General features: G+C 41.2%; 1 long non-coding RNA gene across 1 annotated transcript; it reads left to right on the plus strand.

The window, feature by feature from the left end:
• Positions 1 to 5,940: 5,940 nt before the first annotated feature.
• Positions 5,941 to 9,958, plus strand: LOC143442127 (uncharacterized). Its single transcript, XR_013110118.1, has 3 exons — positions 5,941 to 6,415; positions 7,027 to 7,075; positions 9,739 to 9,958. It is a non-coding gene; the product is annotated as an uncharacterized LOC143442127 (long non-coding RNA).
• The last annotated feature ends 62,131 nt before the right edge of the window (positions 9,959 to 72,089 follow it).

A 72,089-nucleotide genomic window follows, 5' to 3' on the forward strand; every position in this document is an offset into this window, starting at 1 on the left:
AGTCAAGCATTCCAAGCATCAGACTGGCCACTGGTTCTCCTCACTTAATTTAATAAACTGTTTCACAATTTCATCTTCACTTGGGTCTGGTTGTTTTTGTTTCAGTGAATTTGCATATTTGTGACATGCAAATGAGAAACTATCCAAGGAGGAGTGCTGAATGCAAAAGAAATTGTCCTAACCAGACTACTTTTTAGCAATGACTCATGAGGTCAGACAAATGAGGAGGAAAACCAGGATCAAACAAAGAAAGGAAGGAAGAAATACAGAGCTGAGCATGGTGGTGCACATTTATAAGCCTAGGTCCAATTTAAGGATGCTGAAATTAACAGTTCAAAAACAGTGGGAACAATTATAGTTAACTCAGTCATTCTGGATTTCTGACGGGGTTGAAAACTTATAGCTATTTACCGTAAGAGAAAAGATTTGAGTGGATGGTAGTCAGCTGACATTCATCCTAAAGCCAGGTTCAGAACTAAATGTTTTAGTTAGGATAGATGACAGAGGTTCTGGTTAGTCAACAAAATGATGGACTGGGTATTAGGACTATCTTGTACCTCACTGGTACAAATTGGCATAATTATGCTCTAATTGTATTTTGAGAGAAAAGTTTCATTTTAACAGGAAGGGTGATGTGTAGGAGGAGCTAAGGTAGGAGGAGTACTGAGAGCAAGAAAAGGAGTAAGAAGAGGAGGAGAAGAAGGAGAGGAGAAGCTAGGTGATGAAAGAGAGAAAGAGGGGGGAGACAGGGAGGCAGATATTCATGTATCTCCACCAGTCAAAGATAGTTGTTATATCTAGGTCGGTCAGTGGGTTACACCTCTGATTGAACAATTCCAAACTTATAATGCTTATGATTAACATTATTTTAAAAAAAAAAATGTATAAATGCAAAAAGGAAAAGGGGGCATGTGATAGCGGTTTTCTAAGGGGGGTGGGGGGAATGGGGAAAGGGGATGGCATCTGAAGTGTAAATAAAATATCTAATTAAAAAAAAAACAGTGGGAAATTAATTCTGAGTGAGTAGCTGTTGGACAGCTTTCTAATATAGGAGCAAAAACAAGAAAGTCTAAAAACACTGAAAACTCAGTCCATGGCTTCATAGAGTGAGTGAACACTGGAGAGGGAGCAGGAACAACAACCAATCCATGACCGAGCCAGTAAACATCAAGGCCAGCACCGTGCATCTGCAATGGGAGTGCACGCAGGTTTAGCAGATTACGAGGAGATGGTCAGATAGGTGAAAACACTCTTTACTTTCCACCTGCGTATGTGGACCAGGAAAAGTGAAGAGCATTATTAGGCAAAAGGTACTAGGCAAGGCCACTGAGTACATATTCAGTTTCCTCATGTTCACGACGACAGTTTGGGAGCAAGACAACTTCTCCATGTTCCTATTAACACACTCTTCCTTCTCCTAGACAAAGGGTTAAATGGTATAGCCTGCAACTGCACAATCTGAGACAGTCCTGCCAGACCCTCTGATGTGGATACTATAAATCATATTTGTAAACAAAGCGTGAGTTTAAGAAGAAAGCAACTCGTCAGCTGTCAGTCTGGGACCTCTGGGAGCATCAGGCACCAGATGTGTTTGGCACTAGGGTACCTGACAGCTGGCAAGGCTCAGCAGCCAGAGAACCAGGATGATGCTTGAGTTTTGCCCTGTGAGAGCAAGAGTAGGTGGCTTTCTCCTCCCTCCCTGGGGAGGACTAACCATTCACCTTCAGTCCAGGGGGCTGGGGTTCAGGAGCCAGGTATAAGAGCCTACCCTTGTCCCCAACACCCCATCTCTCAGCCTCACAATGGTGCTACCTAAGAATGTCTTCAACACCCTTTGCTAGCCCAGTCAGTGGTCAGACTTGGAGGAGGATCAGACAGGAGGGTGGAACTGTGAGATAAAAATGTCTTGGTTGTACCTGTTTGTGGCTTAGCTTTGTATTTAAATAGCAAACAAAAAAGGAAATAAACTTGAAACCTATTTATCATCTTAAAAATAAAGCAAAAAATAAAATATTTATTGCCAGGCCAAAAAAAAAAAAAGAAAAGAAAGAAAGAAGGAAGGAAGGAAAGAAAGAAAGAACAAAAGAAAGAAAGAAAGCAACTCTATTAGTCTTAGTCTGTGTTATTCTTACTCTAATACAGAGCTAGGCACATACATACCTCTGATGCTAGCTAGCACTTACAAGGTGGAAGTGGAAGTTTCAGGAATTCAAAGGCAGCCTGAAATTACATGAGACTGTGTCTCAAAGGAAAAAGGAAGGGGCAGAAAAGATAAACCAAGAGCAAGAGAGAGACAGAGTGAATCCTAACACCAATGGGAAGAACTGATGATCTGGGCATATGGAGAATGCAGCGCGCTGTTGGCAGATAGTAACCGCTCCGCGCCTCGCCTCTCCGTTAGATTGTAAGAAGATTGAGAGCCACTTCATAGTGTTAATCCGCCATGGAATCTATGAACCTGCCAGTCATCTTTACTGGCCAATCTTAGCAGTTGGTTTTACTTCCAAATATTGAATCCTTCCTCTCCTCCTTTAAAAAAAAAAAAAAAAAACCTGTCTATTGTTTGAACACATGATTCCCAGCTCCTAGACCACAAAACTCTCAGTGTAGATTTTGAAAACTACAAATATTACCATTACTCCATTTAAGGGGAGGGGGGATTATGTGAGTGTGCGTGCGTGCATGCATGCGTGCATATGTGTGTGTGTGTGTGTGTGTGTGTGTGTGTGTGTATGCACGTGCACACACGCTCATGTGCTGTGGGTGCTGGGACCCAAACTTAAGTCCTCTAAATGAACGGTACCGACTCTTAACCTCTCAGCCATCTCTCCATCACTCCATCGAATGATCAAGATTTCTTTTGATCAAGATTGCAGAATAGTGTAGCTCAGTTTCTAAGGCTTTCAAATTTTTATGATGGCCACCAGCTTTTCTTTGCTGATTAAGTTTCAGAAAAACAAAACTCATAGAATTTTCTCATACAGATAACCAGGAAAGATTTAATCAGTGAGGTAGCATGAAAACCAAAGCAGTACCAAATGTATTTCCTCCCCCAAAGAGTAACACTGGTCTAGAGACTCAGTAATAAGACAGTTCAAGAAAATATGGCAACATGATCTCAGGCTTGGATATTTCTCTGTGTGGACAAAAATAAATAAATAAATAAATAAATAAATAAATAAATAATAAAGTTTATCCTCAAGAAAGTTAATCAACTTTTTAAGGTTATAAAAAAAAAAGCATGGGACTAACTCTATGAGGGTTAGGCTTTGTAACTGGAAAATCATTATCTGTGTATGCCCCTGACAGGGTGTGCTGCTTTACCTGGCCTGGTTACCCAAGATACCAGGGGCACTACTGACCAGAAGCACCAAATCTGCCAAAAGAACAATCCCTAGCAGCTCTGCCTTCTGGAGGTGTTGCTCCTGCCAATACAACACAGCTTGTTAGCTCAATATGCCACCTGCAGACAGGCTCGGCTTGATGGTGATAATAGGTAGCACGGGGCCATCCAACTCCAATCCTATTTAGATCAACCATGATGCACTTGAAAAGGGATCATGTGAGAGATGTGGACATCTCTACCAATACTACTTTTCAATGTTAGCTTACAAACCACGTTCTTGCAGTCTTTGCAGGAAAGAACTGGTTCAGTTCCTTATGACTCCTATTTTAAAGACCTATACTGATGTCAGTTGAGTTTTCCAAGTGCGCCAATATGAGGTGGCCCTTTGCCTGTTTGCCTTTATAACTCATGTAAGTATTCCAGAAGACCTACTCTTTGAAAACTGGACTCAGCCCATCATCCTGTGTAATAGCATGGTGACCAGCTGCTGGCTTGGGTACATTGCCAGTTGTAAAACGGGAACGACACTTTCACAGAAGCAAAGTAGAGTGTAGCTGTCCTGGGTGGCAGCTTGAAGTCAATCGTCAGCTCTTCTAGTTTAAGGGGCAAATATGCACGGAGGTTCAGAGAACTCACAGAGGCACTTTCTCTTCCTGCCCTTGCTAACTGGTGGATTGCTTCTGGTGGATTCTGGTCCATAGGCAGATGGTCCTTAGAACTGAAGGACTGTTAAAGTTCATTTCGTCTGTCCATTGGCTCTACGACTGACTTCTTAAATAACTCAGATTTTTAAAAAACGATCCTTTAAATTTTTTACATAACAATAAAACTAGTATATATTCATTGAAAATATTTTGAGACATATAGAAAGCCATAAACAAAAAACTTTAAATCACCTACAATAGCCCAGGTATGACTATTATGCTTTTTTTTTATTATTATTATTTCTGGAAATAGTATCTTACTCTTCAGCCTAGGCTGGCATTAAACTTGTGGCAACTCTCCTGTCTCAGCCTTCAAGTGCTTAGACCAGAGGTATGAGCCACCAGGCACCATTGTTACTTTTTGTGTTTCTATATAATATTCATGTAGCTGTCATCATCATTGTCAAAGTTCACCTTTTAATATCCTAGTTTCTCACATGGGAAAAGCTATTCCTGTGTAAGCTTTCTTATCCTAACAGGCTTCACTTCCCTCTCCCAAAATACATGTTTGCCCATAATCCTGCAAGGAAACAGAGATTTTGACAAAGAGTGAATAGAAACGTTGGAAAGAGAAAAACAATGAATCACATAACAGACACTTCAGTTTGTTGAACCAAACTGTTTGCTACTGATAAAAATAAGGAATAATCATTTACTGAAATAAAACCCTATTCAAATTCTATTATTTCCTTTAGACAAATGTCTAGAGACAGGGAATTACTCAGTAACAGTATGTAGATGCTCTGGCTTTTACTAAAATATTATTTCCTAGACAAAAAAAAAGTATAAAAAAATGTATCCTTGCTACACTGAATATTCTTATATTTTTAGATTGCCAATTCAAAAATGCCTAAGTATTTTGAAACATTGTATTTTTAAAGGCATCTAGACAATGAAACATGATTGCCATTGTCCCTTGAGAAATGGCTGTATGAATGATTGTAACTGGAGTACAAAGAAACTAAAATATTTAAACACTCACTGTCTGATGAAAATTTAAGAACAAAAGGTAAAGGGATACAGGGCCTGAAGGTGATTTAGTCATCATCTGGTCACTCAGTACGCCTTCAAACAGAAGATTTAGTGGAATCTTCCGTAACTAAGTGTATTTTCTCCCTCATGTGTCAGAAATATATTCCAATTTTTTTCAAACCGAGTATTAAACTTCATAGTCACCTCTGTATACATATGCATAGACGTTCTCTCCACTACATTACAAAGCAGGAATGTGATGACGTCATTAGCCCTAGTTGCAAACTTCAGTAATAAACTGAGCACAGAAACTTACTGCATTTCCCAAGGCTAAAAGGTTGCTGGTGTGGATGACATGGAGTCCTGACGAAGTCTTACAGTGGGATGACTTGGTGGTGAAAAGCCAGGTACCTCGTTCCTTACATCCCTGACGCCATATGGCAAAACCCAGACTATTGAAACTGCTTATGCTCCACCCCCTATGCCTTCAGCTGACCTTGGTAATTATGGCTTTCCATAATGGCCTCCAATCTACTTTTTCTCTTCTCAAGCTGAACAGATACTACAAACCATTCGTGGAATTTTAAAGTACTGGAAATAACCAGCTGGCATCTGAGGCAGGGCATACTTTCCGACATTGTCAAACAAAATTAGTCACAGTTTCCAGTGTAGTGACTATGGAAGGCCTGAGCACCAGCAAAAGGGTGTTTCCAAGTGCTGTTGTAGGAAAGGCTCGGATGATCACCGCTTCTTCCCCTTCTTGCTTCAATTCCTGTCTGTTTCTACAAGAAGGCTTCCTAACAACATACACAACCAGATCTTGCCTTGCTGTGGGGTGGGGGTGGGAAGGGGCACTGGGCAATAGTGGCATATGCCTTTAATTCAAGAACTGGGGATGCAGTGGTAACGTCATACACTCTGGCTGAGTATCATAGGTACTGCTAGAGCCCAAGAGCCGCAGAGTTTTCCTCTGTCGTCCACGTCCCAACCCCCACTTCACCTCTAAGAAAAGAATCTCAGTGTCCCTCCAACTTTGAGACTAACACTCCGCTTTATTTTGAGATCACAAAGATCAAGCTGCTGAGAACAGATTGGCATCGGGACTCTGTAGAGTTCATTTGGAAGAGTCTTCCACAGGAACTCGATGCCAATACAACATCAGTTTGCTTGGTATGGGTCTCTGACTCATCCCTCTGTGCTGGAGATACCCTGGGAAGGGATCCAGTTTGGATGTGCATCCTCGTTTCTTTTCCTGTGGTGATGAGATACCCTGACAGACACAACCTAAGGAAGGATCTTAGCTCTCATTTCAGGACACATCATGACAGTGACATCAAAGCAACAGGAGCTTGAAGCAGCAGCGAGTCACATCTCCATCACATTTGGAAAACAGGTAAGAATACCCTGCTTGCCTGAGATTGCTTTCTCTGCGCTGTACTACTCTGAGTCTGGGACCAAGGAGATGGTTCCCCCCACCCTCCAATTAAGATGGGTCTTCTCACATTATTAACATAATCCCCTACCAGCAGACCCAGAAGCTCATCTCCCAAGATGACTCTAGGTTCTGTCAGGTGGACAATTGGCACTATGTGCCACCGCATGTAAAGACTGTCACAAATGGCATGCTTTATCAACTCCTTGTCATCCCAGGCCACCCTTGAGTTCTCATGAAGCCAGAGCTCCATTCTTCTTGTATTAGCAAAAATCAGGAATGGAAACAAACAACGTGGGGAGGCGTACTTAACTCTGAAAAGTCAACTCCGGGTACTTGCCTGTCTCAAATCTCTCAGGCCTTAGAGTAGTGCTCTTCTTCAACATGGGGAAAAGATGGCTATCGACTAAGTCAGAACAGTAAGCTACTAAGTATTAGTAAGAAATGAAAGGAGGCAATGGGCTCTGATAGGATCGAGTGTGGCGAGTAGGTACTCCTGTTTCATTCTGTTGCTGTGACGAAACACTCTGACCAAAAGCAATTGCGGCAGAAAAGAATGTATTTATCTTAAGTTTCCAGATTACAATCCATCGTAGAGAGAAGTTGGAGCAGGAAATCAAGGTAGGAACCCAGAGGGGCAACCGTGGGGGAATGCTGCTTGCTGATTGGCTCTTTGGCTCATGCTTATCTAGCTTTTGTATGCAGCCCAGGACACCCTACCCATAGGCTGGGCCCTCCTACACCAATTAAAACAATCAAAACAATCCCTCAGAGACATGCCCACAGAAAACCTGATAAAGACAAATATTCCATTAGGACTCCTTCTTAGATGATTCCAGACTGCATCAAGTTGACAATTAATACTAACTAGGACAAAAAGAAAGGGTAGGCATGCTGATTATTAAAGAAAGAAGTCTGGCTTAAGGGGGGAAAAGTATTTTTGAGTTGATTTGGGGAGTAAGCAACAGTATGCTACAGTCCACGTAATACATAGCCATGAGCTGTGTGGAGATGAATTCATGAACACCATGCATTTCTATTGGGCTCCTTCCCCCTGTCCTGATTGTGTTCAGACAATGAAGTCATGGGCAAGAACGAGGTAGAGGAGGGATTGTTTAGCACTCCAGGTTAGTTGTCATCTCGTCTTAAAGTGAACCTAGGCTTGTTCTGAGGACCTATCCTGTTACTTCAGTCTACATAAGTAAATCTAACTTGACATTCTAGGCTTATCACCTTTCTGGGGTGTGAGCGTCTCCTTTATTCCTTGCTGTGACTGTCATCCAAATGTAATGTGACAGAGAGAGTAGTAGGGATTCACCAAGACACTAAGAAAATGTTTTATAGGGCTTATCTCTTGGAGCTGAAAAGACCAGGCCAATGGGCTATAATGGCATAGACCGTAAATTAGTGTTTAGGTGTTTTCAAAGGCCAGTAAATTCAACGGCAAGCATCAAGTCAAGTCAGGAAAGCTACACAAGGGTTGCTGGATAGGGTTGTTGTATACTCTATGGTGTGGGAGTCGAAACCATGTTTCACTGGTTGATTTCAAAACAGATATAGCGTCTCCCATCCAGTGTTGCTTTCAAGTTGGACCACAACCAGATTAAAGTATGTTTCTATTTAGATTGAAACTAAGACTCCCCACATTTAGTCAAAACTGGCAGGAGGAATTTTAAGGTGGAACAATGCATTTGTGTGAGTAGTCCTTGAGTAAAGGGGGCCAAGAAGTCCTAAGCTTAGAGCATCACTCAGACCTGTCCAAGGAGGGCTTGCAGGTTATTGAACTGCCATGCTGGGCACTGTAAGACTAGATGTCAGTAAGGTACAAAGGAAAACTTATCAGCTTTCTCCAGCAGGGGCAGAGCACAGTGAGGATTAAGAGAAACCACCACCACCACCAACAACAACAAAAAAGCAACATCTCTACTGGAGAAACACGTGGTGTAGTCAGAGCAGAGAGGCACAGAGAATAGTTAACATGTCATCTCCCTGTAACGTTCAGCTTGTGTCCAGAAAAAGATCTACAAATGGTGCCAAGACTGAAAGAAAGAAAAAAAAAAAAAAAAAAAAAAAAAAAAAGGCAGGTTGAACAGGACAACCCACCAACCCACAGGAGTCAGGATTAGACTTGTTCTGGCCAAGGAAGAAGGGTTAACAGAAACAAGGGTAATACCAACCTAAGCCTGGAATTTGAGAGAGAGCTAAGGACGCCTTCAGCAGCAGCAGGCTATGAGCTAACTACACTGTCCAGTGGCTCTGTCTTTTGGAAAGGCCAGAGAGCAAGGCTGAACAGCTATTGTGTGGGAGGTGTAAGTGGTAACTTAGACACACCACTGGAGATTCAGGACCAGGACAGCAGAGCCTCTCCTGAATCCCACAGTTAAAAAAAAACAGGACTGCCCATGAAAGTTTCATGTGGCAGCGGAGAACTCGGGTTAAGATACCATACAGCTAAGCCAGAGGCCAAATGGATTTATTACTTTTAAAAGACTCAGCTGTTTCTGAGTGCTTGCTTAGTGCACGTGAATCCACAGAGTCCTGCCTCAACACCACACCAACTGGACCTGGTGTCATATAACTATAATCCTAGTAATCTGGAGGCAGAAACAGGTAGATCCAAAGTCCAAGGTTATCTTTGGCTACACAGTGAGTTTGAGGCCAGCCTGAGCTACATGAGACCTTGTCTGAAAACAATATTTTTTTTCCTCTTTTATTTTTTTGTACCAGACATGATGACAATTGCCTGTAACCTCAGCAGTAAGGAGGGTGACAGTAGAGTTTGAGGCTAGCCTGGGCTACATAGAGACCTGTCTCAAACAAACAAACAAAACAAAGCTCACAGTATCTACCACTCATAAGCTTATAGTGGATCCTCCCCTTACTCTGCCTTTCTTTATGAGAACACGTTCTCTTCTCACTCTAATACCTAATGACCACTGCAACCTGAGTTGGATATCTGGCTGGCAGCCTGCTTTAATTTAGCTGACTTGATGGTTTCTGCCAAAAAGAAATTGTTAAATTCTGCTCTCCAGGTGGCAAGGCTGTTTTATAACAAATTGCTGGCTAATTAGGGCGTAAACGTTGCTTTCTTTATTTCTCCTTGACCTTGACCTTCCCCCCTCAGGGCTTCCCTGGTCCAGCCACCACCTTTCCCTTGTTTTACAGTTTGCTCTTAGCCTTGCTTCTTACTTCCAGGGCTCTTAGCCTCTTTTCTAGCTTCCTGCAGCTGCTGGGTCTTATGTCTCTTGCTTGACTTTTACTTTTCTGTTTCTCTAATTCTAAAGCCGTGACTTGAGCTGGAGAGATGGCTCAGTAGGTAAAGGCAATTGCTGCCCAGTCTCACAATCTGTGCTCAACCCCAGAACCCACATTAAGATGGAAGGAGAGAGATGACTTCACAGAACTGTCTTCTACCGCCACAGGCAAACTGTGGTGTGTGTCTGCCTCTTTCTGACCTTTCCACACAATAATGAAATAAAAATGTAATAAAATGCCAACTTATTATCTTATTGTCTATATTTCTCTTTCTTTTAGCTATATATAAATATACAATCTCATAAGTTAGTTCTAATCCTGTTCTTTATGTGATATAAAATTCTATCTGGAGCTGAGCCTGAGTGTGGTGGTATATACCTTTAATTCCAGAATTTTGCCCAGGAGGCAAAGACAGGCAGATCTATGAGTTCAAGGCCAGCCTGGTCAATAAAGAAAGTTCTAGGACAGCCTGGGCTACACAGAGAAACCCTGTCTTGAAAAACAAAAGCAAACAAACAAAAAACTTCTATGTGAAATCTAGACATCGACGTGCTCCACTAGACGACTTACTAAGGACCTACTAAAATGGTTTTATGTATTGTTACTAATATTCATTTTTTATTTATGTCTTTCATTGTTTGAGTTACTTGATTGTTTTTGAGACCAGGTCTCACTCTGTAGCCCAAGCTGGCCTAGAACAAACTATGTATAACTGAGGCTGGCCTTAAATTGTCAGCAATCCTCCTGCCTCAGTCTTGCAAGTCCTGGCATTCTAGGTATGAACAACTATGCCTAGCATAGTTTCCAAGTTTTGAATGGGTTGTGAGTTTGTATACTATCCAAAACCTACTAGATAGTAGAAAACAAGGTTAGCATGCACTTAAATATCTCTAGAAATCTCCAATGTGCAAAATACTTTTTAAAAAAAAAAAAGATTTATTTATTTATTTTATGTCTGTGTGCTCTGTCTGCATATACTGTGTGCCAGAAGGGGGCATCATATCCCATTATGGATGGTTGTGAGTCACTGTGTGGTTGCTAGAAATTGAACTTAGGACCTCTGGAAGAGTAGACAGTGCTCTTAACTGTTGAGCCATCTCTCCAGCCCCTGCAAATTACTTTTTAAGTCAATATTCTCACAATTTACATTATCATGTAAAAATAATACATCCAATATAAGCAAAGCAAATCACCTCAATTTTGTGTTTCTTTGCAAATTTTCATGTAGGAGACCTACACACATTATAAGCAAAGCAAATTTCAAGACTTCTATTCACTACTCAAGGCAATTGTGATTTGTTCCTGAGACGTGTCTGAGTCCCCCATCTTTCCAACACTCAGGATTGTTGGGTCCGTCATCACAAGTATGTTTTCTTGGCTTTCCTGTGATTGTAGGTACCATACTAAGACTCTGCCCTCTGTGGGGGGTGTCATTACTTTTCATGGTTCCAAGCTCATAAAGCCAATGACTTCTAATTATGTCTGTCATGACCTTTTCCTTATGTATCACACTTAAAACGCCTGTTGTTCCTTTGGGGAAGCCTAAAACATAAGAATCAAATTGATTGTCTTCTCCTCTGTGCCTGTTCCTGCTTTATCATTAGTTTTGCCTGTTACTAGTGCCACCAGCCACCAGCCACCAGCCACCAGTCCACTGAGGCTGACACCTAGGGGCCCTCTTTGACTCTTGTCTTCCCTACTCTTCCTCTCACTCTTGCTCAATGATATAATTTGAAATTTTTACCTTGGCCCTTTCTGCTCTGTTGGGAGCCGACTTTAGTAGAAAGCGGCTAGATCAACTTTGCAGCCATCTGGAACCATATACCCTGATGAAAGACTTGGTTGTCAAAAGCCTATAACAGCTGAAGCACACTCTGATAAATATATTGTTTATCCCACATAGCTTGTTTTGCTGTTTAGTGACCTCAGCTGTATGGTGCACGTGGTAAAATGTTTTCACCTGTGTTCTCCTGCTTGTGTATATAAATACCTCAGAATTCCCTTCAAGAAGGGAGACTTGAGAAAATAGAAGAGACTGAATCACACCCTGTCTTGTCTCCATTCTTCGTGTCTCTTGCCCCAAGAGCCACACTCTCTCTTGACCAGAGCACTTAGCCCCAAAGCGTTGAGGCAAAGTGTTGAGGCAGAGTGTGGGCCTCAACACTGCTCCTAGTTCATTCCCACTGCATGTCTCTCAACACTGAGAGTCTCTAGGAAAATCTGCCTGAAAACTTTCCTGTTCTCTGAAGTCTCTCAAGAGAAATCTGGTCATGTCACTCCATTTCTTTTGAAGTCCCTTCTTCAGTCACATAACATAAAGTCCAAGCACACGGACATGAAGTACAGCAAGCCTACTCCTGTCCCCAGCCTCACTTCTCACCAATCCTGTTCTTGTCCCACCTATAATCTAACAATAAAGCATTTACCCAGGGCACACTATGGCAAAAGAAGCCTATTCTAAGCGTTTGACATTTGTTGACTTAGTTCTCACAGGAATCCTCTTGGGGTCATATAATATTCTCCATTTTTGTAGATGAGGAAACTGAGGCACAGAAGCTTGGTTACTTGTTTAAAGTTCCAAACGTCACCCATGATACTGAGTCCAAGTTCTACCTGGTACACCCTTCTCTGCTCAGTGTGTCTCTTCTCTCTTCCTGGAACACAGATCATACTCAGCCCTCTGCCCCTTGGCTTCTCTCATGAGATGCTTCGCTTCTCTCTCACCATCGCATCACTGTAGCTTGAGCTGTCCCCTAGCCTCTTCCCTTCTCGAAGTCCTCTGCTGCCGCAGCAATGAGCTCTGTGACCTTCCATTGCTGTAGTCACCATTCGATTCATCACCTACTGATGTGTTTGCCATCCTCCAGAAACGTCCTGAAGTCCCAAATAGATCTCTCTCCTTTTGATGGTTTATATTTGGCCAGACAAAAAAATACCGAGCCCTTGAGATGAATTCTGAAAAACGTGACCATGGATGTACAAACGATAACAGACACCTTGCTAGTAACCACAAACCTTTCCCTTTCCTAAGAATAGAATCATAGTAACTAAGCTTCAAGGCTTCACAATCAGTGCGGCGGCCCCTGAAGTTAACATGAAAAGCCTGCAGGAGGCATAGGTGTGTGTGGTGTTCCTGAGACATCTCAATGAAAGTAGAAAGAGCTGAGCATGCAACTACACACAGTTAAAACAGAGTGCCTTTAACAAATTAGGTATTAATCATTCAAAATAAGCTGTATCAAAATACTACATCAAAACACTTTTACTTCAAGTATATTTTTAGTTTATTGTATAGTTCTTTATAAAGTCTTAAGGTATAACATATACACCTGAACACTAGCCCAGAAAGCAGTACTCCTCCCACATGTGACAGCTGAAGGGAGACCTTTGATTTGGTAGCACCTGTATGACAAGGTCTTCAGAAACAATCAAAGGAACATTGAGGAGTGATGTTTAGTGGTGTGGGCTCACCCAGGAGAGCTCAGTGCACACCTGTGTGCTAGAGAAATGACTTGTCCTCTCAAAGTGACCTCTGTGGTGTCCCCCTGCCCTGACTGGAGCATTTCGGAAACTGTGCATTTCTGGAAACTCACTTTCATCTTCTTTGTCACTGCCAAGCTTTGATTGCCCTTTACGAGGATCACTAAGCAATAAAATTACTGTTGGGTTTAGGGATCGGATGCCAAGAGTACCCAGCCCATGACTGCCGCTGCCCACTTACATCATTGAAACTGAGGTGCTTGACTTTTCTGGACCTCAGTTTTCTCACATAAAATAAAGTAACTGAATCTCAAGATTCCAGACTACATCCACCTCAGAAGGTGCATGCTCTCAAAGAGAACCAGAATGAATCAAATATTACAACCACTTTTGTGTACATACTTTTGCACAACACACACACACCCATACACACACAAAACACAAAACAATGTATTCACATGTACATTGGTTTTTGTAATAAGACAAGTATCTTTTTTTTTTATTATTACACACAGGGGATGGGTGATATGTGTTCCCCTAGAATTGGAGAAGTGCTACAGTTGTTTCAACTTCAGCGACAAATTTTTTATGTGCAAGGGGCTCTACATATGTATGAGAAATTTAACTCATTCAAGGAAAAAAAATCTTAAAATCAGAGTTAAAATCCACTTCTCAAAAAGCCAGGTAAGCGGTACTGTGTATAATAGTTCAGATTTTCCCTAAGGGAAAATCTTTACTTTGGGTCAAGACACCACAGATTGAGTTTACAATGAGGTAGATAAACTGGCAGGTGGGAAGGAGAGGCATTTCTGTCAAGTTTGAAACAAGAAGGTGGCTTTAGGCACTGTAGCAGCACTGCCCACTCCTCTTCCTTAAACTGGCTGAGCCCCAACTGGCACCACCTGCTGTTTCGACTGTGCTCCCAGAACAATCAGCAGCTGCATATGGGAAATGAGATTAAAGCACAGACAAAAGCCCATCTCCATGACAAATCACAAAGAATATTCCTTGGGGACCAAAGGGACCATGAGGGCTAGGAGAAAGGGCCCTTTTCCACTGTTAGACTCCAGGCAGAATGTACTTAGACTATGACAAATTTTTTAAAAGTACAGAAGCAAACTTTCCCTATAAGGGATATATATCTCAGCAACTCAAGCAATTAAACTAGACCCTCCCACTGAAATCTTCAAAAGTGACTTTCAATGAGAGGTAAATCTTTGTATCTGTGGCTAAGGAAAACAGTCCTTTTGTTTTTATGGGAAGAGTGAACACAAGTCTGATGCTTTAATTTATTCCCAAACAAAAAGGCAATACTGTAAAGTCAGCTGAATGGCGACGTTTCCATGACATTTAAGCCACCAGATGACATAAAACATTAGTGCATTTTCACACTGTCATCTAAACAAATCAAAATATGTTGAGTGACAATGATCATGGACACACCTTGTGGTGGAGCATCCTGTAGCCCCCACACTTGGAGCCAGGGATAGCCTTGGCTACAGAGTCGATCTGAAGCAGCCTGGGTTAAATAAACAGAGCAGAAACTTCCATACAGTCTAATACAATTACCATGGTATCAACTATGCATGGTATCAACTTCTATATTCATACTAAATTCAGTTTTGTTATTAAAAATATACTGGAGCATGCTAGAATGAGACAAAATGCCATCCTCCATAATTGAGCTCAAGTTCTACATTCACTGCTAATTTTCAAGTGTTTTTGAAATTAAGTATAAAAAAGAAAAAGAACCAGCCGCAACTTCAAGCCATTGAGAAGAACCTGTTGTTAATGTCATGGATCCATCCTGTTTACTCCTTTATTTGGTCTCTGAACTAAGAGTATGGCTACACAGCAAGTCTTCTATGACTTGTACAAGAAGCAATTATATTTAAGACAGAAAACATCTGTTCTAAAACATCCTTAAAGAAGTACAACTTTGGCGGACAAAAGGAAGAGGGCGAACTCCATGAACATCACATGTTCTCTGAGAAAGCAATGGGCAACTCTGTCTTTCCAAGAATCTCGCTTTAATAATGACTGTTATCAATGTTTTTTATGGATCTCGTTGGCCGCAGGTGTGAGAGGTTTACTAAGTTATAACCAACTGCTTTCATTCCGAACACAGTACAAAACCGATGGTCTCTCTGTCACTATTTGGTACCATCCAAGCACAGCATTAGATAAGGAGATAAGAGCCAGAACTTTGGGTCAGGAACCACACTGGCATTTTCTTCTGTCGTCTAAATTGGTTTTAGTGCAGTGATTCCTCGAGGTCATTTTAGGGTCAACAGATATAAGAGTAAGCTAGAGTAAATAATCAGATTTGGAAACAGAAAAGGCAAACTATTCATCCAATTATTAAATGCCATAGCCACACAGACTTGTAATTATTATTGGACAGAAAACAAATGAACATTTACCGGACAACTGCTGTCGAACAGTTGTGTGGGCTCACTCTCACACTCAACAAATACTAAGTGTGTATTGAAAGAGTTAGCCATGAGTGCTTCAGTATTGATCATCCTCATGATAAAAATGTTTCTATCAAAACTCTCACCACTGCCTAGCATATGCAAAACCTTCAGCTTAGTCAACAGCGTGATGCACACACATACGCATGCTAACACATACAGTTCTAAAAGGGTTATGTCAAATTGTGTATCCTCAGGTTATTGAACTATTCGTTATTGTTCATTTCTTCAATGTATGAAGTATAAAGTATCTACCTAGACATGGGTCTTCTATGTGTTACGAAAAATAGCTTCCAAAAGTATACTGTAAGGGAACAGTAAGTAGTGATACAGCAAACTACAAAGCTGGACAGTCAGAAAAGACAAAGGTCATATGAAGGGCTGAGAACACAGCTCACCTGGTAAAATAATTGTCCAGCACATCGGAAGCCCTAGGTTCAATCCCCACCACCACAAAAACCTAAAGTGGTAGTACACAGCTGTAGCCTCAGCACTGGAGAGGTGGAGGCGGAAGGATTGCCTAGACTATGTAGTGAGTCAGACCATCCAGGGTTATGGTGCTACCTTGTCTCATAAGACAGAAACAATCAAAATTATCTTAAACCTATGACTTAAAAAAAAACTATAAAGGGGAAAAACTTCTCTGTTGTGTGTGTGATGGCCCATGGTCTAGTACTTCTTAATCTGATCGAGATATTCTGAGAAAGCACACACAACCTGACACTGTGGTCAGGGAATGCACTCAGAAGTCAATCGTGGAAAGCATTTAAGATCACAAAGGCCTCCCATCCACTCAAAAAAGTTTAGAATCCTGGCTCCTCCATAGCCCAGCACACAAATGACTGAATACCCCATGTGATAAGCCGGTCAGTCCCACTGATTTCTTAACTGGAAAGAGATTCCTGGTGTGTAATGAGATTACAGAGCACATGATAGATTGCTGACCTTTTGAATTAGGACAAGCAACATGGACTCAGTAACAAATTCACCCTTATACCAGCCAGGCTGTGTTGAGATTGCCAGGCACTTTTCAGAGATAGTTGAAGTGCAGATGGAAATATCAAATTATAAGGCTTCATTCTCCAGAGTTTCACTTCAGAAAGTGGGGACTCAGATCTAATTTCCATATTCCCAAAAACTTCATGGTTGCAGTCAATGATTACATAAAAAGTATTTTCCCATTTGGATTTATGCTTTGGATGGTATTTGGAAAGGGGTGTTTGGTTTTGGTTTGGTTTGGTTTGGATTTTCAATAACTTTTTAAATTCACTGGCCAATCAGAAAAGGCATATCTTACTTACTTTCCTGTTGCTGTGATAAAACATCATGATCAAAGTGAATTATAAAAGGAAGGGTTTATTTAGGCTTATGTTTCCAGGTGGGGACATGCGGCAGCAGCTAGAATCTCAGAAAGAAGAACTTACACCTTGAACAGCAATCTGGAAGCAGAGAGACCACACTGAAAACAGTGCAAAACTTCTCAATCCTCAAAGCCCACATAGTGAGATCCTTCCTCCTGCAAGGTCACATCTCCTAAACCTACTCACACCAGTGATTCAGAGGCCTGAGACTCTCAGGGACCAAACCGCAGTAACATATTAATGAGATGAGTTGCCAACATAAAGGAAAGCCTCTCTGGCACACTTTATTTGATCTCAGTTGTATGACACTTTGTCATGTTCATATATAGGACAAGGTGGGAGATTGCAGAGTCATCAGCTTGACCAGGACTCACAGCACGGTTCACCATTTAGTATATTTGTGGGGTCAAACAGGGAATATTGTTTTTACTCCATCTCCATACCAGTCTTCTCTCTGTATGAGGATAATGGCTGTGCGTGATGGGGCACGGGGATTGCAATCTGACACCAGACTAGGTAAATGATGGGACTCTTTCTCAACTGAAGAAAAACAAATAACCCTCCACCCTAATAAAATATTACAAAGACAATATACTACTCTTGATGATAATACTGTGAAGATAACACAAGGCCAAACTAGTCTATGTTGAACTCAGTCTACATAAAACTGCATATTATCTATTGTCATTATAAAGTATTGTTCCAATAATTTTTATCATTAAGTGGCTCAGTTCATTAAGCAAAACATAATTTTTCCAAGTATAAAGCAATGCAGGACCTCCATGTTTCTTTAATTACATTAATCTTTCGATTCTTCCTATGTACCTTCCAAAAATACCAGAATTCTTTCTGATATTTAGGAAACGTGTGGTTGCGGCATAATCTTAACAAGCAAAGCTGTGTCACTAAAACAACCATTTTAAGATGCTTGTTTTGATGCTGAAGTTAGGTGGTGCCAATGCCTAGCACTTGTCTGCATTTTCTCACTTTGGTCAGCTGTTCTCTGCTGCTGACAGGTAGACATGGTGACTCTTACTTCTAACCCCAACAATTGATTCAAGGCCAGCCTGGGTGACATAGTAAGACCCTATCTCAAACAACAACAACAAAAGCAATGGGATTATTTTGGAATTGTAGTAGAAAGACTGGTGTTACATTTTGGATAGTTGAACAATTAAAATCAAAATCCAGGCCCACTCATCCCCCAACCTCATAATATGGAGTTCTTCTGAGTCTCGGGGTCTAGTTATGTGTTATTTATTAACATGTTATCAGTAGTATTCAAATGCAGTTTTCATAGTCTCAAAAACCATAAAAACAAACTGACATTAAGAGTCTCCATATATACTGCTATCAACCAACAAGTTCCACAAGTCTTAATCTCTGTACTTGAATGAAAAAGTATTTCAGCAAGAATCACCTACAAATTTGCTTTCTGTACCATTGTGAAAATTCCATTATGTGCAACAAATCTGATTCTCTTTCAAATAATTTACATTTATGTAATAAGTATGTATATACTTGAATTGTGTGTGTATGTGTGCACATGTGGTGGTCAGAAAACAATTTCTGGGAGTCAGTTCTCTCCTATCATTTGGATTATAGAGATCAAACTCAAATCATCACTCTTTGTGACAAGCACCTTTACGTGCTGTGCTGTCTTGCTGAGCCAAGGCTTATAGGCTATTTATATAATCATTTTTAGATAATATATATATATGTATATATACACACATATATACATATATATATATATATATGTATATATGTATATATATGGTAGAGTATGATGTTATACATAAAAATATTAATTAAATTTATTATACTTTATAATAACAAGAAACACATAGACAAAATTCATATGTATACCTCACCTTTAGGATATCACTGATTTAAGAGCACATATAATGTTGAGGCTTGTACTCTGCCTCAACGCTTTGGCTCAACACTTTTGGGGGCTTAGTGCTCTGGTCAAGAGAGAGAGTGGGGATGGAGGGGCAGGAGACGCGAAGAATGGAGACAAGACAGGGTGTGATCAAGTCTCTCACCAAGTCTCTTTTCTCAAGTCTCTTCTATTGAAGGGAATTCTGAGGTATTTATATACACAAGCAGGAGAACACAGGTGAAAACACTTTACCACGTGCACCATACAGCTGAGGTCACTAAACAGCAAAACAAGCTATGTGGGATAAACAATATATTTATCAGAGTGTGCTTCAGCTGTTATAGGCTTTTGACAACCAAGTCTTTCATCAGGGTATATGGTTCCAGATGGCTGCAAAGTTGATCTAGCCGCTTTCTACTAAAGTCGGCTCCCAACAATATAATATATATGATATAAATTATGTATATACATTTACAGTTTTATATTTGTAGGTAATTATTAATATATGTGACTATAGAGATAGATAGATAGATAGATAGATAGATATCACAAGGATTTCAGTTTGAGAGATGCCTGGGCTAAATGGCTATATCCTGTCTAATATATAGGATATATGAGACATATATGTGTGTGTATCTCATCATATATATATATATATATATATATATATATATATATGATATATATATAGATATAGAGATAGAGAGAGATATTTTATATATATGGGGGGGGGGAGCCGACAGAAGGTGGCTATCATCCTTGCAGCCATCTTGAGCCATATACCCTGACAAAAGACTTGTTTACAATAGCCTACAACAGCTGATAACATCTTGTTTTAGATACCCAGGATTTTCCCTTGGGTATGTAAGACTTAAAAGTGTGTGACTTAAGGGCGTGACTTAAAGATTAGATTTAGAGACAAGACCTAAGGGCATGGCTTAAAGGCGTGACTTAGAAGTGAGACATATAAAAGGGAAGAGGCAGACAGAAGAAATGAGTAGGAATTAGGCATTGAGGAAGAAGACACTTGGACTAGAGAACTCAGAAGAAATAATTATTAGGTATTAGGCACTTGGCACTTGGAGGAAGAACTTGGAATTACAGTAGGCACTTGAGACTCAAGACAGGCAACTAGGGATTAGACACTTGGATGAGAGAGAACTTGGAACTGGGAAAGAGATGAGCAACTGGAACTAGGATTAGGTGCTAGGAACTAGGGACTTGGAACTAAGGACTTGGAGAGAAGAAGACAGACTGAAGAATAAACGGGATTGAATCACACTCTGTCTGGTCTCCATTCATCCTCACTCTCTCTCTTGTTGAACCCCGACACCCCCCCCCGGACTGGAGCAGCTTGGGGCAGTGCAGACTCTAACAGTTTAGCCCCCAAGGCTTTTGGCAATGCGGGTTCCAATACTGATAGAGTGGTCCCCGACATTTTGGACCCAATGTGGGGCAGCTTGGGCCGCAACATATATATATAGCATATATATATATATATATATATATATATATATATATATATATGCTATCACTGAGAAAAATAGAGAGAGAGAGAGAGAGAGAGAGAGGAGGAGGAGGAAGAATTATACAATCTTGTTAGGTTCTACACAATCTAATATGATAATTAAATGTGAAAAAATTTAAATTAGGCTCTGAATGTTTGCCTCTAATAGTGTTATGTTAAAACATAACTTTGATCCCCAACACAGGATAAGAGCAGGCATAGTGGCAATGCCTGTAATGCAGCTAATGCAGCACTCAGGAAATAGACACAGGAACATTAGAAGTTTAAGGGCATCCTCAGCTACTTAGTAAGTTTCAGAAAAGTCTGGTCTAAATGAGACCCTTTGTCAAAAATAATAAAAAATAAAAACAATAAATGCCTGATGAGACAAATATTTGAACAAAAATAACGTTTAATGAGACAAACATCTGGATACCACATAATATGTACACAGTATATGTCACTAATATGTATACTTCTTTCATGTGTCCATTAAAATGAATTTAATAAAAATATTGGAACACTGCCATCTAAACAGCCTCAAACTGCCACACAGAAACACTTATCAAAACTGAGCAAAAGATGAACATTATGGTGAATGGCTACACTATTGGCCACAGCACTGGTCAAAACATTCCAGGATGATGCACAAATTATTTTGGATTTCTTCTAACTCTCAATATCAAGACAGGCCCTACGCCTTGGCTCTGGGTCTTTCAACTTCTAAAATATCTTCCTCTCAGTCTCCTTAGATTGTTCCTCCTTAGAGGTGTAGAGCAAAGAGTGAAAAGGAGCCAGAGGCAATAATGGTTGGATAGGAGTCTCTCTGCCCTCCACCAAAGATGGATCAAGAAGAATGTGAGAGTTGTAGGCTAGATCAAAAACTGGAGAAGAGAGACGATTCATATATTTCTCACTCAAAGATAAGAAAACTCCAACAAGAGACTCAGGAAGAACTCAATTTTCTGCCACAAAGCTACAGTGCTACCAATAACATTTAAATAATACATTATGATAGCACATGCAAATGATAATCAAAGTCTTATATGTGCATTCCTGATGGTTGCCTTCTGGATTGTCATGCCCATTTTGCCCAGCAGCAGGCTACTTGAAGGGAGAATAACTTTTAAAAGCATCCATAAAGCCTGGTTCATCTGAAGATTTATTAGCTGGAATTTGCTACTAATTGCACAAGAAGCTTACAACCATAAACATATAAAAGAGAAAATATCGGAAGTGAAATGAGTGACGAGTACTTTAGGAGAACACAGAGGAAGTTTCACGAACAAATGGGATTCTGAATTGGAAGCCTGGAGCTGAGGAGAGCTCAAAGCACACAGACACCTAAGTGGGAACAGGGTTGCACCCACCCATGTGACAGTTCATCCTCCAGTTTTTATGTCTCTTTACCATGGCATCTCTCTTCACAGTTTCCTAACTTCTAATGTGGCCTGGGAATCATGTGGCTGAAAATTATCTGTATGTTCAAGTTCTTCAAACTCAAGTGTTTGCAAAATCCAGGGCTCGGCACTGTGGCCCCTCCATGGGGTTACCATTTTAATAAGCTCACACTGACCTCTTGTTCTGCAGAATTCCATAGAGTCTGGCAGAATTCTGTAAGTTGACACTGCACGACCAAATCCTTATCCTATCAGTCATAGCCCTTGTGATATGATGTGACACTGTAACATTTCTCTGGATTGCTCATTACACTATCCACTTGAACTGTAAATTCCATGGAGGTACCTACCTACCTTGACTTTCAGCCCATTGGCCCATGGCACCTATCACAGTGAGATACACCCGGCAAGTCAATATTGTATTATTACATCAAGGCAGCTTTCTAACTCAGGAGGAAGAACATCTGCATTAAACTGATTAGAACAGACTGATTCTTGAAAGCCAAAGCTCATTAAGCAAATGCAAGAAATCACAGTCTTCGTCTTAATGACTACAAACACAAATTAATACATAGAAGTCAATAATTGTGTGTGAGTTCAAAGAAAAACATGAATTCAAACACAGATCTATGTCAGGCAGCGGTGGTGTACAACTGTAATCTCAACACTAAAGAGGCAGAGGCAGACAGCTCTATGGTACAAGTTCCAAGACAGCCAGGAATACATAGAAAAAAACCCTATCCTGAAAAACCAAAATTAAACAACAAGACAAATGAAGAAAAACAAAACAAACCAGGTCTGGAAAGCTGGGCTTGATAGCATAGGCCTGTAATTCCATCACTTGGGGGGCAAAGGTAGACAGTTTTCTGTGAGTTCAAGGCCAGGTTACTCTATGTAGCAAATTCAAACCAGTCAAAGATATCTAGTGAGACACTGTTTAAAAAATAAGGTAGAATCAGAAAACAACCAGATCTGGTTTGCAGATTACTGGTAAACATCTTGTTTCATATACATAAGACCCTGGGTTTGAACCCTAGTACTAATATCTCTAATGATTAATACTTCACCCCTCAGATGAGAGAGAGAGAGAGAGAGAGAGAGAGAGAGAGAGAGAGAGAACAGCAGTTTAGCTCAACCTGATTTCCATGGGAGAAACTGCTCCAAATATGCCAATGGTTAAACAGGACAGATTCGTAAGAGCAAATGTAAAGCAATCCTAGGATTCCGACAGAAGAAGAAAATAAAAATGGCTTCCATTTCCTTGTGTCAATGAAAGGCTGACTGTGAGAGCCAGGGAATTGCAATGTGTCAATTTTAACCAGAGACTCAGCTTTCCTCTACTTTCTGAACGTTAACTAATTGATTTTATTTTAAAAATAAAATAAAATATTGATTGTCTTGACACAGTTGACCTTCAATGCTATGCCAGCCAAGGCTGGCCTTGAACTGTGAATACTCATGTCTCTATTGCAGATAAGTACCACCAGGCTCAGTTAAAGAGTTCTTCTTATGATAAAATATAGTCCCCACTGATCACTTTAAGGTAAAGACTAAACTTGAACAAGATAAGAGATAGGAGCCTGCTAAAAATCCTCAGATGTTCTGACATAGCAGGTTTGAAGTGGATTCAAAGAAACGAATACTTCTGGCAGTGACCAGGTAGTCCTGGTAGTTCTGGTGAGCAAAAAATACCTTGAAACCTACTACTCTCGTCAGGATATTATAAGGTAAATTATTACCAAATCATAAAATCACCAATACGAAGACTCATAAAGATGACTAGATAAAGGAAAGATACAGAAAAATCCACAGAAGACAAGCTAGGAGGAATTTTGCCATCCAATGAAAATTTCAGCATCCCTGACAGATGGTTATTTTAAATACCTTCAGTAAAGAGAATTGCTGTCTTCAGGCAACATAGACCATTTTGTCTTATAAATTGATATTCTAATGAAAGGTCAATTTGTAAGTTATTTGGAAAACTGAAGAAATGGAGATATTACTCAGGACAAATTATGCATGAAAACCTCCCCACATCTGATTGAACTTGTAAGATGCCAACTTTAATTCAGAACCAATTTGACCCTGTGAGCATATGACTGTTCAAATGCTGGATCAGCTATCAGACTTCATCAAGCCATGCACCGTGTGGCTGCTGTAAAAATAAGGCCTTTGGTGTGTTCTTCACTCACATATCTGTTTTAACACTTCAGTCACACATCTGGTGACATCTGTCACTGCTCTAGTTAGGCAATAGCAAGTAAAGAGAAGACCTGAGTTCCATCCCAAAATCCACACAGTGGAAAGAGAGAAATGACTCTCACAATGTATCCTCCGACCTCTGCATGTGCCCTGTGGCACATGTGCCTCTATCCAAACACAGAAAATAAATGTCAAAATTATTTTAAATGCATACATAATGAAAAGGTCACAAGATTTGTGAATATTCCAATACCCAGTATCAAATCACCTTAAATGAATATAGGGTATCTTACAAAGATATTTCATCCCACTACCTTGTTAAAAACAACAATGCTTTTATTTTATTTTTTTAAGATTTATTTATTTTTGTTTTATGTGCACTGGTGTTTTCTCTGCATGTGTGTCTGTGAAGCGCCAGATCCCCTGGAATTGGAGCTACAGATAAGTGTGAGCTGCCATGTGGGTGCTGGGAATTGAACCCAGGTCCTCTGGAAGAGCAGCCAGCACTCTCAATTGCCGAGCCATCTCCTTACCCCTTTATTTTTATCTGTACATAGACATTTCTCCAAATGACAAAAGTAGTTATGAAGTCCCTTATTTGTTTACTTGTCTTGGAACAACTCACCAAGCCTAGAGGTCCTAGGTGACTGTCACGTGTGACTGATGCTTGGCCATTTCCATTTTCACTCGTAAATTAGGTAAACCTGCTTCAGTCTATTCTAGGGCAAAGTTACTGCCATCTTATTGGCACAAAGTTGGAACTCGAATTGAGCTGAATGATAACATGCTTCTAGGTTGTTTTAATGCAATCAACCAAGACAACTTTGTGGAATAAGAAGTTTCTGTGGGCTCACCTAGGATTTAGACTGGGCTTAAAACTTTCCTATACTCTTCCATAGCTCCTAATTTTTCTTCTTTGCCCCAGAATCTAGTCCAGAGCTGGCATAAGCACCTGCCTTTTCTCTTCATATTACCCTGGAACATCAACCTCAGTTCTGTGCCTGTGTTAATACTTATTTTGTGTGAAATAATTGTGTCTTAAGAAAACGGTTCTTTGAAATGTTAACAACATTACTAGCCATGACTTGTTTTACTTGGATCTAAAGAGCATGCAGGAATTAATGTATCCATCTCTGAGCAAAAGTGTCTTTTTTTGTGTTGAAACTTGAAAAAGAAAATAGAAGCCACTAGCTTCCAGCAGCTGGCCTTCCTGCTGAACCAGGGCAATTCCAGTCGCATCAACATCTCCCAAGGTCACTCTATGTCAGGAGAAAGACAGAAACAGCACCTACCCTTATCATGTCCAAATACAGACAAAGCACAGACATAATCCATGCCAACAAAATACCGAACACCCCCTCTTTTGATAAATGAGAGATGGCTATGTCTTTGCTAGTCATGGCTTTAGTAACTCTGAATTGTACCTGCTTTCTAACAGTACGCCACCCAGAGATTGAACCCCTACTCTCTGGGAATCTCTTTTTTATTTCAAATCCTGTCAACAAGATCCATCCTTATCCTATGAGCCCCCTGGGTACCTCTTACTGAGGTGGTCCACTGGCCCTGTCTTGTGTATCTTTCTGCTCACCGCAGTGTGTCAAAACTATGACAGTTTTGTGAATTCCTAGTGGTCATTACATGAGTAAGACTAACAAACTCAATTCCTGAAGCTTGACAGGTTATATTCCCCAAAGATATCTCTGTCCTTAAAGTACTCACCAAAAATCTACTAGTAAAAAAATAAATAAAAACAAAACAAACAAAAAGTAGCCTTTGAACCTCTTTTCTAACTCTATACACCTTGTGCCCAAAGACCCTCCAATCCTTTTTCTCAAAACCACTTCCATGACATATAAAGAAGTCATGACCCATCTGTTCTTCATTTACTGAAGCAGAGGCTTGTTTACAAGGAACTTGATGAGGAGATGGATCTCCACCTGAGGAGAAGGATCTCCACCTGAGGATATGGCTCTCCATCTGGGCCAAGGCAAGCTGGTAATTGATTATCCTGGATGCTCAGAATTCCCCGCCAGATCACCGTGAACTTCTAGCAGAAACTCACAGTTGAATAAGAGGGCCTGGCAATGCCTCTGCTTCAACTCTTGCTCTTCTCAGCTTCAATGTCCTTTCCAGATGTTTACTCCTTGGTTGTTATTTCTACCCAAAGACCATTTAATGGTCTAGTTTTTATATGTGAAAATTGAAAAGGATGCTATCCAGCGGTAGAGAGCTTTCCTAGAACACAGAAGGCCCAGTTGCTACTGCCACAGGAAGAAAAACAGGCTGGGGAGATGGGTATGAATCAGTCAACAACATGCTGCCCTGCAAACACAAGGACCTGCATTCAATTCCCAGATGAAAATACCACAGACTTTTATAATTGTGGGCAAGTGTGCTTGTAATCCCAGAACCGGGGAGGCAGAGGTAGGAGTAGCCCTGGGGATTACTGATCAGTTAGTCTAGACTCTTTAAGAAGCATTAGGTTAATGAAAGATCCTCTAAAAGAAGTTCTTCCTAAGAACACTACAGGTTCTTCTCTGGACTCCCTATGTGCACATATGTGCGTGCATGAACACACACACACACACACACACACACACACACACACATGTCAAAAAAAGAAGACTTAAAGAAAGAGTTGGAAAAGGGACTGAGGGACCAATGAGACAGGGACTCCACAAAAAGACCAACAGAGTCAACTAACCTGGAGCCTTGGGAGCCCCCAGAGGCTAAAGCACCAACCAAAGAGCAAGCATGGGCTGGACCTAGGTAGACCCCCTGCACATGTGTAGCCGATGAGCGGCTTGGTTTCATGTGGGTCCCCCAGCAACTGGACCAGGGGTTGTCCCTGAGCATTTTGTTTGCCTGCCTGTGAATTCTGTGCCCCAAATGGACAGCCTTGTCCGGCCTCAGTGGTAGAGGATGTACCTAGTCCCTCAGGGACTTGATGTTTGTGTGTATGATATGTGTGTGGGGGGTGTGTGTGGGGGGGGGGTGTTGTGGGAAGAGACACCCAGAGGGAAGCTTCTCTTCTCAAAAGAAAAGGAAATGGTGGAATGGGGAGGACTTGCGTGAGGGGGTACAAGGAGGAGAGGAAGAGCTGATGTTGGGTTGTAAAGTAAATAGATAAGTAAATTGAAAAAATAAAAAAGAGAAAGAGAAGGAGGAATGAGAGAGGGAGGGAGAAACTTGTAACCTGCAGTGCAAAATGATATGAAACAATAACCAGCTCCATCATGCATTTGCATGCATCTCAATGGTTGGTATAGGATATACTTCTTAATTTCAAATTAGAGTATATAACTTTCAGTGTTCTGAAGACTTCGAGCCTTTAAACACTAATGTTACATTTTGTCATTTCTTTTTCTTTTCTTTCTTTCTTTCTTTTTTTTTCTTTTCTTTTTTTTTTTTTTAGACAGGGTTTCTCTGTGTAGCCCTGGCTGTCCTGAAACTCACTCTGTAGACCAGGCTGGCCTCGAACTCAGAAATCTGCCTGCCTCTGCCTCCCAAGTGCTGGGATTAAAGGTGTGCACCACCACTGCCCAGCTCTACTTCTTTTAAAAGCATAACAGACATTCCTTCTGAAAGGCTTACTACAGTAAACACCCATTAAGAAAACAGGAATAACACAAAATGTTATCAACTATGTGTTACATAGTATCCAAACAATTTTGTATGTGTTATTTTGCATCCTCACAAGATAAGCAAGCTTGTGTACAATTACCCTCTTTTTCACAGATGAGTACTGTGGAGTACTCATGCTCCCAATGGAATGGGTGGCACTGAGATTCAACCCACTTTCATCAGCTATATGAGGGTGTGTGCATGCATGGCCTCTCTACCATGTAATAAATATGTTTTCAAGAGTGATTCTTTCTAGGTGAAATGGCTTTCAACATTCAATAATTCACAGTGTCCCAGTGCATGCACACACACATATATTCAAAACTTGCCACTAATTGCTCTACTTTAGCTATAAATTTGGGGGAAAAAATAAAGTGCTAAAATCAACTGAGAAAAAAAAACTAAATACATATATTTATATTATAAATATATAAATAAATGTATAATTATATATAAGTATATGTATTAAATATATATTGATTATGTTTTTTACATGGAGGTTTTAGTGTCTCAGTGTCCTGTAATACTTTGATAGGGCTTTGGTCCTGTGGATTTAAGAGCTTATAATTTCCTTGAGATGTATTTCCCACACTGTTAGCAATCCTGAGGACACTGCTTACAGAGCAGAGACTTCAGAGGAAGCCTGGGGGAATCTTGAAGGGATACCTTGAGGTACAGCAGATCCATAACCCCCACCTCAGTCAGCTTATACTCCATAAAAACACCCTGTAGTGTTAAGAAATCCAGACCCCCTGGGCTGCTTAAGGATTCTATGCTCATACTTCCCTGAATTATCTATTTGCCTTTTATCAGCCATCACTGTCTTCCTGCTATTATTAAAAACTGTCATGTGTGGGCACGAGTGTTTCTATGGGATTACATGACCACATGACACTATACAACAAATGCACCACTCTCTTGTTAGCTGTATCTTCTTTTAAATATCAGAGATTTCAAATTATTTAGACTTGTGTTGGGAGACATTTATTATACTACAGAGCAGCAGTTTGGAAACTCCATGCACACCCAACTAAAAAAATAGTCAAATGAGAAATATTCATTTGTTTATGACTATTATTTTCATAATCTACTCATTCAAAATCCAAAGCTATCAAGAAGAAGCCATTTCCGCGAGAATGCGGTGGGATACCCCGCCCATATTTTCTATCCAGGACATGAAGGGATCTGAGGAGAATTTACTCTGGAGAGCATTTCTTTTAGAGGTGAGGCTCAGGAGCCCAGGAAGGCTACAGTTCACAGAGAGTCAGGCCATAAAGAAGTGCTGGTTTTGGGTGGGGCTGCCTAGTTTGCACCTCCCCCCCGCCCCAGGCCTCCAGCCCCCCCCCCCCCAACACACACACACCACGTACACACCAGTGTCTTTTCCATGAAAATCAAAGCTGTGGGGATGTATCAGGGAAAGAAAACCTTCACACTGCTTTGTGTGCACAGCCCCTCCCCCAGCCAGTAATATCTTTAGCTGTTTATCTTAATCTTTAAAAGAGCTATCAAGCTAATGACAGAGGAATCTGTAGAAGATCTAAGAAAGCAAAGAAATGGAATGCTGGGAATGCTACGGCTCCTGTCACAACAGTCTTTTCATTAGAGAGAACACACTAAGGGTGGGACCAAAAAGACATCCCCTGTCTAGCCATCTCAAGATCCTCACCCAGCAAACACAGCTGGCCAAAAAAAAATCTGCCCTGTGCTTCCCAAGCCACCTTGCTACCTACAGACTCCGGATCTTAAACTCAGTCATTCAAAGAAAAAATAAATAGACGACTTGTAGCCAGTGAACACCCAAAAAGCATCCATCAGAGGAATAAGCACACCTTATTCCGTGCTCACTTCACAGTGCTCCAGTCACGGGTCCATACTGAACCCCAAGCTTCATTCCGAATCCCAGAAAGCAGGCGTTTGCACCTGCCTCTTTCCAAAGCAAGGCTTGGCACTGCTACTGTCTTTAGCTAGTTACTCCAAAGCCCCCACGGTTTCCCCACCCTTGTAATGGCATGCACATACACAATCACACACCCCACACACATGCACATGCTCGCGCGTATACACACACACACAAGCACACACACAAGCACACACACACATTTATATACAGACGTTCTGGAGCCTCCAATGCACCTTCTTGGGTCTTTTTCTTCTTTGACTACTGCCGTTAAACTTCTCTCCACTGTCGCTTTTCTGAGCTGCATCTTCGTTCATCATTTTGAACAGTTTGGGAAGAAAATAGCCGTGCCATCAAACCCGGCCACGGGAACAGACCACTGGCGAGCGTGCACTTGCAGGAGGCAGGCGGGAGCAGAAGGAGGGGTGGGGAAGGGGCGCGCGCTGGGAGGGAGAGGATGGTGACGTTGCCATGGCAGCAGCTGCCACAACTGTTTATCTGACTGCATTGTTAAATCGGATTCAACCAATTACCATTCGGGTATAGGCTACAATGAAGAACACCGTGGAAAAAAAGAATGCCTGGGACAGGCGCAATTTGGGGAACCCTGCTGCTTGGCTTTCGACACACCCATTACTGGATCTGTGCCTGCGACGCGTAAAACCTAAGCTTCATTTTCTTCCTCTAGGTACTTGGATGGAACAGATACAATGCATACCAAGGAAATGATGACACTTGACTGTCTGAACCCGAAAGGGTGTATTGTAGAGGGTCCAGACAAGGAAATGGAGGTTATTAATATCCTAAAGTAATTATAAGAAAGTTACATGTTTACCATGCTAGTCACCTCATTCAAGGCTATAACCTTTTAAATCCCAGCTTAAGGATGAGTTCTGTCATAAAGCTTCAGAACAGCCAGCAGGCAACCTGACCACTCCCTCCTGGGCCTCTGTGCCAGGCAGGCTCTGACAGCACCTGTAACACCACACCGCTGCTCCACCCACTTACCACGTGACCGCCCAAAGATAACGGGGAAGAAGGGGAGAGCGCTGATTTTTCTCAGAACTAACACAATGGTTTTCCTTAACAGCAGTTAACCCAGGTCTGTTAAATATGTAAGGCAAATTTGTCGTGGAGGCAAAACATTTTACACATTCTGAGCACAAGTCTATGAATAAAACATAAGCTCTAATCTCAGGGACCTTTTCAGATGATTTTCCAGAATAAGTCTTGATAAGACTATGTGGTTTGCTTATATAACAAGAATCCTAATTTCATCTGTTGGATCAAGGTGGCTATTTCTATGTTTAATGTTAGACTGTGGGTGCAAGTGGAGCCAGATATATTTTGTACAAACACACAGGCTAACTACTCATCCTTATTCCTAGAAAACTCAAAGTTCAATATGCAGAATACTCAAGTGTAAAAATGAAGTGAGAATTAAAACAGGGAGATAATGCATGTAAGTCTGCTTAGAAGACAGAAAATACCACTGCATTTCCGTTAGGAATCCCACCATCACGACAAAGGTGATGTTTCCAACTCAGAAATGCCTTCCTTAAAGATGGTTCGTAGCTGAAAATGAACTCACCTCCCAACAAGCATCTTGACAAAAATCCTCATTATTTTCTCACTGTTCTTTCTCTCTGCTCCTCTGTCCAGAGATGCCTGCCACATCTGCATCAGCCCCTTCTTGCTGCCTCCCTCTCCCCACTTGCTTCTGTTATAGCAAATCCATCCCACCAATTCTATGCCTCGGTGACACCTGAGTCCCACAGACAGGGCAAAGACTCTGGGATTCCTTTGTTCTATTACAAAGCCCTATAAGAATGTCTTTAAGAGGCTTCCAGAAGTAACATCTATTGTTATCAGAGCACACACCAAAATTTCCATGATGTCCCATGCCTCTCTATCCTCTCTCCCATCTCTCTTTATTCCCTCCCCTTCTCTAGGGGAATCTGACTGCTTGACTTTTTCTCAAGCAACCTCAGTCTAGAAAGACGAACTATGACTCAATAAATACGTATTGAATGTCTACCACGTGCAAGAACTAAGAACCAGGACCACGCCCTGTGATTCCTCTAGGCCCACGGGAATGAAGGAAACAGGAAAAATGTTTGTCGCTAGAGTGTTTGTATTCTAACAGGCGAATACAGATGAGAAACAAAACTATTAGTTGTAAATGCTATTCAAGAAAGTAGGACACAGTAATGAGAGACAGATGAGGTTTTGTATAAGGTGCCTGGGCATGCGGGCATGTTCCCCAGAAATCTGAAGGGAAAAATGCTACAGTCAAGGAGACTGTCAATGACTACTGAAAGGTCCTCAGAAACAAACTTCTTATCAAGTATAGTAAAAGAACTATGGTACCAGCAAAAAGAAAGAAAAAGAGAGAGAGAGAGAGAGAGAGAGAGAGAGAGAGAGAGAGAGAATGGTAGACAAATGGAATACTCACTGTATGTCTTTATGTAAACTGGAAACAAACATACTTCATATTATAGCACCTTATGAACTGATAACTTTTGATCTTGTTCCACCAATCTCTTGTGGCATGCCTTCCATATAAGCAAGGCACAGCATTACATAACCAGGTTCAGGCCTCTGCCTTGGATAATCTATGAGAACTGCTGGAGTGGTTGTCCTAATTCTTTCCTACTGTTAAATGTCTGAGACTAGATAATTTATAAATATACAAATGTGTACCTCACAGCTCTAGAGACTATGGTCAATACAAGGTCATGGCACAGCATGTTTGTCTCAATTGAGGGACCAGTATAACCTTCCAAGACAGTCCCTACATGGTTTTGCTGGGCACACATTACAGAAGAAAGAGAGGAGGAAATGAGAAACCCAGCTGGTGCCCCTTTGTAAGGTCCCTAATCCTATTCACAGCTCCGACCTTGGGATTCAATTACCTCCTCAAGACCTTGTTCCCACAAGGTGACCACACTGGGCATGATGTTTCAGCATGAATTTTGGAGAGGACACAGAAATCTATTGCACAACAGTGTTGTTCTAAAACAGAGAATCCTACACATACCTGTTTTTTTTTTTCCAGAATGAAAGAGCTACACTAATCCAATGCCAGCTCCAGTAAACATCTATATTAGCCTTTAAGAAAAATCTCCCCCAGAAGAGAATGTCCAAATGTCTGAGTAGCTGCTCTTTTGCCTTCTGGGGTTTTCAGTCTGTGACTCTCATTCAGGAACTCTTGCATTTCTGTCCTAATTGTATGTAGTGGGCATGCAGTCTGAATTGACTCTAACTCCTTGGAGGCAGGGTTTATATCTACTCTGACATGGCACATGAACAGTGTTCTGGATCTGGTAGAGGTCACGGAATGATTTCTAAATATAATAAAGAGATATACTCAATACTGAGCCACATGTGACGATACAGGTTTGTAGACTCAATGAGCAGAAGGCTGAAGCAGAAGGATCGGTCCATTATCAGGGCCAGCTTGGGCTGCAGTGTGAGAACTGTCTGCAAAAAGGAAAGGAAGGAGTATAGGGGTATATGCCTGTATTCAGAACAGTTGGAAAGTGGAGGCAGAAGGATCAAAAGTTCAAGGCTGCCTGAGTTACAATAGACACACAGACAGACAGACAGACAGACAGACAGACAGACAGACACACACACACACACACACAGAGGGGGGGAGGGGAGATGAGAGGGGGAGGGGAAGGGAGAGGGGAAGGGAGGGGGAGAGGGAGAGGGGGAAAGGGAGAGGGAGAGAGGGAGAAAGGGAGAGGGAAAGAGAGAGAGGGAGAGAGGGAGAGATGGAAAGAGGGAGAGAGGGAGAGGGAGAGGGAGAGAAAGAAGGAGAGGGAGAGAGGTGGTGGTGGTAGTAGCATATGCCAGGCCAGCCTGGCATACAAAGTAAGTTCCAGGACAGCCAAGGCTATACAGTGAAACCCTACCTGGAAAATAAAGAAAAGAAAAAGAAAAAAAACCTTTTCAATATTTATCATGAGCTTTAGTTTATAGCAAAATTGCTGCAGGGTAGATGGTTTCAAATCTTAGGGGGTTTTTGTTTTGTTTTGTTTGTGTGTTTTTCATTTACATTTTTATTATCTAGAAGTTGTAAAACTTTTCAAATAAGATTTTAAAGCATGTTTGTAAGTTGGGACTCATGAATTCAGGATAGCAATGATGATAACACCTTACTTAAATCTATAACAGTTTATAATTTATAAATTCCTTTTTTTTTTTTTTTTTTTTTTTTTTTTTGCTTCCAGGATAGAAGCCCCTGGAGCACAGGACTCTCTCTTCTTCTTTTTTTGCACCTAAGAATCCATAGCCATGCACACAGTAACTATTTAGTGATTTTTATGGGATTCTCAGAACCACAAAAGGGAGAAGGCTCATTTTAATTCTAATATGGTTAAGAAAACTAGGGCATGGGCATCTTGGGTGATTTGCCCAAGGTAACAAAGTTAATACAATCTAGAGATGGCATTCCTCTGTTCCAAACCCACTATGCTTTTATTAAATCATGACAACCTTCAATGAAAATCAGCCACTTTATACAGTGAAGGAGACAGGAGAAAGGCTAAGATGGAAAACGCCAGGAGCAGAAACCAGTTCCGTGTCAGCAACCCATATAGGGAAAGGATGAGGTCTTGATTGGGTTTCTGCCATGTTCACTTCAAAGGCATGAAGATTTATAGGTGCTTATATTAATTTTAGTATGTCTGCTCTATTTTATTAAACCATTAGAGATAATAGTATTTTAAAAATCTAACTCTGACTTCTTATTTTTCCCCGAGTGAAGCAAAGCTCTTTAGAGAACGAGCAGTTATGCCTCTGAGACAGATCACCTTCCAAAGTTCACTTGTGAGCCACGGCTGTCTGATGTTACAAATGCATTTGTATAGAAACAATGCTCAAAAACTTCTCAACATGGGTTGCCCTGGGAGGCTGAAAATGTTAACAATTTAGCAAAAATTGGACAGGAGTTCACCAGTCCTTTCTCTTCTGGGGATGCCACACAGGTGTACCACTGCTTGAGTGGAACTGTCCCTCAATCAAGGTCTTCATATGTGTAGATGTGGCTGAATTTGGAGACTGGGTCTTCACAGTTCCAGTCACCCTTAGATGAGGCCACAACGATTCAGAGTAAGTTCTAACCTATTACAGGTTACTGTCATGACCGTGTCCTTGAAGAAGAGAGGACTGCCCAGAGACACAGAGACACAAGGGTAAGGAGGCATGCAGGGACAGAGACCGAAACAGGAGGAACTGCAAGGAAAGGAATGTCAAGAAATGTCAGCAGACATAAGAACTGGGAGGGGGCGGAGAGGTGTCCTTCAAAGCTTCAGAAAGATGACATAACTATTACCCTTCCCACTATATCTTTCCTTCCCTCCTTCCTTCCTCCCTCCACCCCCAGTCTCCTCTTCTCTTCTCCTCTCCTCTCCTCTCCTCTCCTCTTCTCTTTTCTTCTCTTCTCTTCCTCTCTCTCCCTCTCTCCTCTCTCTCCTTCCCCCCCTCTCTCCCTCTGGATCTCATGCAGCTCAGAATGTCCCCAAATTTGATTTCTAAGGAAGAATTACCTTGAACTCCTTGCTGATTCTCTTGCTTCTACATCTTGAATGCTAGGATTAAAACACCCAGTCTTATGCTGGATGACTCCTTCATTTTGGACTTCAGCTTTTATAACTGTGAGAAGAATGCTTATAATGTCCTACTATTCTGTGTCATACAGTTTTGCCTGCTTTGCTGTGATCACCCTCCATAGCCACTGCAACCACAGTCTCCCGTCTCACTGTGACTGATTACAGTTATGAGATTTGACTCGACCCTGTACAATGTGAGGAAACTTGCCTGTCACCTTCAGGGCTTGCTAGCAAAGCCCCACCCGTAATGGTTTTCTGTTCTCATTACCCATTTGCTGCTGAACACAGAGGAAGCGCTCATCTATGAAGTAGAAGAGCCAGAGACTGAAGAAAGGCTCAGGCAGGTCTGAGTTAATGTATGGAGCCAATTCTTCTTCTACTACTGATACCACGTGGCATGGAAAACTATTTCTCCGGAGTGTTAGGCATGGAGATTGTGAAGCTGCTTGTAACCGAAGCTAGTCGACGGTAGCCAACTGCATCTGTTCTCTTTAGAATGTTTCGTGAATGACACTCAGTTCATGTCAAAGTTCAGAGCAGTGAGAAGTGGATCTTATTTCCTGGACTTAAGCCATTGACCTGATTAGAAAGAGAGGAATTAAAGGACAGTCAGAGGAGACACAGAGAGAAATAGCACTGATTAGAGGTACAAGGAAGGGACCTTATAAAGTTATGGTATCGTGTTCTCAGATCGACTCCTGTCCACTCTCCTTTTCCTCCTGGCCCTCTTCCTGGTTAAATTCTTTGCCATTTCTTCTGCTTCTGGAAGTCACTGGGCTGATCATTGTGGACTCTTCTTCACATACAGAGAATACAAGTTTAGAATGCATACCTACAATGTTTCATCTTGTCAGTTTGATGATGATGATGTGCATGTATGTGTGTGTATGTGTGTATGTGTGTGTGTGTTAGACAGACAGACAGACAGACAGACAGACAGACAGAATAAGTGTGTGTACAGTGAGTTTCCATGTGAAAATTCCAAGGCAGGGAGGGGTGGCTGTACTTGAGTATGCAAAGGCCAGAAAACTTTGTGGAGAGTCTTCCTCTGTCTTTCTCTGCCTTGCTGTCTTGAGAAGGGGTCTCACTGAACTGGAGGCTCATTGCTTAGTCTAGCCTGGCTGACCAGTGAGCTCTCAGGATATACTCCCTCAGCACCAAGACTCGAGGTGCACACAAGTCTATCTGGCTTCAGTACTGGGGATTTGAACTGAGGTCCTCACGCTTGTAGAGCAAGCACTCTTACTCACAGATCATCACCCCAGTCCCTTGGCAGGATTTAGGATCAACCTGAGAAAAACTTCTGGGCAAGTCTGTGAAGGTGTTTTCAGAGGATATTAGATGACATAGAAAAACTTACCCTGAATGTGAGTGGCGCCATCTGTGGTCTGGAATCTTGAACTAGGTTTTTTTAAAAAAAAGACCACAGGATAAACAGGAAACTCATCTCTTTCTGCTTTCTGATTGGTGGACAATGTGAGGGGGCTGCCTCCCATACCTGCTGCCACAGCTATATCTATCTACCCTCAGCACAGCATCCTAGCTGCCATGATGGGTGGTTCCCTAAAGCTGTGAGGCCCAAGAAACCCTTCATTCCTTAGGTTGCTTCTCAGGTAGTTTTTCACAAGAGAAGTCACTAATTTTGCCTGTCTCATAAATAAGGAATGCTCTTTTCGAGGTGCTCTCTAAGACATCTTGACTTGAGGTTTTGTTTTCAATGGGAGAAACCTAGCAAAAGGAACAGTAGTAAACAAAGGGAAACTTCACCTTCCTAAAATTCACAGTCACAGAGCTCCTGATGTCTGTGGTGCTTCCAGCTCCAGTGCTGCCCACCTCCAGGGCTTTTCCTGAATTACCTGCTGCTCTTACTTCACTTATTCTGTACTTTTCCTTTTTTTAGAGATGACCTGAAGACGCTATACACTAGTATATCTACCCGGAAGTTGATGGGCCAGGCAGTAGAGCTTCTGGGTTTCCCTAGCTCCCGGTTTTACTTTCAACACCAGTATAAGTTAGCTCCTCTCTCTCCTTTGAACTTTCATGCCTCTCACTTTGTCTGCCTCTTAACACTCGTCACTTACTTCTTTAGCTATTCAACAGGTACTTGCTGCATGACGGGTATCAAATGGTGAGATCTGCACAGCATGTTGGGGCCCTGGCATGAATTAAGCCACCTTTCCCCTAGAAAAACTCCTAATCTGAATATGAAAATCATCAGAAAACTGTGAGCGGTTCTCTTTAAAGGTACAGAAGCACAAACCAGGGGCACCCAAGGAAAAAAGAAAAGGAAAGGAAAAAAGAGAGGAAGAGTAAACTGAGAGGAAGTGCCTTGTAAATTGAGAACAAGTGACAATTGAATTAAAAGTTCTGACACGTCCACATCGCTCATGAATGTGAGTGATAGACACTGGGAAGAGTGATGTCAGACAAGCAGTGTGGGTATGTGTCCTCTAATGACCAAATCCTTGACCTTCAGACATCACCATGTGTGACTATGTGTCAACTGTCTCCTTCCTACTGCTGGCCCATGTAGCTACCTCTTATGCCTGAATGCTGGAGATCCTCAGACTTGAAACATTGAAAACCTAAGTGAGGCCTTTGGAGATGTATATTAGGGAATAAAACCAGTATAGGGAGTTTCTACAAATGGAAGAGATTTATTATGAGCACCAGCTTTATTTCATAAAATTTTGAAGGCCAAGAAGTCCCAGAAGATAATCTACTACAAGCTGGTGAACCAAGAAAGTGGGTAAGTCCAAGGTTAAAGGGGTCAGCTGGAACCTGGAAGATGGAGAAGATGGACAAGAAGGAGACAGAAGTCCCAAATAAAAGGGGACATTTCATCCACTATCCACTTTTTTATTCCATCTGGATTCTGGCAGACTAGAACCAACATGGATTGGACAATGACTTCAGACATTAGGGAGAGAGGAATTTTCCTGATTTAGTCTATTGGGTTACATGTCAGTCTCTTCTGGCACCACATGATATTCTTCAAGTTATCACATAAACTACTGCAGAACAGGCTTTGAAGTGAAACCTTCATGAGCTTAGTATCCTTTTAAGAAATCACAGGAGAAGGTCACTATTCCTCTTAGCTTTCTGTGGATTCAGAGACAAATGTATCAGGAAGCAGGCCCACATTAAGACTACAGAGCTGCTAGTGCCTGTCTTCCAGGACTATGAGGAATAAATTATGTAGACTATCCTGTCTATGACTTTTTTTTTTCATAGCAGCCCAAACTAACACAATGCCAACAACATATGATATCTTAAGACCTTGTGACCCATGGGGCAACACAGCCCTGTTAGCTTATGAAAAATGGAAAATTCTGGAATCTGTAGGATGTAGAGACTCAAAAGACAAAGAGAGTCTTAAAGTTTACACCCAAGGCCAGAGTTACTCTCTGATTCCTGATCCCCAGATGTGAGGAAGTTACAATGTCACCCCAGGGCCACCTCTGCCACTATGCCATCCCTACCACCATGCCCTCTGTCCTCTTGAACCTGGAGCCATAGTTAACATTTCCTCCATTACATTACTCCTTAGCAGACATTTGCTCACAGTAACAAGAAAAGTAAGTATTAGCCAGAAAAGCCACACGCAGCTCTTTAAAGGTCCAGGGAAGAAATGAATCACGTATGGGAACCACTTTCAAACGAGGATTCATTAGAGGGAGCTTCTGAATGTGAGCTGAGCTAAAGGGTGTGAAGACCTGTGTCTGAGTCTATAACAGCATTCTGGGAGAGATGACAGTGATGGAGTGGACAGATGCATTCATTAGTCTGTCACTATTAAAGGTGCTACAGTCACCATCACCATTCAAAAGGAAGTGAGAAGCAAGAGAGAAAGACAATCTGCCTAGAGAACAAGAGAGGCCTTCAAAGGGACATCTTTGACATCCGTTTCATTTAAGAAAGGTGAGAACAAGACTCCGAAACATTTACCCTCCCTAGATACCAAAACCAGTGAGCCTCGAACTTTTGATCTTCCTGCCACAGTATATTCTTCATATTGGCAGAACAGGCATGAATCATCAAACCCAGCAACATGGATTTAAAGCAGTGTCAGTAACAGTCAGGTAGGAGCTTGTTTTCATGTTATTCCAGTCAGACATAAGATTTACCAAACATGTTTTTGGCTTCAAATTTGACCTTTTAGTCCTAAGAAGAAAGACTCTGGAGCCCACGCCATATAACCTGAGCATCCCACCTCACCTCCAAGACCATAATTACTGAAATCAGCTGAGTCTCCCTTTATGTAAATATTAGCCAGACTGCTTTAGATCAGATGTAGAAGTTCACAGACTAGAAGAATGTGGGTGAGCTCTCCATGTGCACTTTCCTGGCTAGGTCAGTTTTTTAGGGCGTGCTGTTACCTGCCTGCTCCAGTGTAACTTCAGTCTCTGGTGATATGAGTTCTTGAAAATAGATGCTCTAATTGGGTTTCCCTGTAGATGCAAAGGGGTGGGACTCCGAAGCAGGTTGTGTCCTTGACAGACATTATTCCAGGGCAACTTAACTATCCCTGTAAATATTTGTAATCTTAAGCGAGTTATGCTATGTGGTGAAAATCTATCCTATAACCTATATATCCTTTTCCTCTAACCTATAAAGAGAGGCACGCTGTTGGTTGATTAAAACCTAAAATACACATAGCTGATAGCCTCCACATTTAATTCCTATATAATCACAAATCATATTTTAAAAGATGCATAAGAACACAGCAAGCATGACATCGAAACAAACAAACAACCAGTGCAGACCATCAAGCCCAATACCTACTCCCAATTCAACAAGCAGTAAAATGGAATCCTCTACGTTAGGCTATTTATTCAAGGTTGGACATCATTAGTTTTCTCATCTGAATCCAGCACCTATGTCTTCTAGTAGATGTCATTGTTCTAAAGTTGACTTTAGAATTCTTCAGATGTAGCAAACTGAGGCCCTGAAATTGCTCATATATGTTTAGGCTGAGAAGAAAAATATGTAAGTCACTAAACTCTGGATAGAAATATGTAAGTCACTAAGCCAAAGGTCAAGGAGCTATACAACGCACATTAGAAACACAGAGTAGATGGCTAGGGATGTAGCTCAGTGGGACCAGTACTTGCCTAGCATGCACAGAGCCCTGGTTTTGATCCTCAGTACAATAGTGGTACCTGCCTGTAATCCCAGCATGCCACAGGCTAAGAAAATAAAGTATCAGACATTCAAGGTCATGCTCATTTACACAGTGAGTTCTAGGCTAGCCTGGCTACAAGACTTCTTTTCTCAAAAAAAAAATAAATAAATAATAACAAATAAATGCAAGATAAAAATTAAAAAGAAGAAAGCAAAGGACACAGGAAGCTAAAAGGGCAATGTTTCCTCCAAAGCTGCAAACACGGAAAGCCTAGGTGAGGGTGTCCTGAAGTATGGTGATCAGCAGAAGACGTCAGAGGGAATTGATGTGGAGGTAAGCTAGTGTTTTTATATTATTACTCTTCCCCATGGAGACTAGTAGGGAATCCATGACAAACATAGAGCCTCAATCTTTAAACAAATAGTTCAGATAAAAAAGACATTGGGTAGTAAAGAAAACCAGTTTGCAAGTTTACCCCTCTGAATGAATAACTAATTGTCTTAGTTAAGAGGTTTTTTTTGGTTTTTTTTTGTTTTTTTTTTTTGTTTTTGTTTTTTTTTTTTTTGCTGTGAAGAGACACCATGGCCACCACAACTCTTATAAAAGAAAGCATTTCATTAGGGCTAACTTAAAGTTCAGAGATTTAGTCCATTCTCATCATGGTGGGAAGCGTGGCAGCATGCAGACAGACATGGTGCTAAAGAAGTAGCTGAGACATCTACATTTGGATTCATAGACAGCAGAACGAGAGTGACACTTGAACCTGGTTTGAGCTTCTGAAACCTTAAAGTCCACCTCAGAGACACACTTTCTTCAATAAGGCCACACCCCCTAATCCTTTCAAATAATGCCATTCCCTATGAGCCTATGGGGGCCATTTTCATTCAAACTACCACACTAATGATGAGTCGCTACTCTCCTTCCCCTTTAAGATTTGGTCAAAATGAAAAGTTAGTTTACTATCTAATTTCTACCTCCCATCAGTCAAGACTGACACTAATCCATTTATCCACTACTGTTACAAACTACATCGCAAACTTACTGGCTTAATGAATCAACACTTTCATTTTGCTCACAAGGTTGTGAGTAAGGGATTCAGGCTAGCATCTACTGTCTTGGTCACTGTGAGTCATGTGTGTCTTGGGACAGCCTCTGCAGTGGATCCTTATTAACTCTCTGGCTCCTCATTACTCTTCCCTGAATGTCAGTTCACCCCTCAGTCCTTCTCCACATGGCCAGTGCTTCTCTCTGTTTAGTGATTCCAAGGCATGCCTCCATGGCAGCTGGCTTCAAAGAGGTAGACAACAGAAGCTGCCAGGTCATTAAAAGCTCTGCTCTATTTTATTGACCAAAGCAGTCAAATGGTGCACTCCAGGTCAAGGGTTGAAGAAAAAGGGTCCCCCTTGGGTGATGTGGTGGTAAGGTCACAGTACAGAAGAACATATTGGATGAGGGTCATCATAGAGGATGTTTCCTTTGAATTGATGAATTTCTTCCTGGGGAGCAGGAGAAACACACAAGACTCAGGAAGTTCATGAAACTTTTAAGACTCAAGAGACACCACTTCTTCCAGGTATATAAATAGCAAATGCCTGCTGAGGTCATTGGTGGAGATGCCTGCAAGTTGAACAGGGAATTCTGGGGCCACTTTTCAGAGCCGTCACCCATGCTGGTGTAGGCTGTTCCATGATATAGCTACCTAGGAGTCACGCATGCTCAAACATTTAACCTCTTCCACATGTGCCTGCAGGTAACCCCAATAAACTCACTGGCTCAGTAAACAATACCTGCTAAGGCTGTTTCTTTGGTCTTTTGTCAGAACTGTATATGTAGTGAATAGACATTTGTTCACATTTCCCCCAGGAAAGTTAACCCAACACAGAAAACACTCTCCTTGATGGGGCATTTTAAGGACTGCAGGCTGTTCTGTATTTCTGCAGTATGATGTTAAATTGTCCTTTGTGTTTGTCTATGTCTAAGAAGAAAATATGTCTTTCCTTCACATGCTCTGTGCCATACAACAGTAAGAAATAAAAAAATGAAAATAATAAGTTGAGCTAAAGAAATGGCTCAGTGGTTAAGGGCACATGCTGTTTCTGCAGAGGACCCTGGTTTTGTTCTCAGCACCCATATTCAAACATCTCACAATGACCTTTAATTCCTGAGGCACAGGATCCATATCCTCCTTGGCATCCATGCACATCTGCACACATGTGGAACACATACAGACAAGTAGGTATGCACACACATATACACATAAAAAAGTAAATAAATCATGTTTTATATATAGTGAGGGGAAAATAATGGTCCATTTTCCAAAGTACCTGAGCCAGCTCAGGTCCAGCAACAGATAAACAAGAAGCACTGGATTCTGCTGGCAGGCTCATCATTTTCTACCTTTTTTTTTTTTTCCTGCTAAAAGTCCCAACATCAATAGACTTATATTGAAAGGTAGGAGAAAAGATGACTCACAGAAAGAGAAATCCAGTTACAAGAACAGGGATCCACTCTCAGACAGAACCTAAAACCTTTGCTTTTAATTTCCTTACTTTTGGGGGGTGGTTGGGGGATTGGAAAACAGGTGTTGGAAGACACAGGAAATGGAAGAATTTAATTTTTATCAAGGTCACCAAACAAGGCTAAATAATGAAGTGACATGGTAATGCCAACAGTAATTTAGACCTAGGAAACAATTTTGTCCTTTGTGCAAACGCTGTGGGCTTAACCAACCAACCTGGGCAGAGGTAGTCAGATAGGCTTGAATCGATCACATTTACCTTCCCTAGTTCCACAGCTCAAGTCCAGGAAACACAGCATTTTGTCTTTCCTTGCTTTTCTGCTATAGAAACACATTCAATGGATTCCTTCCACTCTCCACTGGTCTGTCCCTTTCCCCCCAGGTACAAACCACTAGACCCAACAAGCTGCATCTTCAAGTTCCTTGCTCGTATCCGAACTCTAGACAGCTGTGCATTTATTACTCGTGAGCTACTTTTTGAGTCCCTAGTATTCTCAATAAATTTCAAATCTCTGCAGCAAGTGCTAAAAAGAATCTATGCCTCCAAGTCTTCTTCTCAGTGCCATCTATATGGGAAAATGGGGAGTTATATTAAATCAAAATACATAGTATGATTACATTTCTGTTGAGAGAAATGGGACACCAGAGCTCCTACAAGACGTGTCACATCCTAATTTGGTAGGCCAGTGAAAACTCCCACGATAAAAATGATCTCCTCCTCTTGTCTTTATTCTCCCTACAATATACCACCCTAGGGTCTTAAAACTGACGTGATTCTTTTAAAGTGTCAAGTGAAGCTTTTTCCCTAATATTTAAATGTATTTATTCTTACTGGGCACAATGCATGCTATGGAGTGAGTGTATGTGAAGGTCAAAGGACAACTTTTGGGAGTCAGTTGTCTCCTTCCATGGTGGGTTCAAGGAATCAAACTTAGGTCACGAGAATTCATGGCAAGTGCTTTTGCCCACTACCCCTCAAGTGGAATTTTCTAACAATGACAAGCTATATCAAACTCCTTTGCTAAGCCAGTACTCCACTTGGCTGCATTGATCACACAAGTTAGTACTTACTTAATATATATCTGCCTTTTCTTCCCTTATAGACAAATCTAGGACAACCTTTGGTAAGTAGTTTTGTTTTCTTTAATAATAATATCAAACTCAAGACTTCCTGTATGCTATGCAAGTGTTATGCCCCTAGTTATTCTTTGACTCTAATAACTATCTTTTTTATTTTGAGTTAAAACTATTGCCGTTGGTTTTGTGTTTTGTTTTTGTTTCTTTTTGTTTTTGGAGGTGCTTTTTGTTTCATGATTTTTTTTTAGTTTGTTTGTTGGTTTTTTGTTTTCTTTTCCCCTTCCACTAACTTATAGTATCTACAATGATAGAGACAAGTCTGTTTTTTAAAAGTTAACATCAACCTAACTTAGAACTTAGGTTTTGAAAGCTTGAAACATTTAGTCTTCGAGATATTTGATATTAGTTCTTGGATAACCAACAAAAAACCTTTGCACCTCTCCACATGATTCTCAGATACATTGTTAACATTTTAAATATTTAGGCAAGAAAACAAACTTTATAATCCAGGAGAGATGCCCAAAAATAATCTCTAATGTGGCATTTAAGATGCCAGAACTGGGCTAAAGACAAGATGGATGTCATCAGGCAAAATGAATCAAGTAATACTCTCATTTTCCAGATGTGTTCAGAAACAGGTCAGTACACCTTTGTTGGGAGCTGACTTTAGTAGAAAGCGGCTAGATCAACTTTGCAGCCATCTGGAACCATATACCCTGATGAAAGACTTGGTTGTCAAAAGCCTATAACAGCTGAAGCACACTCTGATAAATATATTGTTTATCCCACATAGCTTGTTTTGCTGTTTAGTGACCTCAGCTGTATGGTGCACGTGGTAAAATGTTTTCACCTGTGTTCTCCTGCTTGTGTATATAAATACCTCAGAATTCCCTTCAATAAGGGAGACATGAGAAAATAGAAGAGACTGAATCACACCCTGTCTTGTCTCCATGTCTTGTCTCCATTCTTCGCGTCTCCTGCCCCAAGAGCCATTCTCTCTCTTGACCAGAGCACTAAGCCCCCAAAGCGTTGAGGCAAAAGTGTTGAGGCAGAATGTGGGCCTCAACATTAGTGGCGCCCGAAAAGGGACTCCAGTAAGTGGGATACAGTGGAAGACACCCTGCGCTGGAGAACCAGTGGACTGACAGAGACTCAACGTTAGAGCTCCAGTAAGTGGGATACAGTGAAGGACACCACGGGAATTGGAAGCGGTCATCCTCACTCCTGCGCTGGAGAACCAGTCAACTGACGGAGCTGGCTGAATTTGGAAGTGAAACAAAGGTGATTGCATAGTAACAAAAACGGGGCAAGAAATAAGTAAATAGAAACAGATGAAAAAGGATTTAAAGATGCAAGGAGTAAATTGCAGGCTGCTCTAAGTCAAGAGAGCCAAACAGATAAAGGTTATAGTAACAAAAACGGGGCAAGAAAAAAATAAGCAGAAACAGATGAAAAAAGTTTTAAAGATGCAAGCAGTAAATTGCAGGCTGCTCTGAGTCAAGAGAGCCAAACAGATAAATAAATAAAGGTTATAGTAACGAAAATGGGGCAAGAAATAAGTGAGTAAAAACAGATGAAAAAGGCTTTAAAGACGCGAGGAATAAATAGAAGGCTCCTCTAGACAGAGAGCTAAGCAGAATGATAATGTTAATTGATTTAACTTTCAAAATGGGTGTGATTCTGAGTTATATAATTATATTTTTCTGGATAAAAACTCAATGTAAAGGTTTTTCTGGTTACTGGCTTAAGGAAAGGTTAATTTGGAAAAAAAGGTTTTTCTATGTGTTTTCTGATGAGGTCATTAAGGTAGTAGTTATGTCTTCCAGAATTATATGGATCAGACATGACAGAGGTAGGCCTCCAGAAGACTAGATTTCAGAGAATCAAAATAATTATCTTGATACTAAACCTTGTTTTGAGATTTGTATATTGCAGAATACACAGCTTTGGAGAATGAATCTTATCACCTGCATGTTCACTGATGCCCTGGACTTCCAGCTGGATGCAGTTAAGACAGACTTCAGATGCTTATCAATTTACCCTTCCCCTCATCCCTCTTCTAATATCTCAACGCCCATGTTCAGCTTGAAGAAGTTAATGAAGAGTCTGCGCCCCGATTCCCTGGACTTGGGGACTGGGGTGGTTAATATTAGGCTGTCTTGATCTGTATAATTGTTACTAAGCTGATGCAAAATTCAAGGATTTCATTGGTATAAATTTGTGGGTACAAGGCTTAGACCTTTCACTTCTCCAACAGGGGAAGTTGTGTGTTGCCTTAAAGAGTGTTGCTTTTATATCAATGGTTTAGATATTAAGTCTCTTGTCTCTCGGGTTCATGCTGTTCAAACTGATGGCTTTGGTACGGCAACAGATAACAAATGAAACCCATACAGGTCCGCTATTACAGGCTGGAAGTAGGGGACTCTGAAACCTCTGTCATCAAGACTGATGAGGATTAACCCCTAACTTGCGCACTAAGCCGGATAGCCAATGACGGGTAAAGGAACACTTCAAGACCCTTGCCCCTAAAATAAGGGAGGCCTCAGCATCTTAAGTGAGGCTGGGGTCCTTTGTTCCAACCTAGGACAGGCACGGTTTCCGTAAGTTTTCCCAGCCTTCCCTTTTGAAAAAAATTTAAAAAGGGGGACCTGTTGGGAGCTGACTTTAGTAGAAAGCGGCTAGATCAACTTTGCAGCCATTTGGAACCATATACCCTGATGAAAGACTTGGTTGTCAAAAGCCTATAACAGCTGAAGCACACTCTGATAAATATATTGTTTATCCCACATAGCTTGTTTTGCTGTTTAGTGACCTCAGCTGTATGGTGCACGTGGTAAAATGTTTTCACCTGTGTTCTCCTGCTTGTGTATATAAATACCTCAGAATTCCCTTCAATAAGGGAGACATGAGAAAATAGAAGAGACTGAATCACACCCTGTCTTGTCTCCATTCTTCGCGTCTCCTGCCCCAAGAGCCACACTCTCTCTTGATCAGAGCACTTAGCCCCAAAAGCGTTGAAGCAAAGTGTTGAGGCAGAATGTGGGCCTCAACACACCTTCAGCAAATGCCTCTGTGCAGTACTGAGGCTGGGTTCTATTCTCCACTCTGGAGTTACAAAGATAATTAAGATGCAATACTAGCCTTCAAGGACTTATAGAAAAAAATACGTTCTTCTCATTGAAAATTTCCATTCCTATTTTCATTTTAACCTAGGAAAGTTAAAGCCACCCCTAGGGAGGGCCCTTTTCATCGGCCAGGCTCAGTAATATTTTCTTACTGGCAACTCTAGACAAATGGCATGCAATGTCTGTTTGCTGACCAGTTGAGTAGACTGCAGACAAATCAAAATTATTTGGCTATTACTTGCTTAATTGGTAAAATCCATTTGGCTGCTACCTCTAAGAGGTTAAAACAGCAGATTCTTCTTCTTCACTAGTCTAAGGGACATTTAAGATACAGGAACCCCTGCCTGTCTCTTCTCATAATCTTTATCCTCAAATTCACCCCACCTTCAGGGTCTTCCTATTCTGGCATATAATAAGCCAAGCATTTTGTTTGAGTTGGAGTATTTTTTCCTTCTTACATAAAAAAAAATGTTCACAGCAAATTACTCATCCCATTCTGTTAGCTAATGAAGCATAGCTACAGTCACACAAAAATAATGAAATGGACAAGACATAGAGATAAGTGGACAGTACCAGATCCACTCACTGGAACCACAGCCCTGGCAGACACTGCAGGTTCATCCAGCAAGCCAGGGAACCCTGACCAGAACTGTGAGGATGCTCTTGTCATTCAAAACCCTGAGCATCCCTGGAGCAGTGGCAAGGCAAGATAAAAACAACGAATCAGGCCAATGAGAGCTGGAGCCTGACGATAGCAAGCTAGTAACAAATGGGTAGTGAGAGACTCTTTAACTCTCTGAGAAACCACCCTCCAACAACAAAACAGCCATCGATTTGATTTTTAACAGTCTCTACTGCATTGTTTGGTGGGATTCTTGATCATGTTGAATAAGGGTCCTAATGAGAATAACTTCTATGTTACCGGTAAGATGTGAAACTGGGCACAAAAACTTCTTTCTCAGACTATCAGCCATTATTATGAGAGAAAGAAAGCTCCCTTCTTCAAAATAATGACAAGGCACATGACACAAAACACTATTAGCATCCAATGGGAATGAGAAGCTTTGTTGTAAGTTCTAGATTTCTGGAATCTAACACCCTGGAGAGCTCTTTTTTCTTGCTATGCCACTAGAGACCCTGAGCTCAGGGTCTGCTCCACAGGAAGCAGCACTAAGCACACAAGAACACCTTTCCTAGATGCACCACTAACTGAATTAGTGATCATGGGCGGCCAAATCACTTCGCCTAATCTCGGTGTCTTCTTTCTAAGAAAACAGTTTAAACACTACCGGTGGGTTCCAGGGCTCTGGCCCAAGCACATGTACAGCCATGCAGAGCACACATTTCCTCACATAATTCAAGATTAGATGAAGTCCTGTTTTACTAGAGGCTCCAGAGAGAGCATCCTCTGTCCCTGTTTATCATTAACACATTAGTGATCTGTTTTTCTAAAGATTTGTCTTACTTTTTGTGAATGTGGGGAGAGATGTAGGACTCCCCATAGAGACCAGAGGCCTCGGGGCCTTAGAGCTAGAATTACAGAGGGTTAAAACCCATCAGACATGGATGCTGAGAACTGAACTCAGATTCTCTGCATGAACAGTCTGCAGTCCCGGCCACTGAGACATCATGATCCCAGGAATGCGACAGTGCTTTCCCTGTGACTAGAAATTGTTTTATGGGGTCTCAAATGTCAACTGGAAGCCTCTTCAAAACCTCAGTACCTCCAAACTTCATTTCCTCTGATAAAACTGTAAGAATGTTTCAAATGAAAGACATTAACAGGTATTTTCAGAAGATGACTATCAACACCGTGAGTGAGTTGCTTGGGTAATATAAACAAGTAAGAACTATTTTACTGGAAAAGAGTACCTTCCTTCTCCCTAAAAGAATTTTTAATTTCCCATTGGTAGCACTGACATTGCAAAATAAAAGGAGCTATTTTGGAGCAATATTTGTTAGACATATTACAGCCCAACTGAGAAATCGGGGCCTATACAAACACTGTGCAGACCATTTTCAGAACACAATACCATACATGGGGAATTTGAGAGTCTACACTGTGGGCACAGAATTCCTTCACACTAACACTTAAAGGAGCAAATGTGAGGATGAAGACTACAGAAAAGGACTCAGGAGACAAAGAGAATTGATATTTCATTACTCTGGAATCCATTTTAACCCCCCTGGGAAAACCAGAATTCAATTTCCCAATGAGGAGACAAACTGGCACTATATTGGGTTGTACACTTGACATTCACAGACGTCTTTATCTAGATCGTTAACCTCAACCCTCGCCACAGCCCTCTGTAGGAAGTCATCTGTGGCATCTCACTCTGCAGACAACTAACCAAGGCCTCAGTGAGCAAGCAGACAAATGGCCCTCAGCTCCCACTCCCGTACCCACTGTCTCAAATTTCTTGTATTTAAGCCATACCCTTGACTTTTCGTACACTTTGTCCCTGTGCCTAGACCAAACCTATCTGGCAAGACGTTTTCTATATGTAGAAACAATTCAACACACACACACGCACACACGCACACACGCACACACACGCACACACAGCACTTCAGGTTTTTCTCCCTCTAAGAAATAAATATAACTCACATTGTATTTGTCTTACAGTGTGTGTAGCTAAAGTTCACTAAGAAGAACCATTCAATGGAGTTCTAGTAATGCTTTCAGCTGCTGTGGGTGGCATTAGTTTTCCTGCTGCAGATTTGCAGATGCTTTGGTTTGAGGAGGTCTCAGTGATACTGAGTTCGTAGAGGTGTTAAGCTACAGCTTGACCACACGCCCATTCCATGTCATTGTCACTACCTCAAAACACACTTGGCTTAGCTTGGATAAATACATATATTTTGTCTTAGAGAAGAAAGGAGAGGAAAGAAATAAGCACAAAAGGATACACTGTTTGCAGAGCCCCACATTCCATGGTAGGAACTGCAGAACCCTGTGTTTGTTGTTAAGACACGCTTCTTGTTCATCCTGTGTCTCACATTTACTGAGCGAGGGCAGAGGGCTGTTCCAGTGGGATTTCCCTGCTCTTCTGTAATGAGAGGCTTCCCCTAGCTGCCTCCTGCTCAAAGCTGCAGTTACATCTGTCCCACACTGATAACAAAAGAACAAAAGAGCAAACCCCCAATCTCCTTAAGGTTGTATCAGGCATAGCACAGTCATCAAGTGTAAGTAGAATAAAAATAAAGTAGAAATAGTACAGGAGAATGGAAGGTGAAATAATATCTTTATTTTTTTTAATTACATTTTGGTGACCAAGTAAAGCTCATTAGACGTGGCTGCAATCCCTTAGGATGAACTTTAAAGTCAAATTATCACAGCTAACCAATAAGCAAGTGGGCAGCCTGTCTGCCCACTATCCTGCTACAGTCCCCAAGGCATCTCTTTCCCCTAACTAAATAAACCCCAGGCAAGATGAATGATGAATATCACGAAAAGAGAGGAACTAACTACAGAGAAACTTTGAGCCAATTAATGAACTGATAATAAAATTAATTCTTTCTACTCCAATTCTTACAGGAGCCTCATAAATAATAATGTCATATAGCTCTTTTTTTTTTTTTTCAATTACTGCAATAAAATTTCGAAGCCTTTTTGGACAAATTTTGAATTATAGTCATAGAGCTGGCAGACACCTGAGACATCAACTAAATATTTTTCAAGCAAATGGATCTCTCGAGTCATAAGGAGACAATAAGGCTGTATCAGTCAAGTTTTCTACTATTGTCTTTGGCTTTTCTAATATTTATCACCCTGAGAGTCCACTAAAAATGTCTGTTTTCACAGACCTACTTTCCCTTTGTCGCTATATAGAAAACACTAAGACCCATCTCATTGTGAAATCTCTTTCTGTGCTTAAAAACATGTATACTGGCCACCTTTCAACTTATGTTTTTCCGATTGATCTACCCTAAATTTTCAAACCTGAATGCTTTCTTCTTCTTCTTTTTTTTTTTTTGAATGCATATGTTCACAGATGTATGTGTGTCTCTGTATGTGTGCTTGTGTGCATGTGTCTATGTATGTCTGTGTGTTTATATGTATATACTCTCCTGTGTGAGCACACATGCACAGGCACATGGAAGCCATTGGCTATTCCCCATATGCCTTCCACTGTATTGACTGGGGCAGGCCTCTTGCTGAGCCAGGAGCCTGCCCCTTGACTAGTGGAGCTAAGCAGCTTGCCCTGTGCTTCCCTCCTGCACTCTGGGATTACAGGTGACCACCAAGCTCACCAAGCTTTTCTGTGAACGCTAGGGATCCACACTCTGGTCCTTACATTTACAAACTGAGTGCTTTATCCACTGAATGTCACCCTGGCCCCTAATCTCTTCTTCACTGTCATTTGGATTGCCATTGAAGGCTCTCCAGCTTTTCTTTATGCTTCGTAAAGTGTACAGGCCATTGGCATTCACACATAAACAATACAAGCCACATTCACTGTGGTACAGACGCTTGTCAAATAATGGCAGTGAATTATTGATTCATATTTTCCTTACAATAGATTTTTTTTAACTTGCTCTTTTCCTCTATTTATTGTACCAAGACTAATCTTGCATTTGTTTCCTTACATGGACCTTCCATTTCCTATTCGTGAAGCTAACTTTATTTCTAGTTTTTGGAGTCTTGCCTAATTGGAACGTCAAGTAAAAATCTGATGGACATATACTAGACAGGTTTTTACCGGAATGCTATTAAACTGGGGGGGACCCAAACCAGGCTCACTGTTCAGTGTCCCACAAGGAGGTACTAGAACTATTTCATCCATTCGTGCTTCAACAGACTCCTCCTTAAACAGCTCAGCCAAGCTAGAGGTGGCCAATTCATTGGGAGATAGCAGTTAAGCCAAATGGAAGACTATCTGGCTGAGCATCACTTTCTTTATGTGATTCCTGTTACTGCTGCATAATAGATGTGCTCTCTTTTGACTTTATTTTAATCTGAAATACACAGTCTATTTTCAATATCACCCATCGTCTTTTAATGATATCTATAAATCACGTAGTACTGTGTACTTCCTTATTTGTATTTTTGGTTAGATAATAACTATTAAGTATTGCCTTTTCTCATGAAAAGCTGTGCCCTAGTAGCAGGTATTCCAGAAAGTAAGTCAGATTATAGGTCTCGACTCCAAATGGACTAATGAGAAGAACCCGTGAAATGCGTATGTATCAAGTAAAAAGACACAAATGTGCTACTGTTTCTCACTTGTAATTTGAGAACAAGTGAACAGATGTCTCTATACTTCTTAGCCTATCAGGACATTTTAGACAATGAGGTTTTTTGTTTTTGTTTTTGGTCTGTCTGTCTGTCTGTCTGTCTGTCTTGGTTGTCCAGTTTAGCAAGTCATTCTACATTACTGAGGTTCAGAGAAAATGGTATAGGAGAGGGGCGTGGCCAGGCTTTGTCTGTGGCTGAGAAAGCTACTCCAACCAATCAGAGTTCAGCGGGCTTCAGACCAGCTCAACACTGTAGTCTTTTAAGCACCACAGGTCCACTTAAAAACTGAACAAGACTGGTGTGCTCATTTGCAGTTTTGGTCAGTTCAAGACAGTTCTGTCCTGCTCTGTTTTGTTTGAGACAAGGTCTCTCTAGGTAGCTCAAGTTGGCCTAGAATTTGCTTCTTAGCCCAGGTTGACTTTGAACTCAATATACTCCTTCTTCTCCCTCCCAAGAGCTGGGGTCACAAGGATGCAGCATCTTTCTTAGCTTACGGAATACATCTCCAGCCCTCCTTCGAACCGCTACCACAAGCAGGCATTCTTCCTTTGCTTTGCTGCATTCTTGAACCATACCTATTTCATTGCTTAAGTATATATTTAAATATGTAATAATATAGTATCTATAATTAATATAACATATTCAATTAATATATAATTAATATATAATGAATACTATATATACACCATCTTACATTATTAATGTGCCAGCTTCTTGTTTCTTAGGAGTAAATATCGTGTTATAATCCCTCTCCATTTTACAGCTCCCAGTGTCTGTCACCATACTCAGTTCCTTGTACAAAATAGGTGTTTACTACATATGCCTGCTGGATAAATGCTGGTTAACAAATGTTCTCCCTACTTGCTGAACTTGTTATGCTCTGACTGACTTGTGTTATGATAGTCATTTGCCTACTAGCAGAGTATTCTGTATTCCTCTAGCATGACCTTTATCTCATTTTATTGCAATTGCTAGATTGCCTTGTGCCCTGCTAGGTTTAAGCAAACTGCTGGCCATTAACAGGGAGGAAGACTAGCCATAGAAAGCCCTAAATATATGCAGGTTGAATAGATGAGCATCAGTCACTTATTTTAATAACACTGATAGCATAGAACAACTGACAGAAGCAAATGGACACGCCAGGGAACACACATCCTACAGCCTCGTGGCTTGGTTATGTTTAACTTCAACCTAATGTGGATGCCTCACATGATAATATGATTGTTCTATGGCAAACAAAGATATCAATTATTTCATCCACCTCTCCATTTCCAACTGGGTCCTCTAATCTAATTCCCCTATGAGATGTATGTTTCTGTGTCTTTTTAAGGGAATTTCAACAGAAAAACTTCCATTCATTTTTCTATATGTATTTCAACAGGTATTCAATGTAATTTTCCAGAGACTGCAGACTTAGAGGAATTTTTAAGTCCTCTAAAGTAGAAATGTTTCATATCATTTGATAGAGATGAAAGAAAACAGCTGTCAGAACCTGGGGAAATGAGATCTTCTTTAGCTCTGGGAAACCTGATATAATTTTGGAGTCCCAGGGGCAGGAGCCTGCTGCTTTGGTAATGGCAGCACCAAGAAGGGGACAGGCACCAACGAGTTAAGCAGAAGGGCATGCAAGCAGATAGAGATCAAGTTCTGCACAATCAGCGAAAACCCACAGCCTACTCTGTGGGCACAGACGGAAACTGCAGTATTATTCGAGTATAAGCCACCTTTAAGGAAGTTCTATGGCCCTGGAGACACTGTGACAAACAAGAGTGACTTTCAAATGCAGGCATCATATTTTCCTGTAACTGCTGAGGTAGTGATGGCACTGAACTCCAAGTACCTGCAGGTAAAAACTCATGACTTTATTAATCACCCCACAAAGAAGCTCCCAAGTAACGCTGTGCTTCAGCTATTCCAGCCACTGAAGGCTTCACATACGCCACCAGATACTCAAGTCAAAAGGAAAGAATCACTTACTTTCCAAGGAAGCAGTGACCACGAGGATGTCACATCACCACCCACCTCCAAGCAGGTACAGATGTTTCCCATATCCAGCACACCATCCCGTTCCCTCCCTAAAATGGATGGCTTCCTCCCATCTCACCCTTGCTTTCTTTGCTTCCTGTGCAAGGCCTTGGAAAAGTAGCGTAGCTCTGAGATTTCCACTTTCTCACCTCTCATTCATCTTCTCCAGTCTGGCTGTATCCCAGCCACAGCACAGAGCCACCCTGTCCAAGGTTTCCAATAATCAATACTCAGCTAAGTCAAACCATGTCTTCCATTCAGCAGGTCCCAGCTTAGGAGTGGCTCTTCTCCCTGGTTCTTCATCATCCCACATTTCCAGACAGAAGCCTGTCCTCTATAGCTGTTTCCTGTTGCATGCAGCTGAATTGTCACTAGCCTGACTCACTCTTTCCACATCGTAGCACTGTAGCCTCTCTTATAAATAGCCATCCTCACATTCTTTCTATCCACTGAACCCCTATTGTAGCTGAACATTTCCTGCAGTAAGTCAATCCAATCTAAGTTCTGACGTGGTTAAAAATGTCTGATTATCGATTGATAACCTACAGTAACAAAGGAGGGAAATTTACACATGGCTCCTGCTACCGGGGAACTTAAAACCGTAGCTCCCCGATGCATGAAGGATCTTTAACTGACCTGGTCATCAGGATGCACATCATGGGGGTCCTTGAGTTGGATGCAGCTTGATTGTGTGGCTTCATTGCATGTAGTTTGACTCTCACACTTGTTTTGGTTCTGTTAGGATTTACATTAAAAATGAGATTTTATTTCAAATGTTTTACTACTTACTTCTAAAGATTTAGTCCAGGTTATAAGGTGCTACAGTGTGCTACAGAGGTATAGTAGCCTCTTTAGTTAGGGTATTTGCTTCCATACCAGGTCCCTGATGCCAGTGGCCATTCATCCTAGCATTCAAGCTGTTAGGAGTTGTTTCGTTTTGTTTTGCTTTGCTTTGCTTTGCTTTGTTTTGTTTTTTTACAACAGAGTTGACAAGTAAAGGAACTATATGCCAGTCCAAAATAACAAAGTACACAAGTCACTCTTCTAATCCAAGGGAGCTTCACTCATTTACTTGAACCAACTATTTCTGTTTTAAAGTTTACATTCTAGGAAATTAGCACATGCAAAGGCACGCTCATCTCTATTCGTTATAGGATATTACCATGTCTCCTCCTTAAAGCCAGCTAGCTATCAGGGAGGCCCCCTCCCCCCCCCCCCATACCTCCACAGTAGTTGTTGTAACAGACATTCCTCCACAACTCCATATATTTCAAAGACTGCTCTCTTTCTTTCCTTCCTTTTCTTTTTTGGGGAGTGTGCATATTTTGGGCTTGGAGGAGTCATTCTACATAGTCCAGATTGGCCTAGAATTCATTATGTAGCCAGGCTGGTCTCCAACTCACAATTCCCTTGCCTCTTTCTCCCAGCTACTGCAATTACAGATAAGCCATCACGTCTGGCTAAATGCTGCTCTTCTACCAAGCAGTGCCTGATGTGAGGACCCCTTCCCTCCAGCTCTTGGATCTCCATAGCAATTCATAATTACAAAGGTACTCACAACTATTCACGAGAAGCCAAGAAACATAATGTACAATAGCTAACTGCTGCTGCAGAATGCATGGTTGCATTCACTTTGAAAGACCGAAGACATGACTGAAGAGAAGCCTTAGAAAGCATCGCAGAGATTAATTCCCAGGAAGGTTTTGAATAGAAGAATGCTATGTGCATAAGGCACAAAGAGTCAACACAGTTGCTTGGATAAAAAATGAAAAATACAATGGAGGTACGTTTATCAGGAAAGAGATGGTGTGTGGCTGGCGTAGGAGTGAAACGGTAGGTAAGGGCACTCAGGGAGATGAAGTGGTGCTTTATCACTGCAATCCCCTCAGTCTGGAGGTGAGTCAGGTGGAGCTGAAGCTCAAGGTCATCCTCAGCTACAGCTAACTGTTAGGCTAACCTGGGCTACATGAGTCTCTGTCCAAAAAAAACCTGAACAAACAAACAAACAAAAAGAAGAGACAAAACAAATGAGTGGCCAGGGAATCCCCAAAGTCCACATATGCAGCCCCTTCCTCCCAGGAGGATTCTTACAGCTATGATCAGAGGGAAGGGGTGGGACAGGAGGTGGAAGTGGTCACTTTGTTACCTTGCTGGAAAAAAGAAAAGAAACGGAAGTGGAAAGAAATGTGATTAAAGTAACAGAATTTAAATGTGATGAGTAGATTGGAAACAGCTCTATGTAACTGATTTTTGATAGAATTTTCATAAACAGATAATAAAAATGAAGCAAATTTCTTGAAAACTGAGATGGGTTGGGGGAGGGGATGAAAAACTATAAAGTTAACCTAAACATAAAAAAAAGAAGTAACAGCCAAACATTAGTTCTCATTGTAATTAAGATAAATCAAGGCCAACAGCACAGGAAAGATCAATACAACAACTACTTTGCATAAGGATTATAAATTTAAGAATTAGGGGGAAAAAGATTAAAGAATTTTGGGTTTTATATGATGGTAGTAAAACAAAAATTCTGTTGTATGCTCTAGAAATTGTATCTAAATCAAATGCAATATATTTGAAATTCTCAAACAGGTCATTTTAATATGAGCATAGTTTTCTTTTGATTCAAAGCATTTATTTTTAAAATAACATACACACACACACTTTTGTAAAAGATAAATCTATGACACTTTACAGAATGCATCCATCCCCCAGACTTTTTCAGCATCGTCACAAGACCTGAGAGCATGTGGCTAACAAACGTTTGGAACAAACAAGAATTGTGCTGTCCTCTAGCCACTGGATGCTGTTTGCAATGCTGGGAGGCAAAGCTGCCTTTAAATTTGCATAACGAGACTGAAGTCTGTATTGATTGCTTTACTGTTGCTGTGATAAAATCCCATGACCAAGGCTACCTACAGAAGAAAGACTTTATTATAGCTTACGGTTTCAGAGGGTGAGCCCTCGGTGGTGAGCAGTGGGAGAAGGAAGCATGGAGTAGGTAGAGTAGAAAGCTGAGCCATCACATCCTCAACCACAAACACAAAGCAGAGAGGGAGAACTAGAAATGAGGCAAGGCTAGAAACTCTCAAAGCTGACTCTCCAGCAAGCATAAACTCCGCATAACTTCCTGAAACATCAGCACCACCTGGGGACCAAGGGTCCAGATGCATGAGTCTACGGGAGACATTCCTCATTTAAACAAACAACAGACTCTTAAGAAGCAAGTATGAGGTCCTTCAAAGACATGGGAGAAGAGGTCATCTTCACTCTGCTCAGGATTCTTGGGCCGAACGTGAGGCACTTGGCCATTGTTTAGCTACAGAAATAGCAACAATAGTTTGGTTCTATAAACTAAGTCCTGGAGCCTTGGGGTTTTCCTCCTCTCAGTGTTGCATTTGTTTTCGTAGATCAAGGCAATTTTTAATGTCCTGTTGAGCTTCTCTATGGGGTATGTGAGAGAATTTTAATGAGGGAAATCTAATATCCCCAAATTTAACAAGGTGCTCCACTGTGCCTATCTAGGAGAGTATCTATCATGTTAATCGTTTTTAATAAGAGAAAATCTGATTAACAACATTGTTTGGAACTAACTCCTGTCTCTGCAATGGAGGAGGATGCCGTGCTGGTAAAGGTACCACTGGATGCCTTGAGGAGCCACTCTGAGATAATGAACTAAAACATGCGTGACGTCAGTACAATGGGAGATTCAAACTGAACTTGATAAATCAAAAAAAATCAGATTTCAGTCCCATGGAAAAGGGGGGCTTCATTTGCTTCCTTAACTACTCCAGTCCCAAATTCCTTCTCATGAACGCAGTCCATTGAACTTTTTCTGATTGTTTCTGACAAGCAGCCAGAGCGCCAGAAACTGATCCAGGAGCTTGAGCTATAGCGATGAACGAACAAAGACCCTTTCATTGTTGTGTCTGGCGTTTGCAGGGACACAGAGACAGGAACCTCGGTTAAATAAGAGAAGGTAGAATACAGCTTCTGGTGACACAACACCACAAGATGAGGTGACAGACTGATGTAGAGGCCGTGTTATTTCAGATGCAATGCTCAGACACGTACCTGAGAAGTCGGACTTGTCCAGGGACCTAAAAGGAGCTGAGTCAGCTCATTCCTAGAGAGTTTCTAGGCAAAGGAGAAGGTTTTACATATGCAAAAGAGACTTGACCGTCAAGGCCTCTCTATGGTACTGTGTACATGTGCAGGGATATGCAAAAGAGACTTGAACGTCAAGGCCTCTCTATGGTACTGTGCGCATGTGCAGGGCTCTTGAGCATCATCCAGGAGGCTTAGAAAAGTAGACTGGAATGTGGGCACTGACAGTGACCATACCCAACATAGCTAGGGTTGCCTACGCAGGACCAACACCATGCTGGATTAGATTATGTTTAGGGAGGTCATAAATTAAGGCAGGACTTCCTATTTAAGAATAAATAAAAGCAGTGAAATTTAAGATCTGGCTTGATTTCTCCATGACAATGTATTAGTATTTTTTTACATTCATGAAATTGCTAGCTCCTCTCTTTCTTTCTGGTCATACTCTAAATATTTTTTTAATATCAGATATTATGACTATTTGAGTAACAACAGCTTCCACGGGCTCCTATATTTTCACATATATAGTCCTCAGTTGATTAACTATTTGGCAAGGATTAGGAGGTGTGGCCTTGTTGGAAAAGAGATGGTGTGTCACCGCAAGTGAGCTTTGAGGTTTCAAAAGACCACGCCAGACCAATGTATGTCAATCTCTCTCTCTCTCTCTCTCTCTCTCTCTCTCTCTCTCTCTCTCTCTCTCTTGCTCTCTCTCTCTCTCTCTCTGTGTGTGTGTGTGTGTGTGTCTGTCTGTCTGTCTGTCTGTCTCCCTGCCTGCTCACCTGCTGACTGTGAATCATGATGTAAAGCTCTCAGCTACTGCTCCAGGGCCATGTCTTTCTTCTTCCTGCCATGGTGATCATGAACTAACCCTCCAAAACATAAGCAAACCCCCAATTAGATGCTTTTTTTTTTTTTGTAAGAGTTACCTTGGCCATAGTATCTCTTCAGTGATAAAACAGTAACTTAAACATTCCTAGAAACACAGGCATACACTTTGAAAAATTCAATCCTAACATTTATTACTTATATTAAAGTTAAAGTAACAGAAGAAGTCTTCCCTCTCACTGTAGCTTCATAGTATTGATTAGGTTAGTCTCTGGTCCTGCAGCAACATGCACCCACAGGATGGAAAAATACTACAATGGGATCCTGGCTAAATTCTCAGGAATCAGTCCTGCAGCAGTCAGCCAAATGAAAGTGATATGATGTCTCCCAAAATAGGCATGATTTTTATTACACCAACTCTACTCTCTAATACCTCAAGGTTAAGTGAATTAGAGTGTCAGCCAGAAGGACCGGTGAAGTGGCAACTTTATCTTGAGTCTTAAATTTCTCTATTATAATTCATTCCAAAGAACAAAACATGCCCTAAATTTCTATATATACTCAGTGTTGGCTGCAGGCAGTGCCAGATGTCTGCAGGAGATGACCCAGACTCCAGGCCCATGACCACTGAGACATTGAGTCAATTATCTAAGTGAGGGTGGCCACACTGTGCATAGTGAAGCCTTTGAACTACAGTCCCTAACAGGTGGGAAATACTATTATCCTGGAGCTATCATACATAGCAAAAAAATGTACAGACCAACAACAGCAAACAACGGGCTTTAAGACAAGTAACTCTTTAGCCCTTCATTTGCAATCCGGTAAAACATACATTGCAAAAATGGCAGAAACTGGATTGCAGAATTTGGCAAAATTACAAATTTATAAACATGTTTGTATTTTAAAAATACATGGCCAATAACTGTGCTGATAAACTGATAAATTTCTCCTATTATCTTTTCTTGGGGAGGGAAACACACACACACACACACACGTAGAAACAACCGTGACCACCAAAGAATTCATTAATACATAATAAAAGAACTCATTCAATAAATTACAAGTATTTATGTATATTTCATGAAGTACTGCCCTTATACAACTTCAGACTGAATTAGCTATGATGCCCTGGAGTGTGGTTGATGTCTTGAGCTGATGACTTTCCACAAAAGGAGATTGGAAGACATGCAGAATGGTCTTACTGGCCTCTTCTCAATATCCTGTCTCTTATCCCAGTAAAACACATGACAAAACTAGATTTCTTCTTCTCTAAAAGCCACAACTACTTAATGCAAGCTGTAGGTCCTAGGGCAGCCCTTTCTGGGCTCCTAGAGATCCATTCTAGAGAGAGTCTACAGGGAGAAGGGGATGCTGTATTAGAGGTCACAGAGTGTCTGGTGCCCAGGCTGTATAGGCTTCCATCTCTGTCATAGACTGCATTCATCTCATTTTTATAGAGCTGACCATTGCCTTTAGAACCTAATCACAAAAGCAGGCAACTCTTTCCAAGCCTTGTGTCTTCATTTCTGAAAGCCCCACAGCATATAAAATGTGGGTTAAGTAAATTTGTTACCCTAGTCTCTTGTTAGTCTGTTGTTACTAGATATCGGCTGTGATGGTGAAAGACAGTGTTGTCATCTCCATAATAGCAAAGCTACTTTCTGAGATGATTTTCATGATATCTGTAAAAATTAACACACAATAAAAGAGCTAAGGATATGGCTCAATAGCAGCGTTTCACCTGGTGTGTGTGTGTGTGTGTGTGTGTGTGTGTGTGTGTGTACACCTAACTTTCTACTGTAGTGTGGTATCTTAGTCAATGTTCTATTGCTATGAAGAGACACCATGACCATGGCAGCCCTTACAAAAAAGAAAGCATTTGATTGGGGCTTGCTTACAGTTTCAGAGGTTTATAGTCTACTATCCTCATGTTGGCATACATGACAGCAAGCAGGCAGACATGGTAGCTGAGAGTTCCACATCCAGATCTGAAGGCAGCCAGAAGAGAGAGAGCCACTGGACCTGGCTTGGGATTTGGAAACCTCAAAGCCCACCCTCAGTTACACACTTCCTCCAACAAGGCCACACCTCCTAATCTCTCTCAAGTAGCACCATTCCCTAATGACCAAACATTCAAAGATCCTATGGGGGCCATTTTTATTCAACCACCACACTCGGTATATATGAAGAAGAAAATTGGGCCTGATATAAGGTCTAAGTAAAAACATGGCAAGGCATTGTGCCTCTCCTCCTGAGGCGCCCATCACCTGCATTTCTCCTACATCTTTGCCATGACATGCTATTGTTTGTCCAGTAAGGAGGGGTAGCCCTAGGGCCCATGCTTACTATGCAAACACTAACTGCCATCTATATCCCTAAAACCTCCTTTTTACTGTTTTGCATTTTGAGACAGAATCTCACTCAGCTAAGATTAACCTTGAACTCCCCATCCTCCTGCCTCAGCCTTCCTAACAGCTGACAGCTTGCATCACTAGAAGAGCTGCCAAGGATATGCTTTTACAACCAAGAGCCATCACAGGGACTCAGGATAATTTCCCCTATTATAAGTAGGAAGATATTTCTGAGTAGATATAAGTTTCACAAAGTTGGGTTTTGTTGAGGACAGCACTGTCCCACGCTTGGGAGCCACTATGTCACGGCCTACACTGCTGCTCCAGTCCGCAGGTCAGGGTCTAGCAAGAGAGAGAGAGTGGGGATGGAGAGGAAGAGGTGAGAAAAATGGAGACAAAACAGAGGTTCTGATCAAGTCTCAAGTCTCTTTTATTCAAAGGAAATCCTGGGTACTTATACACTTTGCCACGTGCCTTGTAGGCATCGACACCACATGCGCCTTGCAGCTGGGGCCACTAAACAGCAAAACAAGATTTGTGGGATAAACAAGATGTTTATCAGAGTGTGCTCAGCTGTTGTAGGCTGTTGAAAAACAAGTCTCTTGTCAGGGTAGATGGCTCGAGATGGTTGCAAAGATGATAACCTCTTCCTGCTAGGAGTCGGCTCCCAACAAGGTTTATTTTTCTTGCGACATATTTTTCAATCCAGGCATGGTGATTCTAATCTATAATACTAGCATACTAGCATTCAGGAGCAGAGGCAAGAGAATGAGGCGCTGAAAGTCATCCTCAGCAAAATAGTGAGTTCAAGGCTAGTCTGGACTGCATGACACCCTGTCTGGAATGGAGGGCAGGGGGAGGGGAGAAAGAAATCAGGCATAAAGACGCACATAGGGTGGTACCTGTTGTTATCACTTGTCACACACACACACACACACACACACACACACACACACCAAGATAGGGTTTCTCTATCCTGTCTGTCCTGGAATTTATTCTGCAGACTAGGCTGGCCTCAAACTCAGAGATCTGCCTGCTTCTGCCTCCCAAATGCTGAGATTAAAGGTGACCACCTGGCTATCAGTTGTCACTTAACAGAGATTAGAATCAAGACCTAGTAATCCTTGTGGGTTCCACAATCTACTAGCCTTGCAACTCTGCTGGGGAAAAAAAAAACAAAACAAAAACAAAAAAACAAACAAAAAAAAACCAACAACAACAACAACAAAAAAAAAAAAACAAAAAAAAAAACCTTTTGGCCCTTTGACCTCATCCATGGGTCTCTTCGTTTTGAAAAGTCCTTGACTTCCATAAATACATCAGGGAAATTGTTTTCAAAGCCACGTTGTCTTGAAATGAGATATAGAAACTGAACAGGTATCTACAAGACTCAATCACTAGAGTCAGTCACGCAGAGGAAACTGGTCTCAGCAGGGCAGGTGGACAAGCTGTTAACTATAACCTGCAATCATTTCAGGGTGTATTGAGTTCGCTAAGCCTGAGTTCTGTGGCTGGCTTAGTGACTCGTGAATTATTTAGTTAAAGAAGAAAAAAAAGGAAAATAACTTTCAAAGAGCTACACTATTTGATGTCAGCATTAGCCAGAAGTTTCAGGGAAAAAAAAATGGCCTTCTGTTAAGAAATCAAGAAGCATTTTGTAAGGTACATCTGGTCTCCATGTTAGCCCAAGAGCTGATCACTCTCTGCTCTGGGCGCTACTGAATCCCGTGATGAATCTATTCTGGGTGAAACTGCACAGTGAGATATCTTTTCCATTGGGAGTTACCTTGGGAGAAAGACTTCAAGTATTTTGTACTAGAGCATTTTTTAATTGTCGATTTAAGGAACTAAAGAATCAAAAAACAGAAGCATGAGACACCTAGCAGACCAGAGACTAAACTTTCTTATGGTGTTTCCCCTCCTCTTGAAACCACTAGCTTCTCTCAAGAGCTCCATGAGGTAAACAAGTGACAACCCCAGGATAGTGTTGGACTGAAAGCCACAAACACTTTGTCTCCTGGGACACTGATGTCTTTTACAGTTACTTCCAAACTTGTCATCTGGTGGCTGTAGAAAATTATACCTTACAGTTGGCTGTATTATTTTTCTTGTCCTTCTTAGGACTTACGGTTGCACTGTGCAATGTATTTTCAATCATTTCTGTTTGTTCCTGTTCCCTATCATCACAGAAAGCCATAAGGACAGGAATTCTGTCTGTGTAGTTCAAGCTATACCTCAAGTGTACAAGGCACTCAGTGGGGACCTTTTAAATGAACAGGTTCCAATTCTTCTCAGCACTTGTTTCCCACACTGTAAGATATAATAGCTTCTCTCATTAAGGTGGAAAGGTCTGAGCAACTGAGGCACAAAAAGCCCCGAACACAATGGCCACCCTGTAGCTCCAGGCATGCAGCTAGCGGGGCATCAATGCCACCATTGCCCCATCTGCCACATGAAAACAAGAGAAGCTAACTAAGTCACACAAATGTTTAGTAAGAGCTGGCCAGCATCTAGTCATACTTGATTAAATTCTGGTACTTAATTAATGATAAATAGAATGTTGTGCAACTGAGGTTTGCCTCAAGGTGGTTCTGTAGCTGAAGATAAACTTTAACTCCTGACTTTCATGCCTCCACCTCCCAAGTGCTGGGATTACAGCATGGGCTGCCATGCCTGGTTTGTTCAACTTTGTGTTCACAAGGCAAGCCCACTGCACTGGTGCCAGATCTTTAACCTCATCCTAATACATTTTTAAACAAAGACTGTTTAATTGCATGTCTCATTCTGTACACCAACCTTTTACAGAGTGTTTTAGAACAAAACATAAAAATAGCTACCACATATCCAGTAACAAACTCCAAACACTTTTTTTGCCCCATAAGTCTTTTTGTTTCGGTGTATCAGTGATGCCATGAAGTCAGTTCTATTGTTCATATGCCACTGATAAAAATCTGAGTTATAGAGATTGCTGTGTAGTTTGGCCAAGGTCAGAGCTGAGAGTAAGACTCTTAAAACCACAGAGTCCTTAAGTGATGCAGCCACTCCCAACTAGCTATGACCAAATTTTCTTCACATGGCATTATTGTCTATCTCTCCCCTTGAAGAGATGCTGGAAACAGGACCTTCACCCTGTTTGACTCTGGAGGACTCTGGTTTGGAGTGGTTTGTGGGATAACAAATTAAATAGCCATGTGCTACCAGAAAGCCATCAAACTACTCACACCAAGGACCCAGCTGAAGGATTTGAAGCTGCCCATGGGAGAGAAATGCTGTACCACTCTGGATAGCTCCTGTGTACAAAGACTCTTTTCACGGGGGCTGAGAGAGATGAAGCAATGCCCTCTGCTCTCCTTACATCACAGCCTCTCGCATTCCAAGCAGTCAGCAGAAACAGCTGCTCTGTCCCTGGCGCCAGGCCCCAGTGCATTCCAGAGAAAATGCTGCCTGCCACTGTAAACTATCAGCCTGTGCTGTAGCTCCACCTTCCAATAAAAACTTGCAAAATGAAAAAAAAAAAACAAAACAAAACAAAAAAAAAAAGCCAACAACAACAACAGGGGGAAAAAGGAAGAGCAATCTCTAGTTTCCCCGTAGAGCATCCTGGGTTTGTATTCCTGCCCATCAAGGGGACTTTTCCTCATTCCCCTCACTCTTCAAAGAAACTCATTAAGATTTTTGTTTGTTCTGTTAGAACATACTCCATACAAATTTAGCCATTAAAGCTCCTCTCAGTCCTGCCCAGATGGTTCCGCACTAGCTGCACACGCCTGGTGACCTGAGGTGGATCCCCACATCCCAAGTAAAGGTAGAACGAGAGAAAAGACGACACAAGTTGTCCTCTGATCTCTATATATGCACAGATAGTCACACGAGCATTTGCATACACACATACACATCACACATACACACACGCACACACACACACACACACACGCATGCACGCACACACAGGCACGCAAACACATAGATGAACTAAATTTCCAGCTGAAAAAAAAATTAAATTAAAATGAAAATAATTTAAGGACTACTTTGAAACAAAAATGTGTGATCTTCTTTGACTCACGTTGATTAAAATATATAAACAAAAAATACAAAATGAGCGAGTGGATCTGCAAGGAGGTAGGAGAAGCAAGTACTTTGTATGACATTCTCAGATAAAAACATTATGTTTTAAATTATAAAACGCTGAAAATAAGATGAGTCTTAATATGGAATTCAAAGTGATACACATTCAAAGCTATTTCTGCACCACCTGTCTCATTCCAAACACCAAATCCTACTTCCGTTCCTGAACCTCAAGGCTAGCACCTTTCCCTTGCTGGGCAGCATCCTGTGAGTGTCAACACACGGACTCCAGTACAAGGAGTACCTCAGTAGTCTACGACTTGTCGGAGACAGACCCATCAACACACATATTCAGGCATACTTACAAATACTCACTAGAAATATAGAATCACAACATTATAAACTAAAGATTTTAAGGATACCTTTTGGTTTAGGTGTTCGAGTGCACATGTGCAATCTATGCACGTGCCGGTCACAAGCCATCTCGAAAGAACCTTTGCTGGCTGAACCATAGCGAGAACCCTAGAGTGCTTTAGGTCTTATAACGACAAAGGATCTCTGTCTCTGTCTCTGTCTCTGCCTCTCTCTCTCTCTCTCTCTCTCTCTCTCTCTCTCTCTCTGTCTGTCTGTCTCTGTCTCTGTCTCTGTCTCTCTCTCTCTCTCTCTCTCTCTCTCTCTCTCTCTCTCTCTCTCTCTCTCTCAAATAAGGAAGACCGGGTGTCAGATCCTAGCAGGCACTAACATTGTGTTGAATACCATTAAAACTTTCCATGCACAGATGGCCTTTTTATGCTCAAAATAACCGTTAATCTATGTTCATAAATAACTTACCTCCTAGTTCATTTTTGAGAATGAATTTATTCTTTCAAACCAATTTTAAAAACTAATGTGGACAAAAACAAAATACTGACTATACTTGCACAATCATCAAAAACAACTTTAATTTTCCCCCTGGGATATTTTATGTGTCTGATTTATTTATCTATGAAAGGTAAATGATACCACTTAATGGGAAGGATAAATAATACTATTCAACCAAAAATGTTGATTTTTGGGAAAACATTTTTTACATACCTAGGCTAATTTTAAATAGAAAAAGATATATTCCCAACTTTATTTACACGTGTAGGTTTTTTCCCCAAGTGTTTTCTATGTGTCTATTTCACATTGTATTTCAGTGAAGAAGAATTGGTAAGAACTTTTGATTTAATGTTTTTGAAAAATACTATGTTCACATAACACGTTAAAATAAGAAAAGGCTTGAAGGAAATTGCCAGCCAGCTCCTCCAAATATAGAACTTGTCTATACATAGATTTTTAAATGTAAGGATATGCAAAGGGCTTAAATGCATTAAATTTAAAAGCTCTGAAGTCTTCTCTTAAATGCTGAAGGGAAGCATAGTGCACAGTTTTCCTCTTTCATGACTTAATTTGAGCCTGGTCCTCATAATGTAAGATCCAGTTTCACTTTATATATGTGTCAAAAATATAAACTTGGATGAAAAATTTAAAGTTAGAATTATACTAGAGGGTCACAGGAGGGCGTAGAAATAATGAATGAAATTTCTGTAAAACTCAGCAGTCTTTCAAAACTGGTTATCCTAGTCCACTTAACTCTACCCGATGAACTGGAGAACATGGAAGAATGGTGCCCACCATGAGTTCACCCTTTAGGAGCAGGGATAGAAATGTAGTTTCAACCCTTAGCTGAAACCCTGTCAGGGATGACTAGAGAAACATCTCTGCTACCTCTCAAGGCCGTCTCTCTGCCTCTCAGGATATCAGGCAGAGCAACTATGAGGGTGCCTCTGTCCATGATTTCTAGAGCTTTGGTTTGAGTTGGTTCTGGCTGTGACCTCAAAAATCACCTTACACACTGAGTCTCAGAAAAGTGAAAAAGGTTCAGGTCTGAACTCAAAATTTCTGGACTAACAAGCTGTCAAAAAGTAAATAGTGATTTAATATCTTCCCCTTACACTGGCTCTTCTCTTAAAAGAGCATGCCCAAATCCTGTGACATTGATTTTTAACATAATGGTCCCTTAGAGATCTTTCTTCCAAGTCAAACTAGGCATTTTAATTGATGTTTTGATTGATGGTCAGCAACTAATATCTTTCAAGTATGGTCCTCACTCCAAAATAGACTTCATTTCAAATTTCCTCTTAGTCACAACCACTAGATCTGGGAAATGACTCCTGTCAAGCAGCCTGTGTTTTATATCATTAATTCCGGCCGCTTGCCTCAGGCTACAACACACTGGTCTTGTCAGTCTGAACACAGAGACCTCGAATCTGACTGACACCCATGGCTTCTTAAAATCGAATGCATTGAACATTTCAGCTTGTTATTTTCAAGGGAAATATAATTGAGAATTGTGATGAATTCCCACTGTTCTTACACCAAACGTGGAACTTTCCTTTTTTCCTATCCCCTTATATCCACATAAGAAAGAACGTCTCTGCTGCTCTTCCAACATCCAATTACTCAGAGAATGAGTGTTCTCAGTTCCAGAGGCTCAGGTCTGATGGGTCACTTGACACTAAGATAACAATAGGGGAAAAAGCTCAGAGCAATTGAGAGGGATCCCACAGCGTCACACAGCATCGCTTCAAAGTGACCAGTGAATAGCAAATGCCATGAAAATGGAAGGCTGCGGCTAACACTCCCCCTTCATGGGCCAAGTTTTTCCAATGCATCTTTGAGTGAGCTTGAGACAATTGGTGCATTAAAAAATCATATGAAAATCTGCATGCTAATGAGAGATGGAAACCAAATAGCTTCGGTTTCTAGAGATTCATAGATGTTGTTTGTATCAGAAGTGCCAGTTAACTCAATTATAAACTGTAAAAAATGAATTATAACCCTAACTTTTCAATGTTGGTTTAGTCTTCTCTTTTTATGACAAGCTAAATTAGAGGCTTCACCTTACAGAATTTGTTCATCAAAGGCCATGAAACTATAAGTGCATTATTCTGAGATTCACCTATTTTTTCAGTAAAGAATTTTTCAAGCTGGGGGTAGTGAAGCACACCTGTAATCCTAGTACTTGACAGAAGATGTAGAAATATCTGAGATATATGAGAGATTTTATTACTGGGCAGGCCAAGCCATTCAGGGGTAAAAGGTGCCCACTCAAAGGACCTAAGTTCAATTTCTAGGACTTACAGTTGAGAGAGAGAGAGAGAGAGAGAGAGAGAGAGAGAGAGAGAGAGAGAGAGAGAAAGGGGAAGGAGGGAGAAAGGGAAGGAAGGAAGGAGGAAGGGAGGGAGGGAAGGAGGGAGGGAGATAAGGAAGAAAAGAAGAAAAGAAAGAAGAGAGAGCTCCATGAGCATTTGCTACATTATTGTAAGGATGTGAGCTGGACTTGGTAAGGTGCCCTTGTAATCCCAGCACTAGGAACGTAGAGACAACTTCCTAGAGCTTGCTGGCCGGCCAGCCAGTCTAGCACAGTCTGAGAGCCCATGCATATACATACTTATATACACACAGACACACAGACACACAGACACACACACACACACACACACACACACACACACACACCAGTGAAACCCTACACTTCGGCAGCTCAGATGAGCTCCCAGCTCTCTAAAGCCTCCAAGCCTCTGCCCATTTACATCCAATGACAGGAAACTTGCCCTGTGATAGGAATGGGGGGGGGGGGGCAGGAGGTCCTATTTTTCTGATTCCTTTGAAAGCTCTTGCCTCTTTTTAATTCTGAGAAACACTATGAGGCTGTGACTGGGAAGGTATTAACTTCTAAAGATGTGATTGTTATTGCCCTTATTCGTCCTTCGCTCGTGTGGCCATGTGTGCTAGATGCTGTTCATCACGGACCCTAAATTTATACTGAATCGCCTAAAGCCATCTAGGAAATATATGCGCAAGTAATTGTGAAACGACTAGGTATATGGGTGCGTCCCTGTCATTTCAGCACTCAGGAGGCTGTGGCAGGAGGATTCAAGTTCAAGCCAGCCTATACTACATAGTGAGATCCTGCCTCAAACATATTCAGGGCAGGGATGTATCTCTGTTGACTAGACTACTTTTTTAGCATGCACAAGGATCTGAGTTGGGCCCCTAATAAAAGGAATTCATGAACACAATGTTCATAGAAAATTCTCACAGTGGAACACTCCGTATTTTATGACATTTCTGATGCCTCTTTGTAAAATGACAGCTTACAGGACAATAATCTCTACTTGGTGTTTTGTTGGTTGGTTGGTTGGTTGGTTGGTTGGTTGATCTTTTGTTATCAAACATTATCATTTTTCATTATGTAGTAATAGAAATAAGAATAACAAACTGGTCATATGCATGTATTCAATTGTAACATTTAATCCAACAACTCAGTATGCAGGGCTTCGTTAGCTCAAAATTAGGTGTGCTTACAGTCTGACACAGGGACGGAAAGGTAACAGGGTGAAATTTCAACTGATCACACTATGGAGAATTGTCATTATTATTTACATAGGGCTCTAAGTTAAGCCTTCTTTCTTAATCTTCATTACAGCCTTGAACATTACATATGGTTTTGTAGGACGTGGTTCTGATGATCTGATTGGGAATGAATGCTGAAGGTTCTGTTCCCCAATTGGTTCTTGATCTATCAATAAAGATGTTGGCTGGGCAGAAGAGGCAAAACTTCCAGGTTCCTGAAGGCAGGCTGGTAGATGCAGGAGGAGGAAATAAAGTCCACTGTGCTTCAGAGGGAGAAAGAGCCACCAGCCATGTGAGCTCTCAGGTGGAGTGGCCATTGGCTGTTTACCCAACTGGGCCTGGAATAGCAGGTGGGAGATTAGAAACACAACCAAGTTGAGGGCAGATTTAGGGTGCTGAGCAGGAGAAGGTAACCAGGCAACTAAAGTTGAGGGGAGATTTAGAGGTGTTGATCTGGGAGTGAAGGGAAGAGTATGCTAACTGAGGGAGGCTTAGAAGAGCCTGGCTATTGAGCTAAAAGCTTATTAAAATTAAGCTAATTATGTGTCTTTCATCCACAGATCCAAGGGAACCTGTGGAGCTGGTAACAAGGTCTGCCCTGAGCTTAAAGCTGGGTAGTAGAATCTACACATCATGTATTCAGCCAATTTACCAGTTCAATGCTCAAGCTATTTAAAATGTGCAACTATTTTAATCCTTCAAGTTGATCAAGTTAGACATTATAAGACCTCTCCTTCCTTTGCTTAAAAAGTGACTGGGAAAAAAAAAAAAAAAAAAAAAGGAAAAAATGGCAACTTTAAGTGTCATCAAAATGTCAGTTTACACCGACCTTAAACTAAAGGTTTGTGATCCCCACAATCAGGAGCTGGAGGCAAGAGGCTCAGATGTTCAATGTTATCCTTAGCCACACAGTGACAGACTGAGTTTGAAGCCAGCCTGGGATACATAGAATCCTGGGGTTTGGGGAATATGACAGAGCATGTATTTAAAAATCAACATGGCTTTTTAAAACTTCAATAGAGTAATGTCTGTCTGTATTTTGAGTGTACATTTAAGCAGGAAGAGTTTTCCAAGCCAGAGTGAGCATACCTGAGATCCAGCTCTGAAATGGGGTATAGATATGGTAAAGTGCTTGTCTAGCATATGCAAAGCCTCAGCTTCAAATCCCAGCAACTCCCCCTATAATGGCATAGATTTCATTTCTGCTGGCTAGGTGTGGTAGCACGCATGTATAGTCTATCATCTTAAGACTTAGAAGGTAGAAACAGGAAGATTAAGTGTTCCAGACTAGCCTCTGCTATAGAGATGTTGAAGCCAGCCTAGGCTACATGAAAACAAACCAAGACAAAAAGATAGCATTTGAAACATTTGAAAGAAAAATAACTTTGCCTCTCTTAAAACTGTCAAGATCATATGTGTATCTATTTAGAAATCATAGACATATACATAATCTTACAAAATGTTAAAAGTAGTTAACTCTCAAGAGATTTTTTTTTTTAACTGCTTCATGTTTTCTAAATGGCTGGATTCTGAGTGAGTATGAAATATTACTATTGAATGAAAAAAAATGAGGATATGTCTGCTCCCAGGTTTGGTGGAGAAGAACATTTTGTTGTAAATATGAGAGCACAGCCAGAGGCATGGAATATTCCAGATCGAACCTCCATTAGTGGAGGTCTGGGGAGCAAGAGGGGAAGAGAAGTGAAAGGGAGCCTTGGTAGTGCCTGGGAAGCCAGAGGCCAGGAAACCAAGAGAAGATGAGAGAAGAGAAGTGAAGCCCAGGAGCTGGAAGGTCAGTGGGGGAGGGGAGAGAAGTGCTGAGAGGAACCAGACCCTGTAACAGACATTGACCCTGCTGAGAGAGACTGGCTGCCTGCATCCACTTCAGTATGTTAAGTAGGCATCTTGGTTAGCCATTTGTTCTGAGTTTGAGACCTAACAACTAGAAGTAGAAAAGCGAAACAATTTTATTTCATAAGAGGAATAAATACCAACACGAATAAAGAGTTTTGGCTCCTCGAGTGTTCTGTTC

The sequence above is a fragment of the Arvicanthis niloticus genome, chromosome 4 (genome assembly GCF_011762505.2).
Source record: "Arvicanthis niloticus isolate mArvNil1 chromosome 4, mArvNil1.pat.X, whole genome shotgun sequence".
Lineage (NCBI taxonomy): Eukaryota > Metazoa > Chordata > Mammalia > Rodentia > Muridae > Arvicanthis > Arvicanthis niloticus.